Genomic DNA, 72,089 nt, shown 5'->3' on the forward strand with positions numbered 1-72,089 from the left:
AAAGATAAAAAATACCAATAGAATTTTAAATATATATATATATATATATATAATAATAATTGAAGTAATTGTTACACTTTATATATTATACTATATTACATAATATTTATATATTTCTACGCATCGCGTGGGTCTGCAACTAGTGATTATAATAGTTATTTACTTGATGAGAAAGCAATATCTAAGAGGCCTAGATGATTGAGCTATAGCCTCACCTTAACTACACATATAACCAAGCATAGGGTGTAAAGATTTCAAGCTCAATAGGCCAAACTAATGCTATGTTGTCACTCCCAAAAATTTAGGCTCAAAGACTTTTATTTTTTATTTTACAAACGATGGTAAACCTTTTCGAGTATTTGATATTCTCTTGGGTATATGCAGTTCTCCATTTCACACACACTAGGTTATCTAGGTTATTACAAGAAGAAATTCTTTAATGCATTGTTTGGGAGGAGAGAATGGAATGGAATGGAAAAGAATAAAAAGAATAATTTTAGAATATTCTTTCCTTCCCCTTGTTTGGGAGTTTTAATGGAGGGAATGGAAAACTGCATATTCTGGCAAGATACTGGCAAGAGATTTCGAATATAAAATGTCATGAATATCATGAGGCCTTAGAATCTCATGGACTCAAGACTTGCTCTATACCAAGACCCTAACAATCAATCACCACAACTTCACTATTTAGTTGTATAGTTTGAATGACCTCCCAATCAACAATTCATTTAATCCTCATGCATGAGACTTCTTGTGAGTGTTGTAATGTACTTTAACAAGTAAATTTTGTGCTCATTATATGACCCGATGGATTGCTTTCTGTAAAGTTGTTGGGCCTGCCTCTCTCTCAAGATCACCACAAGAAGATGGGTTGGCTCTAGTACCGTAGGAAATACGTTCTTCTGAATGTGTTTGTTAATTGTTTTGGGTAGTATTGCTATAAACTGACAAGCTTGAACTAATTAATTGAATTATTTGGCTTTAACGCATTATGTTGGTTTCCTTATGGTTGAACATTTTTTTGTAGAACTTGAACTGTAGTAAGTTTTAAATTAGCCAGTATTGATGGAAGTAGAATAAATTCAATCCCTAAGGCAAGGATTCTTAATGTCAAAGAGTGACAACTCTTGGTTTGCTGCTCACATTGGCAGCCACTGTCAAAAGTCAAAAAAGTATAGCATACATAAATTTTTTAAAAAAGCTTGTAATCACGACCTGAGCTAACGTAGTTACAAGATTGGCATTTCTTTTATACACCATGAATGAAAAAATGTGATGACACATAAAGCAAGACCTAATCGTGAACAATGTAAGCAACGATGACAGTTATATCATCAACTTTGCCACCGGATCTATGCCTTCTAGACTTGGAAGAAGCTAGCATAAATGGTGTAGTCGCATTCTTGTCCAAGGAAATTTGATAAGCACTCTCAGCTACTGCCCGAGCCACCTGCGCTGGATCAATACCTCCTTCTGTCGATTTTTCTGCAACATCTTTGATTTGATTCTCAAACATGTTATCAAACAGCCCGTCTGTGCCGACTATAAGAATGTCTCCTGCTTCTACATCAACCTTATATTGCTGTGTGTAAACAAACAATAAGTCATTAATGAACATCAAAGGGAAAATACAATTAAGCATGCTGATGCCACCATGAAAGGAAAAGTGCTAGCCACATCTGCATTATACGGACTAGTCACAAACAATCTCTCTCATTTAAATCTCTAATGTCTTGTTAGGGCCCATTTTGTGAGATAGTGTAAAGATTCAAAGAAAAGCGCTAGTCACGTTTACACTATACTTTAAAAGAAACAATCACAATTGAAGCTGTTTGTAATAGTTAATAAAGTTCAACTCAACATAGTATATGCCCGATGTAGGATTCATCATACACATTCACAGAACACACACAATCAATCAGATTAGGGTATCACAAGTTGATATCTAGGGTAAAGACTCTTGCAAAATCTTTTTGGTAATTGTTTATTGGGGGGGGGGGGGGGGTTCTAAGTTCGCTTTATTATGAGATATTGTATGTTACATTGATACTCATGAGAAATGGATGAGGTGGTACTTTACACTAAAAAAAATTAAAATAATTCAAAAAAATTAAAAATGTCATTCTGGCTTTCATTATATGCTAAACTGGGTCGCGACAGGAAAAAAAGGAGATTAAAAAAATTTCATTCTGGGTATCGTTTCTCCCGATCCAAGTCGGAGCATTCCCAAAAAAGTAGTAAAAAATTCAAAAAATTCACAAACGTCATTCTGACTTCATTTCTAGACAAATCGGGCTGGGATAGGCCCAAAAAGAGAGTTTGTGTGTGTGTGTTCCCAAAAAAGTAGTAAAAAATTCAAAAAATTCACAAACGTCATTCTGGCTTCATTTCTAGACAAATCGGGCTGGGATAGGCCCAAAAAGAGAGAGAGTGTGTGTGTGTGTGTGTGTTTTGGGAACTGTTTTTGTTTGACCTAGGCTAGAGCATTCCCAAAAAATTAGGAAAATTTTTAAAAACGTCATGCCTTTTATTGAATACAACAACTCGGCCGGCCTTGTCATTATCTTACAAGTATGAGAATACCCTAAAATAGTAATCTTCCTCATACCTAGATAACATAGTTACAGAAAAAGAATACTAAACATTTAGCAAAGATTGAGAGCGAAAAATAATAAAGAATAAGAGAGATTTAGACTAATCAATGTGTATTTCTATCTAATAAGTTGAGGAAGGTGACCTATTTATAGATTTGGTGAGTTACAACAGGAAGATTAAATAGGCCACTAAATACGAAATAACGCATATAAGTATTTCAAATTAATATAGATTAATGGGCATAAAAAAAGTGAGTTTGATATAATTATAAATCTCGAAATAAAATTCCATTAATAAGTAAAAATTTATGATCAAAATTTGATTTTTCAATTAATGAGAAAATAAATTGTACATATCATCTCTTATTAAAATATCTCAACAATCCCACACACACACACACACACACACACACACACACACATCTAGGTAAATATGGAATATTATGCATTAAGGGCGTCATTGGCTTCATATTGTGTGCACATATTGTTATTGAGGACTAGTGGCTGCTTTAGGAATATTTTTGAATATGGTCATTAAGAAAATTAAAATATACAAAATCTAATAAAAAGAGAACTTCATACATAGACAAAAACACACACACACACACACGCAAATACATAAAATCTTACAATTTCCTTTTACAAATTTTTTCATTTTGAAATCGTTACAGATAGTTTTATTATCAATGTTGCAAGCTACATCTCTTCAAAATTTTAGTTAAATAAAATTTTTGTTGGAATTTATTTATTTATTTGTAAGGACCTAATATATTGTTAAGGGGACCAAAATTTAAGAACAAAATTTGGCTACAAACTTAGTTATAGTTTCTCTCACTAAATGAATTAACATTGTTACATTTTTTTGAAAATCTAATCGATGAATTGCATATTCTTTATGTTCTTAAAAGACATCAAAATTTCATGCCAATTAGATGTTATTTATCATTTGATCCATAAAATTATTTTTTATGTATAATTTTAGACTACAAAAATTCGAAATTTAAATATTTGATTGACGACATAGCTATTGATCTTTTCTCTTCTTGAAAATTTGCAAATATGGAGGATTTAAGAAAAAAATGTAATTAAATGGTAGATTTGTTAAAATTCACATTCAATAAAAGCAAATTGAATAGAGTTGTAGTTTTAGTTTACAACCAAGTTTGTTGCCAAATTTTGTCCAAAATTTAATTATGTTGGCCCTAAAAAAAATTTAGGGTGGTCACAGAGTTTTTTTAAGGATAAAAAAATATTAAAATATTAAAATTTATACATAGTAATTGTTTTTTTTTCCAGGCCTGTGACCACCCTGAACTCTATGTAGAGACGCCCCTGTTGAGGACAACATTCATGCCTAGAGAAAGAAAATGAATAACAAATAATGTTTTTTTTTTTTCTTGAAGAATCTCTCTCTCTCTCTCTCTCTCTCTCTCTCTCTCTCTCTCTATATATATATATATATATATTAATAAGTAGAACTAAGAGAAGATCCAATTAGATTTCAAATTTGAGTTAAATTAAAGTCTAATTTTGCGTCACGTGTCCCATCTAATTTAAATTTTTAAATTTTTGTGCCAAATTAGTTAATTCAGTATAAAAATAGGAATTCAATTAAAGTTAATTTTGCGCCACGTGAATCATCTAATGGAAGTTTTTTAATTTTTGTACTAAGTGAGTTAATTCAATATAGAAAATGAGGAGTTCAATATAAATGAACCATAAAACATAATATATATATATATATATATATATATATATATTAGAGAAAATTTAATTAGATTCAAAATTGAATTTTTCTTTTGTTAGCTTTCCATACAAATTAAATTATTTAGATTTTTTCTTTGAACTAATGAACATGTTTTTTATACCGTTTCTATTCAGATATTTTGTATGTCAGGATCTTGAATGTAAAAATTGTAATCGAGCTGAATGACCTCATGCACCTAACCCTGTTCAATTTAGGAGATACTATTAGACTAATTTATTCTTTTATTTTTTGTTATATTTGGTAGAATTTCATGGATAGTGATTGTGAATTAATATTGTATATGTAGTATCCAATAATAATTTTTAAAATTATATATATAATAGCAGTGTAATGAGAAATTTGGCATAACCAATATCATGAAAATTGTAAGAAAAAACTATTTTAGTATTTCCAAATATATATCCTAATCGAACTAATATCCTATATGTTTTATAACCCAAGCTAAAATCAATAGTATCATTACAATTCATCATGCCGGTGCATAAGCATGAGTTCCATGCTAGTAACAAATAATTAAAGCTAAATAAGAGAAGAAATTAAAAATAATTTAAGCTAAATTGTCCGTTTAATTCCTAAACCATTCTAAAAAAAAACCAATGATAATATTTTTCAAACTGCAAGAATTAAAAATAAATTGACTAATACGAAATATTCATTTTTTAGAGGATGAGTAGTGCAAACTTAATAAACATTACACAACACATACAACTAAATTAAAACAAGAAAAACTGAAGGTATGTACCTGTACCGAATCGAGAACATCGGCATATAATTTACCCAACTGAAATGGATGATTAAAAGAACGTTGTTGAATCTCTGATTTGTATATACCTCCTCCTTTTCTAATCAACATAAAACCACTATCTCCCACATTTGCAACATGTAAGCACTGTTTACCAAAACAAAAGATAACAGTATGTTTGCAAATTTTATAAACAAACTATATAAGCTGAAATATATATATATATATATATATATATATATATATATATGAATGATTGAAATTGTACAAATTTTAGACGGAAAAATATTGTTACACATTTGTTATTAATTTCATATGCGTTATTCACACTTAAAACATGAAATACTTGATGAATATGGATAATATACAATATACACTAACGAGTGTGCAATAATCAGTACCCTTTTAAGAAGAATGTACATGGAGTTTGTATTTTGAGAAGAAAAGAAAAAGACATACATGGTCTTTCAGATTTATTATGCAAGCAGTTGATGATCCTTTAGCATTGGTGTCTAAGAAAGCTTGATTCAAAACTCTTTTTAAATTGATTTTTCCCTCTGGTTCCATTAGAATTGCTTTAAAAAATTTAATCATTAGTTGCCGAGCATATTCTCCAGGGTCAACATCTAACTTGGCCCAACCACCCACACCATCTGCCACGCCAATTGTTTGTTTTTCTCCACATATGAAGTAGGCATCATCACCTTGAGCTGTTGAATTTACTTTGGTCTTTGCTATGTAGAATGCTCCAGCAATCATTTTCAACCTTCTTTCCTTTGAATCATCTATAAAGCACAATGTGGTACTAAAATTAAGAGTCATTCACAAACTACAGCAGAATGTGGTACTAAAGAAAGAGTCATTCACAAACTTCAATGTCCACTCACAGTGTGCTTTTGAATGAGCTTATTTTCATTAATTTATTTTGTTACTGTACAGAATATCAGCATTACATTCTTTTCTGAGTGAAAATAAGCTCATCCAAATAAACTTGGGTAAACCTTAACATTCATCTATACTACAACAAAGACAAAGAAAAAAAAAAAAAAAAAAGGAAAAAGAAAAGAAAGGAAAAATATTTACACACCAATCTTGAATCGTTGCAATGTGCCAAATCCTATTCATCATCAGAATTTTTTATTTTTTATTTTTTTAAAAAAGGTGCCAAATTTTGATTCTAGTTGCAGAGAATCTTTTAATACAAATTGAGACTTGGACTGTAACTTGGGGAACGGGAAGGAGGGGCTGGCTTGGCTTTTGCCTTTGTACAGGTGCAAATAGCCTTAATACTTAGGATTAGGTGATATTTAGTGAACAAAATTCTCACTTTTACTAGATCTTAGAGAGATAATTAATAGGTAACTTTATCCCTAATTTTGAAGAGACTAATTCACGTACTAATACATACTGTGGAGCTAGAGAACTCGTGCCCCAGGCCCACTCTACATTAGGGCCCAGGGCCCAAGCCGAGGAGAGCCATTGCCGAGGACGACCTCTTACTCGGCACCTCACGAAATGCCTGAAGAAAGGGGCAAACTGAGTGTAGGGGCAGGGTAAGGGAAAAGGCTGCCAACGTCATAATACAAAACCCTATATCTGATAAGTCCATACTCTAAACCATACCCCTTAACTTTCCCAACGACCCCAAACCACTCTAGGCATGGGTTGACAGGACAGGTCTGCACCCTAGAAAAGTGAAACTTACACGTGGACTCTAAAGGGGGAAACCAACTACTTAGAAGACAACTATAAGTTTTGGACAGAACCAAGGCCTTGTATGGTCCTCGGACTCAAGCCTCTGGGGAAACCAACTACTTAGAAGACAACTACAAGTTTTGGACAGAACCAAGGCCTTGTATGGTCCTCGGACTCAAGCCTCTGGGGAAACCAACTACTTAGAAGAAAAACTACAAGTTTTGGACAGAACCAAGGCCTTGTATGGTCCTCAGACTCAAGCCTCTGGGGAAACCAACTACGTAGAAGAAAAACTACAAGTTTTGGACAGAACCAAGGCCTTGTATGGTCCTCGGACTCAAGCCTCTGGGGAAACCAACTACTTAGAAGAAAACTACAAGTTTTGGAAAGAACCAAGGCCTTGTATGGTCCTCGGACTCAAGCCTCTAGGGAAACCAACTACTTAGAAGAGAACTACAAGTTTTGGACAGAACCAAGGCCTTGTATAGTCATCGGACTCAAGTCTCTGGGGAAACCAACTACTTAGAAGACAACTACAAGTTTTGGACAGAACCAAGGCCTTGTATGGTCCTCGGACTCAAGCCTCTGGGGAAACCAACTACTTAGAAGAAAAACTACAAGTTTTGGACAGAACCAAGGCCTTGTTTGGTCCTCGGACTCAAGCCTCTGGGGAAACCAACTACTTAGAAGAAAACTACAAGTTTTGGACAGAACCAAGGCCTTGTATGGTCCTCGGACTCAAGTCCCTGGGGAAACCAACTACTTAGAAGAGAACTACAAGTTTTGGACAGAACCAAGACCTTGTATGGTCCTCGGACTCAAGCCTCTGGGGAAACCAACTACTTAGAAGAAAACTACAAGTTTTGGACAGAACCAAGACCTTGTATGATCCTCGGACTCAAGCCTCTGGGGAAACCAACTACTTAGAAGAAAAACTACAAGTTTTGGACAGAACCAAGGCCTTGTATAGTCCTCGGACTCAAGCCTCTGGGGAAACCAACTACTTAGAAGACAACTACAAAAAGTTTTGGACAGAACCAAGGCCTTGTATGGTCCTCAGACTCAAGCCTCTGGGGAAACCAACTACTTAGAAGAAAACTACAAGTTTTGGACAGAACCAAGGCCTTGTATGGTCCTCGGACTCAAGCCTCTGGGGAAACCAACTACTTAGAAGACAACTACAAGTTTTGGACATAACCAAGGCCTTGTATGATCCTTGGACTCAAGCCTCTGGGGAAACCAACTACTTAAAAGAAAACTACAAGTTTTGGACAGAACCAAGGCCTTGTATGGTCCTCGGACTCAAGCCTCTGGGGAAACCAACTACTTAGAAGACAACTACAAGTTTTGGACAGAACCAAGACCTTGTATGGTCCTCAGACTCAAGCCTCTGGGGAAACCAACTATTTAGAAGAAAAACTACAAGTTTTGGACAGAACCAAGGCCTTGTATAGTCCTCGGACTCAAGCCTCTGGGGAAACCAACTACTTAGAAGAAAACTACAAGTTTTGGACAGAACCAAGGCCTTGTATGGTCCTCGGACTCAAGCCTCTGGAGAAACCAACTACTTAGGAGACAACTACAAGTTTTGGACAGAACCAAGGCCTTGTATGGTCCTCGGACTCAAGCCTCTGGGGAAACCAACTACTTAGAAGAAAACTACAAGTTTTGGACAGAACCAAGGCCTTGTATGGTCCTCGGACTCAAGCCTCTGGGGAAACCAACTACTTAGAAGAGAACTACAAGTTTTGGACAGAACCAAGGCCTTGTATGGTCCTCGGACTCAAGCCTCTGGGGAAACCAAGTACTTAGAAGACAACTACAAGTTTTGGACAGAACCAAGGCCTTGTATGGTCCTCGGACTCAAGCCTCTGGGGAAACCAACTACTTAGAAGAAAAACTACAAGTTTTGGACAGAACCAAGGCCTTGTATGGTCCTCGGACTCAAGCCTCTGGGGAAACCAACTACTTAGAAGAAAACTACAAGTTTTGGACAGAACCAAGGCCTTGTATGGTCCTCGGACTCAAGCCTCTGGGGAAACCAACTACTTAGGAGACAACTACAAGTTTTGGACAGAACCAAGGCCTTGTATGGTCCTCGGACTCAAGCCTCTGGGGAAACCAACTACTTAGAAGAAAACTACAAGTTTTGGACAGAACCAAGGTCTTGTATGGTCCTCGAACTCAAGCCTCTGGGGAAACCAACTACTTAGAAGAGAACTACAAGTTTTGGACAGAACCAAGGCTTTGTATGGTCCTCGGACTCAAGCCTCTAGGGAAGCCAACTACTTAGAAGAGAACTACAAGTTTTGGACAGAACCAAGGCCTTGTATGGTCCTCGGACTCAAGCCTCTGGGGAAACCAACTACTTAGAAGAGAACTACAAGTTTTGGACAGAACCAACTTTGGGGAAACCAACTACTTAGAAGAGACAATACGGGGTTTGGACACAACCTGGACGTTAGATGGCCTTTAGAATCTACCCCGAGAAAGAATTCCCCATTTGATAGTTGGGCGAATCCCAGGAATGCATGGATTCCCCAGCCTACCCTCGGATTCTCCGTACCAAGGAAATTGGTGCAACTGCAATATAGGGCCATACGTTGTCAAAACACAGTTAAAGTCCCTCGCTGCTCGGCTACCCTCTCGGATGAAATATTTAGTATTTATCATTCTCGGACGGTCGCCGCGCATGCATTACGGGGCATTAAGCCGTTATCTCAATTGGTAAGGTTTTGTTTCAAAGTTTCCTGCTTTAAGCATCACTAAAGGAAGGTACATACATAGCGCACCCGTTTACAAAGTAGTTGCTGCCGAAAGGAAAAGTATTTACAAAGAAAGAAATTCATCTTTTATTAAGACAAAGAAATAGTACAGCGTACAATGAAAAGCTGGAATAAGCTTATACTAAAGCTAACTACATAAGCGAAAAGAAAGATACAAGAGAATAAAGAGAAAGCCGAGGAAGAAGTACAGAGGAGAGGTTGGCTGCTGTTCCAAAACGTTGTTCAAGGAAAACCATTCCTCAACACTTTTACATGCCTATAACTCAGGCAGCCAAAGAGCCTAACTCGGGGCTTGCACCGTTGAAGAAAAGGCGTAAAGAGCCCGACTTCGGGCTAGCGCAGCTGAAAAAAAGATGCAGGGAACCCAACTTGAGGCCAGCACCGTTGAAGAAAAGGTGCAGGCAGCCGGAAGTTGATAGGCCTCCACGTAACCACGCCTGCGATATAGCAGACGGCGCTGATGGCGGAAAACTTTACTTCTGATGCACCAAGAATCTGGTGTGACCAGTACCTGCTTCGGATTTTGACTAAAAGAAGGAGAAATACCATTTCCCCCTTTGTCAAGATGGAAGATTTTCTTGAATCTATGCCTCCCCTGCCCAGACCACGCTACCTTGAGTCTCGGAAGGACCCGGCGCCTCTGTGGCGGATGGAGTTCCTTTACCCCTGTCCGTGTCTCAAGCATATTGCACAAATGATGGATAGCACTGAATACGAAACTGTGATTATGGCTGAAGGATTGTGATTTAGAAGAGAATCGGAAGGTTTGTATGTAAGGAAAACAACCTACTATCCTACTTATATAAAAGATAAGGTGGTGGCATTCAATTCGTGTAACTTTCCAAGGAATGCTATGGACAAGGCAGAGTTGGCTCAATTTCCAACGCCATTCACGACCTTAGGATCTGAAGATCCTCGTGAAGACGCGCCTCGAGTATTGAAGCGTCAAAGGACTTCACGTGATTGGGTAAAGGAACGCCTCTCAATTTGGCACGTCCTCCATGTAAATGGAAAAACACAAATATTATTAGAGTACGGAATTTGAGCAAGCTATGATATAAGCCCAACATTACCAAAACCCTCCTCCCCAACTAAAAGTCGGGCAGCAGGATTTTGAGGGGCTATTGTGGGGCCAGAGAACTCGTGCCCCAGGCCCACTCTACATTAGGGCCTAGGGCCCAAGCCGAGGAGAGCCATTGCCGAGGACGACCTCTTGCTCGGCACCTCACGAAATGCCTGAAGAAAGGGGCAAACTGAGTGTAGGGGCAAGGTAAGGGAAAAGGCTGCCAACGTCATAATACAAAACCCTGTATCTGACAAGTCCATACTCTAAACCATACCCCTTAACTTTCCCAACAACCCCAAACCACTCTAGGCATGGGTTGACAGGACAGGTCTGCACCCCAGAAAAGTGAAACTTACACGTGGACTCTAAAGGGGGAAACCAACACTAGTATAAAAGGAAAAACCCCCCAGAAGAAAGGAGGACTCTCTCCCCCGGGAAAAGGGAGAACGGGAAGGATATAAGGCTCCTCGGATAGCGTCCAAGGACTTAAGTCATACAACCCGTACTAATGGAGGGCTTAGCTAGTCAAGCCAAGCCCGCCCATATAAGAACTTCCATAGACGCCACGATTAAACCGTCTACCTGTACCCAAGGTCATGCCTTTCAAGCCCACTCTCTACAAATCATATTGTTGGAACCCTATACATACGAGCCCAACGTCATTCTTGGGCCGTTAAATAAATCGTGTCCCTACACATACTATTACATAAAATTTTAAAAAATGAGTTTTATTATTCCCCACACCTTCCATTAGGGGATTCAACAAGATCCTGACCTCAAGTAAATAAACAAATAATAGAAAGATTCATAAATAACAAACAAATATTAGGTTCTATTTTACAGGACTGTTAAAACGTTCTATGTTCGAGTCTACATTAAAGTAGACATAGTTGCCATGTTATTTGTTTCAGAAAACAAATATGTTGATTAAGAATTTAAGATATTGATGAAGATGTGGTACATGAACACAGAAAAATTCTTTTAATCTTTCTCCCATGAACAAATAAGCACAAAACACTGGTTCCAATATAGGGCTTTTTTATTCATCACTAAATATGATTATTTTTCTAACAAAAATACAATTATCAATATATATAAGGTTGGGTTCAAGTTAAATTATGTGTAACTCTTTGTGATGTTACATTGCTTCACAATGAGGTATTTTGATAATTCAATTATTGAATTACATTGCAGAGAAGGGAAAAAAAAAAAAAAAAAAAACTGATCAAAGAGAAACCCAAAAAGATTGTCATTCCAATTAATTACCAAGGCACTCATCAATATTGAATAATAAAAAAAAAAAATTAACTCATTGGGAAATATACCTATCAGGGATAGCTCCTTTGGTTGCCTCTGTGGAATCAGCCATAGAGGAAATAGTTTGGTGCAACTGCAACAGTTCATCCCCCCTTAGGAAGAAGCTTGAAAAAAATTACACAAGAAATCAGTGACAGTCAATATGGAAGAGAGAAAGAGATACTGTAGGAAGTAGGAACTTGTGTGAATTTATGTAGTATTATTATTTATATCGAGTACATAGGAAGTAGCTGTGGTTTTATGAGTCCAATTTTATATTTTTTTTCACTGAATTATGAGTCCAAATTGAAGTAAGAAACCTAGTCCGAAGAAGATTCTCTAGGGTCCAGATTTATTTATTTTTTTAATAAAATTTTTTTTGGACAACTTTTATTTATTTATTTTGATAATCAAAATCCTCCAGAATGGTTTTGTCCAACTATAAAGGAGGACATAGTGTGTGCAACTCAATCTTATAAAAAATCTCATTAAAAAAAAAAAAAAAATTTCTGTTTCGTTGTAATTTTGAGAAGGATATAGATTAATATTCCTAAATGATTCCAAGAAAAAAAAAAAAAAAACCAGATTATCATTCCAAAAATTGTTAGTATATACATTGTACATACTACAAACAATATATAGCATAATCTCTAAAATCAAGGACTATCGTTGTGTACTTGATTTTTTTTTTTTTTTTGGATAGAAGTTGTGTACTTGATTTTAGTCTCAATCAATGATTTTTTTGTTTGCTTTTGTCAATTTTATGGATGTATTTTTAGGGAGTAATTATTAGATACTTTGGAGTATAACGACATTGTACTTTTTCCTTTCACATTTATATATAATAGGTTTCACTAATTAAATTCATTGTAAGATCCATACATGTGAGAGAAAGGAGCACTACGTCACCATACTCCTGAAGTAGCTAATAATTTTCCATCTTTCACTCTAAGTTTAGAGCATTCTAAGAGAAAAGGTAATAAGGTTGCTCATTGCATTGCGCGATATGCTTCAAAAATTTCTGACTTTGTTGTGTGGATGGAAGATGTTCCACCACTAGTTTTCGTTGTAGTTCAGTTTGATGCGGCCAATTTATTTTAATAAGCGGGTTTGTTTCTAAAAAAAAAAAAAAAAAAGTTAAGCATTCTTGAAAGAGATTAAATTTTGTAAGGATGTTGTGTAAAATCAATATTTTACCCCTTTAATTCCAACATGTCACATCATCTTATCATATATTTAAGAATAAGCACAATCACACTCAATCAATTCTAACATCCATATATAAATATAACCAAATTGGGAGTTTATTGAGATGTTATTAGGTATGGTAAGATGTATTGAATTTTAAGTAAAATGCTGATGTGACAATCACTTATTGGGTGGTGTAAAACATGGATTTTACACTCCATCCTTGTCAAATTCAGACTCAGAAAGAGATATAATAAATACATACTCTTTCTCCTCACATAGTCAAACACATTCTTCGTGTGAGATGGAGTACCGAATACATACTTATTGTACTACGAGAATATTCTATAATTTTTAGTATCTTTCTATAGAAAATACATTTTTTTTAGATTAGTAAACATAAATACATTGAATATATTCACGTTATACAAATACAAATCCTTTGTCCCATTTTTTTGTGTTTCACTTTATACTTTACCAATTACAACTTGACATATATTCTTTTTTACTTTCCTTATAAAATAACTAGAAAGAAAATCAAACACATGACATACCACAATTGGTAGAGCATAAATCTCTTTCTCTTTATCTCTATGTGTTTTTCTTCAACCAAATAATAATAATAATAATAATAATAGCACAAAAGCATCTATCTATAGTATTAATGGGAAGAGAAATTTTTTATATTCATTTATTTTACTCTTAAAAATAGCCTTCATTTGAAGTCTCCCAAAGTATTATATATCTCCCAACATAATTTAGATAAGATAAGAAATAAAAGTGATACATAAATTGATAAATCATGAATCTAAATGCTGAGGGGCTGTTTAGTATTAGTATTTAAATAACAGTTTTTAGTATTTAAATAACAATAACACTTTTAATACATATTTTTATAACCCTTAAATACATATTTTTTCAACACTGAAAACTGACCAACATTACTAAAAATCTCCAACCAAATGGCCTCAATGTCTAAAGTGGCTTGTTTGTAAACAGGTTGGTCCAACCCATACTAGATTTATTATCAGGCCCATAAGGTTTGGTTTCACAGCCCTTAAGATGATTTATTCGAGTACCATGTAATACTACAACGTCGTCGTATTTGTCATTCTCACTGTCTTTTATCACTCACAGTCTCTGGTGTCTCTCTTACGCTCTCTCAATCTCTATCTGTTCTTTTCCAGGTTCTGCAAAGCCTAAAACCAAAAGGAAAGAAAGAAGGAGAAGTTGCAGGAGGTTCAAGTTGAGCTCGAAAATGTTTTATTTTTCAACAACTTTTATGTTTATGATGACCGTATTGTTGATTTCCATGGTGTTATTGTAGCCATAGAGTTTTTTTTTTTTTTTTTTTTCATTGCAATGACTATTACCCTGTTGTATGTATGTGTGTTTTATTATTGTCGTGGTCATGGTGACCTTCATTGTTGATTCCCATGGTGTTAATGTTTGTTTGGTTGACTTTCAATTGGGATGTAGAAAATGAGTTATTTTATTTTATTTTGGGCTGATTGGGCAGTGGCTTTTATAATTGTTGTGGTCGTGGTGACCATCATTATTGATTTCAAAGGTGTAAATGTGGATTGGATTTGTTTATATAGATTTGTAGAGAGGATTTTTTGTTGCTGTTGTTGTTGATTGCAATGGCTACATATTTAGTGCTCTTTCTTCTGCTATATTATTAGTAAATTGTGAATCTTTAGCATTATTCTGTTGTATGTACATGAATCTTTAGCTTGTTTCATGTGATTTCAAACAATTTCCTTTCATGTTAGAAATACAATGGTGGATACCCTTTTCTGTGATTAACTAGAAAAATCGGATCAAGATACTTGTAAGTGGAGTCTTGACTGTTTGTTTGATCATATAGTACAGTTGGAAGGTAGTTAATGCCAAGGGTAAATTACATTTTCAATGTTCAGATATTATAAATCATTTCAAACGATTACATCTAAAATCAGCAATAATGCCTTCCTATGCTTTCAATCTATGAAATTGTTGCCTTTCATTCTAGCCTTTTGCATTGTATCAATAGCTTTGTATGAGGATGTTACTATTAGGAATTAAATATTACAATGGAAAGTTCAGATTCATCAGACTGTTCACTTTGAAGTACAATGAAGAGTTTTCCATTCTTATATACAGTTCTTAAAATGTTGCCATTTTGGTATTGCAATTTCAAAATATGATAAGGTGATGTTAGAGATCTTCTAACTCACTGGGTGGGTCAAACAGATTAAAATAGACAGCAGTTCTTAATCTTGGGTAGGGAAGACCAGATTGGAGTATAATATAGCCTGGCTAGAATGATGGAGACACATTGACCATTCAACAATTACAAATCAGGAAGGAGGGCAATGTGAGAAGAAGATATCAATGTTTTGTACTTATCAATAAAAGATATCAATGTTTTGTGAAATTTAGTAGTTTAAAGAGAGTCTGAATGATTAATTTGAGAACAGTTTTTTTTTACATGTATATTTTGCATAGATCATATGGCTTTTTCTGATGAATGGTCATTATCATTTAATGGAACCTTTATAAGTACTTATCAAAAGAAAAAATGGAACCTATTATAAGTACTGCAGCATTGGGATTTTAGCTATATTATAGTTAATAGTTGCAGGTCCTCTTTCTCAATATAGGGGAGGGGTGGGTTTGGAGAATTATAAAAAAATTCAATGGCATTATGCATTGATAAATTTACAAGTAAGGCTACATGGGCTTTTTGTCATTGAATATAATCTTTCACCCTATGGTTTTGTTGGTACAACAATTCAGTTTGAAAATTTCTGTTTGACTGTTTGTCTTATAGAATTTAATTGAGGATGATATGGAAAAGATTAAAGGATTTCCAAAAGATTGCACTGTTCCTTTTAGAGAAAAGTTAATCGTGGCTGCGGTATTTAACCCCGAGGATCTTCACTTGAGTTCTGCTGAAAGGAAGCTTGCTCAGGCTTAAAATGAAAAGCAAGTCCTTTCACTGCCTCAGCACAATTTTTATAGGGTAATGTATAAATACCTAACTATCTCCATTCTTTGTGCCAAATATGTTTTTCCCTTTCTTTGTGGCAAATAGCTCTTTATCATCAGTAGTAAAGTTATGGTCTCATGCTTTTTCGTTTGCTTTTGCTTCAATGTTCACTCATTTCATTGCTCATATGCATATGCACTCCCCCCACTCATGACCTCTGCCAAAGAGGGGCATACTTGTAGACACCGTATTTGGTTCCTTAAATGTGATATATGTTGATACATGATTTCAATAGATGCAATCTGTTATGAACAAGCTACATCTTAGGTTCAAGTTATATTTTATATTTAAAACTTTTAAATTATGATTTTACGCGAGAGCCTATGTGATTGAGCACAAATTTTGTTTTGATTTGAACCACATTTTCAATTGGGAAGGAATTTCTTGATCAAGAAAGAAAGCAACAATTTTGGACAAAACTCTCATATTGATCATTTTTAGGTATTTTGGTATGTGCTTTGCACTTATGAGACAAAGCAACAGAAATTATGCCAGGGTAAGCAAACTCACAGAATGCCTCGATACATACTGTGCTTGGTTATATCAATGTGTTAGTTTGGACAAGACTGGGATTTTTTGCTTCAAAAGGAGTTCACAACCAGTTTCTTAAGGAAATCTAGAATGTGTTTGGACTAGAGAAACTCTGTCAGACACAAATATGTGGGAGTCCTACTGTTCCTCTCTAACAACAAAAAGAAGGATTTTGCTTATTTTATAGTGGCTAGAAGGCAAAACAAGTGGTTGGAAAAACCAGAATCTATCCCTGCGCTGGACGGGTCTTCCTTAACAATGCTGTGGCATAGACCACTCCATCCTATACCATGACTGCATCAGCATTTATCCTTCCCAAGGGACTTTGAGCAGTTGGATGCAATTTTTAACTAAATTTTGGTGGAACCCGGAAAGATTCCAACAAGTTTCAAACACCTATGGCTGGGTCAAATTTATGTCAATCAGAAAATCAGGCGGCCGGGATTTAGAAGATTTGGAGATTTCAATGTAGTAAAAATGGCTTGGATGGTCTTAACCTCGAAGAACGGCCTATGCACCAAACTTCTGGTTTCAAAATATAAGGGAGAAGCAAACTAGCTAAATTGCAAGAACTCTCACAAAGCTTCATGGACATGGTGCAATATTGAAGAAGCCGAAAAGGTAATACCAAAGGAGCCTGCATTCAAATTGGCAATGGAAATAGCAATAGAATCTGGGAGAACCCTTGGTTCCCATACTTTCAGGATTCATTCCCAAACCCAGAAGTGATGAAGCTCAACCAACTTATCTGTTGGTATCTCAGTTAATGCAGCAAGACCAAATATGGCTTGGCATCCAAAAAATTCTGTCAACTTTTGATCCCCTAATCAGCCAATGCCATATTGAAAGCTCCAATGAGCTTGAGAGAGCTACAAGACAGATGTGTGTTTTGCATTGTCCCGCATCTTCAACGAAATCCCTAAAATATTGAGCCAATACCCTAAATTGTCTCACATAAAGAAAACTTGCTATGAGTTTGTTATGAAAGTGTCAAATAATAATCGAAGATCAATTTTTTTTAACAACTAGTAAAAAAGATATTAATAAAACCTAAGTTCAAAAACTATATTAGCAATTTTGAGCTGACCTTAAATTTTCTACATATCACTCACCCATACTAGTGTATAAGCCGATTTAAAAATAAATAAATAAAACTAGTGTACAAGCCCCAACAAAAATTTGAGGATGATGCATAAGCCCACGTTTTTGTCATTAACAAAATTCATTTACATTATAATTAGTGGCCAACCCCGAACAATTTCAAGTTTAATTATTAATAGTTTTAATAAATAAATAAAAAATTTAGAGAATTTGAAGAAAATAATTGATCTAATTTAATTAAAATTTGTTTAAAGAAGATCAAACTTAATTTAATTTAATTTGTTTTATGTTGGGTTGCTTTATTACGGTAAATTCTAAATAGTTTAAACTAACTTAATTTAACATTACTTGTAACCTTAAACCAAAATAAAAAATATATTAGAATATTAACTTGAAATTATAATCTTTCAAAAGTTTATATAACAACATTAGAAAAAATAAACAAAATCAAAGACTTTATATATAACATGTACAAGACAAGATTGGTTTGCTCTTGGGACAGTAGAACAAACTCATGAGATAATTAGAGGTACTCTTAAGAGCAAAGAAAATAGAGTTAAGCATAGGCAGGAAACTTGGCTTTTATTTGCCATTATCAAGTGGCAACTTGAAAAGGTTCAGGAGGGTTGGCTTCCAACTCATTCCCCAAGCGCTCTTTGTTCTCTTTGGTGTTAGGCTGGCAGAGCTTGCAACCATTCTCATTTTCTCAATCAATGCCTCAGTATTCACTTGTTCTGACAAGATTTCCTCCAATTGTTTTGTGTCAATCGCCAACTTCACTCTCCAAACTCCATCTCCAACCGTTGGCAGGACTTCAAGAGCTGAACCATTTGCTAAGTTATCAACAAAATCTGATGCAGCATATGATGACATCTTAGCTGGCTCAACCACACTCATCCACTCAGCCTCCAATTGCTCAATGATCCCAATGTTTTTCACTTGCTCAGTGACCCCATTTTTGCAAAGCTTATGCTCCTTGCTTAGTGGAAGTAGATAATACAATCTGCCACTAATTAAGCACTCAAGGTCTTGCAATGGTGATGAAGTTTGACCCTGCCGGAAAATGCCATATCCCGGGTGATCATCGAGGATGTCCCGAGCTTTAATCGGCCCTTTGAAATCTAATACAGCTCCGGAATCCGTCAAAACCCGGATGGAGTTATGACAAACTCCAGTGACCCCTTTGAGAGAACAGTTCCCCATTGCAAAATTTTCTACACCTTTCACAAACTCAAGCACATATTTAAGTTGTAGAACCTATAAGCAAACACTAGTGGAGAGACAATGACGGTGTGTGTCAGAAGAGACATTTTAAGGCCTGTGATTTTTTCAAAAACTTGAAACGGTGCCATGTGAATTGGACCGTTGGGACAATTATTTAAGCAAAAATTGAAATGATCCAAGGTAAAGGAATAGAATAAGAGTTAGATAGGTAAAGTAAAAACAGTAGGAAACGACAATTGAGAAGCAGACAAAGCTCAAATTTCTTTGCTAGGGGATGTGTAATTTTTTATGTTTGATTCCATTTTGATCCAATAGGTATCTAACAGATTTCAATTTTATTTGAAACCATAGGTTCAATGTATCAACATCAAGAAGAAAACTTGGCCAATCATTGACTTTACATCAGTTAATATAATGACAAAGATGTCATCATCAGGTAAAAAATTGAACGGAAATCATGGTGCACAGCTCCACAGTTAAAATAATTAAAAAGTTACTATCATTTGCACTCACAGTGATTTCTCTTCCGTGAATTGCCATTGCACTCACGGGGCTTGAAGCAATATTCTCAATGAATATAATATAGATATGACTGTGAACAAGTGGGAGTGAGCTGAACATGGGATGGTATCCTTTTCTGAATATTTATATATATATATATATATCAATTTAAATTTGTGTTTTATTTTATAATTTTTATACAATCTAAACTTTTTTTTGGGTATTAATTTCATTTTATGCACAATTTTTTATTCATTTTTGAATTTTGGTATTAGGTTGTTTTTTTTTTTAAATTTTTTTTACAATATAAAAATTCTACTCTAGTCTAATCAAATGAAAATATTCTTTCAAGAATTCTAGAAATTTACACCAATAGTCTTTCCCCACCCCCCCCAAAAAAAAAAAAAAAAAGTTTTCAAATGATGATTAGTCCATGGCTTAAATTACTTAAGCCCATGCCCACAAAAGCAAGCCAGCATACCCCTCTCCCCCAAAACTAGCCCTTTGTTTGATGTTCATTTTGCCGCCTTCAAAAATGCCAACTTGACATTATGCATGCACCATGTTGCTATACTTCTCAAATCAATAAGTTCTACGTGAATCCAAAGGAATATTACAACTCAGATGGAGTTCGTAAGATTAGTTTTGGTAAACTATTTTAATAAAGGAAGGATCATAATTTCGATCTATATGTGATTTATTTAGGATAAAATGTGGAATTAATTTTTTATTTTGTTAATTTCGGTGTCATAAATGGATTTTTTTTTTAGAATTTTTTTTTCTTATTTCTAGAGAGTAGGGAGTTTGTTTTTAATCAAAATAGAGTTATTGTATGTAGTGCGGGCTGAATGGTAGAAGTAATAGAAGTGGTCGCCTAAAGCCCTAAGTAAAAAAAAGGCCCATAATAATGACTAATAGGGTTATTTATAATCAATAAATAAAATAATTTTTTTTTTTACCAAATGAAAAACAAACAAAAAAAAGAGAAAAATGCTACGTTCATAATATTTTTCACCACATTTAAACAATAAATGCTAAGTAGCAGGTTGTTACAGCCAGTTATTGATGACAAAAAAAAAAAAAAAAAATTATAGTGGTGTTTTCAAATAAAAAACAAGAAGCAACTTAAAACCTAAGATTTGTTGTGAAAAATATTGTGAATTTTGCACTTCTAGGGAAAAAAAAGGATAATAATAAGAGTTGAGTTAACAAATTTTTACTAATTCTCATTTAGGTCTACCACTAACACTACCCTATTACTTACTACTATCAATTTGCTACATTAACAAGTGCCAAAAGTTTTGTCTAATTTTTTGTATCTATAAAATTTCTAAAAAAAAAAGAGAAAATTTTTTATGTAATTCATGTTAATTAGTAGTAATTTTGCATTTAAAACAAGATAATCAATTTTCGCCTTAAACCCCCAAATACATTCAGCTGCCCTTGATTGTATAATAGCAATATATACTAACCTTTCTAAGGACAGTTTTTGCTTGAAACCTTTATTAATTTTAGCAAAAATGTGCATCTAAATTAGAATGAGATGTAGCCATTTCACGCATATTGATCAATGCAACAACAATAATAACAAAACTTTAGTACCAAAATTTTGGGAGGTGCTATGAGTCCTTAAGATTAATTAGTTAGGGTTTGCTATATGTATTCTTTTCCTCCATTCTATTATATCTAAAGTCACATTATTTATTACTTCCTTAATTGACATATCTATTTTTTATTACTTCTACCAAAGTTATTTTTGGTTTCCTATACCTTTTTTGGTCCCTCGACTTTGATCATTTCACTCTTCTTCCATTGGATGCGCTTCTCCACTTCATCCACCTTGCTCATATCCTATAATTCATCTCTTGACCATTAAGTATTATTGCCCTTTCATTTTTGTTTCTACTTTTACTAAACTTACATTCTCTATATTCTATTTTAGTCATACTTAATTGAAAGTTTTTAGATTCTACAACATCTTGCCAAATTTCTAATTTGGCATTAATCCCACTTCTAATTCCATCCACCAAAACAATATCATCTATAAAAGACATACATTAAGGGACTTACTCTTAGATCAATGTAATGAGCTCATCCGTTATTAGTGCAAAGATATATAGACTTAATGTTGATCCTTGTTATGTATGCAATAAATTCACCCATAGAAGTTTTTTTTTTTACTTTTTATTTGTAAAGCAACCCGCGGAAACTTTCCTTTACATAAAGGTTAGGTGCGGGCCTTAGAATTCATTATGCAAAATTTAAGCGAAAAGGGAGGACTTCAGAAACTTCATAGAAGATTACAGAGAAAAGAAACTCAAATATAGAAAGATCTTTCAATTATATAAAAATAAATAAATAAGGAAAAGTTCCCCGATTACAATATTATATTCTGAACATTGACACTGTAAAATTTCACATAGCAAGAGTACTAGATAAAATCTACTTTGAAAAGAATATACCCCATCTAGAAGAGATTCATAAACTCATTATTTATTCCTAATAATATTATTTGGGGTAGTCGCTTATTGACGATTAACATGTCTCAAATATTCTGAATAATACAAAACATATATAAATATTTTATAGACTCTTAAAAGAGATGGTGGTTCTTCTTTCCATGAGCCTTCTTTTCTTTCTTTGCTTCTTTCTTCTTATGATGCTCATGGAACGCGTACCCACCGGCTCCTACTGCAACTGCTGCTGCAATCTCCTCCTTTATCTTGTGCTTGTGGGCATGCTCTGGATCTTTCTTTGCCTTCTGCTTTTCATGCTGAAACAATAATTGAAACAAATTAGAGTTATAGTGCGAATTTGAAAAGCGCTAAAACAAGTGTACACAAAGAAATTTTAAGGTCAACTGGATTAAACATAGATTTTATTTCCATCAAGAAATCCCGAATATGCATGCATGCACAACACATGACTAAATAACTAATGAAGTGCTATGTATATACTGGCTTTGCTGCTTTTAATTTGTAAAAGGTTTGTTTGTTTGTCTTCGCAGCGAGTTTTGTTTGTTTTCTCCAGTGTTTGTGTATGATGTGTAGGATCATATATGCTATTGTATAGTGCTTTGTTTTCAATGAAATCTCTCATTGATCCCCAAAAAAACGTTCTTTTCTATAGCGTTTTGGATTAATTAAAGATATTGGTTCATGCTACTCGAGATCAAAAACAGTATCTGTAACAATAATAGAAAAACTTCAATACAATGAAAATAGCAATTTTTAAAACGTAAACAGGCAGTTATATAAAAAAACTTATGGAATTAAAAGGAAAAATGGCTACTAGACGAGGAAGATTACCAAGGCATAAGCTCCAGCAGCAGTAGCACCAAGCTGACCTAGGTGCTCGCGATGCTTGTGGTGCTTCTCTTCCTTCTTATAATCAACAGGTTTTTCTTCATCTTTATTGAGGTGGTGATGGCGGTCATGGTGGTGGTGGTAAGCCATCGTGGTGGTAAAGTATTATATGTGACTTGAGAAAGCACAAGAACTACAATGCCAGAAATCAATGAGAAAGGTTATTAATTTCTCTGTGTGATGTGGATTAAGGGTTTGGGTTAGGGTGATTATATATAGTGGTGATCATGGTCAAATGACTAAGCCCTCCCCCAGGACATGAACGTGTAACGTGTAACGTGTGTATATATCTATAAGCGTGTAACGTGTGTGTATATATATAAAACTTAATCTCTAAGTCTTGACCTATGATGACAAAAATTCAGGCCAATATATTATAGATTATAAATATAACTTGCTCCTTAAGTCTTGACCTTTGATCACAAAATTCACGGCCTGGGGAGGGCATAGTCATTTGACCACTATATATAATCACCCTAACCCAAACCCTTAATCCACATCACAGAGCAATTGATAACCTTTCTCATTGATTTCTGGCATTGTAGTTCTTGTTTACATTTTTTGTCCCGACAACTTTAAAGATCTTACAAGCAAATCATACGTTTGAGATACTTAAAAAAAAAAAATTTCATTTTTATTTATATAAAAAATTCAATTTGGCTAAGACTATTTATTTTTCTAATGATGATTAGTCCATGGCTTAAATTAATTAAGCCCATGGCCCACAAAAGCAAGCCAGCATACCCCTCCCCCCCCAAAACTAACACTTTGTTTGATGTTCATTTTGCCGCCTTCAAAAATGCCAACTTGACATTATGCATGCACAATGTTGCTATACTTCTCAAATCAATAAGTTCTACGTGAATCCAAAAGAATATTACAACTCAGATGGAGTTCGTAAGATTAGTTTTGGTAAAGTATTTTAATAAAGGAAGGATCATAATTTCGATCTATATGTGATTTATTTAGGAAAAAATGTGGAATAAATTTTTTATATTGTTAATTTCGGTGTCATAAATGGATTTTTTTTTAGAATTTTTTTTCTTCTTGTTTCTAGAGAGTAGGGAGTTCACTTTTAATCAAAATAGAGTTATTGTACGTAGTGCGGGCTGAATGGTAGAAGTAATAGAAGTTGTTGCCTAAGGCCCTAAGTAAAAAAAGCCTCAAATTTTGACCAATAGGCTTATTTATAATTAATAAATAAAATAATATTTTTTTTACCAAATGAAAAACAAACAAAAAAGAGAGAAAAATACCACATCCACAATACTTTTCACCACATTTAAACAATAAATGCTAAGTTAACAAGTTGTTACAGCCTGTTATTGATGATAAAAAAAATAATTATAGTGGTGTTTTCAAATTGAAAATAAGAAGCAACTTAAAACCTAAAATTTGTTGTAAAAAATATTGTGAATTTTGCACTTCTAAGAGAAAAAAAGAATAATAATAAGAGTTGAGTTAGCAAACTTTTACTAGTTCCCATCTAGGTTTACCACTAACACCACTCTTTTACTTACTACCATTAATCTACCACATTAACAAGTGCCAAAAGTTTTGTCTAATTTTTCATGTCTATAAAATTTCTTAAAAAAAAAAAAGAAAAAAAATTCTATGTAGTTCATGTTAATTAGTAGTAATTTTGCATCTAAAATAAGATAATCAATTTTTGTCTTAGGCCCAGTGGCGGCTCCAAGATTGTTTTTTAGGGAGGCCAATAGTGGTAGAGCTAGGAATTGATCATGGAGGCGATTAAAAAATAAAATGATTATTATTTATTTATTTATTTATTTTATTGTATATACAATTTAGTATACAATACAACTATATCGTGTAATAGTCTAAAAAATTTATTAATAATTTGAAGATCAGTAAGATAACAACGATTGACTGCATAATAACTTATTATATTTATAAGTAATTTTAATTAAATAAAATATATGATAGAGAAGAATAATAACAAACCTAGGAGTGGGACAAGGAGTAAATGTGAACTAAGAAAAAAAATAAACTGATATAAATTTTTGCTTTTGAAGTGTACGCTTTTTTAACCATACACATGATCACTCTCTTAGAATTGGAGCAAATAGAGATAAAAGCTAGGAAAACTACTTGATCAAACAAAGATAAAAGTTAAGAAAACATAGATTGGAGAAAGCGAGATAGAGAGAATGAAGAAAGAAATCACAGATATAAATATAAATCAGTTGGTTGGAACGGTAGTGTAATTTTTTCCTATTGAAGAAGAAAAGTGCAGGGAAAAATAACTTCATTTTGTTGTCAACAAAAAAGTAAGTTAGAGTCCCAGATAGAAGGTTTATTTATTTTTAACGAATGAGCAAAAATTTGAAATCTTTTTCCTTTATTATAAAATTAAATATTTTTAGAGTAGTGCTATTGACACAATACTTAGACAAAAATTTCATCACTAAATATAGGTGGCAAGTTGTTAAAGGTAGGTAAAAAAAAAAGGTGATATATTAGTAAAAAAAAAAGGTAAAAAAGTGATGTCAGTTGTGAGTCAAAATAAAAACTAGTTACAATTGTCACTTACTCTCTATTGTGAAATTATAGTGAAAATAGTATTAAAATGATCATATTCAAGTTTATTTTAGCTACATTTAAACAAAATTTATAATCAGAGTGTCTAGAAATTTATTTTATCGGAGTAAAAAAAAATTTTGTAAAAAGATTTATATATGAAAAAAAAAATTACAGGTCAAGGGGTTCATTTGAACCCCCTGGCCAGTACATAACGCCGCCTTTGCTTAGGCCCCCAAATGCATTCAGTTGCTCCTGATTGTATGATAGCAGTATATACTAACCTTTCTAAGGTCAGCTTTTGCTTGAAACCTGTATTAATTTTAGCAAAAATGTGCATCTAAATTAGAATGAGATGTTGCCATTTCACGCATATTGATCAATGCAACAAAAATAATAACAAAACTTTAGTCCCAAAATTTTGAGATGTGCTATGAGTCCTTAAGATTAATTAGTTAGGGTTTGCCATATGTATTCTTTTCCTCCATTCTATTATATTTAAAGTCATATTATTTATTACTTCCTTAATTGACATGTTTTTTTTTTATTACTTCTACCAAAGTGATTTTTGGTTTCCTATACCTTTTTTGTTCCCTCGACTTTGATCATTTCACTCTTTTTCCACTGAATGCGCTTTTCCACTTCATTCACCTTACTCATATCCTATAATTCATCTCTTGATCATTAAGTATTATTGCCCTTTCATTTTTGTTTCAACTTTTACTAAACTTACATTCTCTGTATTCTATTTTAGTCATACTTAATTGAAAGTTTTTAGATTCTACAACATCTTGCCAAATTTCTAATTTGGCATTAATCCCACTTCTAATTTCGTCCATGAAAACTATATCATCTATAAAAGGAATATATTAAGGGACTTAATATTAGATCAATGTAATGAGCTCATCCGTTAATAGTGCAAAGATATATAGACTTAATGTTGATACTTGTTATGTATGCAATAAATTCACCCACAGAAGATTTTTATTTTTATTTTTATTTTTATTTTTTTTTATTTTTGGTGTGAAAGCAACCCGCAGGAACTTTCCTTTACTTAAAGGTTAGGTGCGGGCCTTAGAATTCATTATGCAAAATTTAAGCGAAAAGGGAGGACTTCAGAAACTTCATAGAAGATTACAGAGAAAAGAAACTCAAATATAGAAAGATCTTTCAATTATATAAAAATAAATAAATAAGAAAAAGTTCTCAGATTACAATATTATATTCTGAACATTGACACTGTAAAATTTCACATAGCAAGAGTACTAGATAAAATCTACTTTGAAAAGAATATACCCCATCTAGAAGAGATTCATAAACTCATTATTCATTCCTAATAATATTATTTGGGGTGGTCGCTTATTGACGATTAACATGTACGTCTCAAATATTCTGAATAAAACAAAACATATATAAATATTTTATAGACTCTTAAAAGAGATGGTGGTGCTTCTTTCCATGAGCCTTCTTTTCTTTCTTTGCTTCTTTCTTCTTATGATGCTCATGGAACGCGTACCCACCGGCTCCTACTGCAACTGCTGCTGCAATCTCCTCCTTTATCTTGTGCTTGTGGGCATGTTCTGGATCTTTCTTTGCCTTCTGCTTTTCATGCTGAAACAATAATTGAAACAAATTAGAGTTATAGTACGAATTTGAAAAGGGCTAAAACAACTATACACAAATAAATTTTAAGGTCAATTGGATTCAACATAGATTTTATTTCCATCAAGAAATCCCGGATATGCATGCATGCGCACAGAAACTCCTGATAGAGCCAACACAACACATGACTAAATAACTAATGAAGTGCTATGTATATACTAGCTTTGCTCCTTCTAATTTGTAAAAGGTTTGTTTGTTTGTCTTCGCAGCAAGTTTTGTTTGTTTTCTCCAGTGTATATGTATTATGTGTAGGATCATATATGCTATTGTATAGTGCTTTGTTTTCAATGAAATCTCTCATTGATCCCCCAAAAAACATTCTTTTCTATAGCGTTTTCGATTAATTAAAGATATTGGTTCACGCTATTCGAGATAAAAAATAGTATCTGTAACAATAATAGAAAAACTTCAATACAATGAAAATAGCAAATTTTTAAACGTAAACAGGCAATTATATAAAAAATCTGAAGGAATTAAAAGGAAAAATGGCTACTAGACGAGGAAGATTACCAAGGCATAAGCTCCAGCAGCAACAGCACCAAGCTGACCTAGGTGCTCGCGATGCTTGTGGTGCTTCTCTTCCTTCTTATAATCAACAGGTTTTTCCTCATCTTTATTGTGGTGGTGATGGCGGTCATGGTGGTGGTGGTAAGCCATCGTGGTGGTAAAGCATTATATGTGACTTGAGAAAGCACAAGAACTACAATGCCAGAAATCAATGAGAAAGGTTATTAATTGCTCTGTGATGTGGATTAAGGGTTTGGGTTAGGGTGATTATATATAGTGGTGATCATGGTCAAATGACTAAGCCCTCCCCCAGGCCATGAATTTTGTCATCAAAGGTCAAGACTTATTAAGGAGTAAGTTATATCTATAATCTATAAGCGTGTGTAATGTGTGTGTATATATATAAAATTTAATCTCTAAGTCATGACCTATGATGACAAAAATACTGGCCAATATATTATAGATTATAGATATAACTTACTCCTTAAGTCTTGACCTTTGATGACAAAATTCATGGCCTGGGGAGAAACCCTTAATCCACATCACAGAGCAATTAATGACCTTTCTCATTGATTTCTGGCATTGTAGTTCTTGTTTACATTTTTTGTCCCGACAACTTTAAAGATCTTACAAGCAAATCATACGTTTGAGTTAGTTAAAAAAAAAAAACCATTATTTATTTATTTATTTATATAAAAATTTCAATTTGGCTAAGAATATTTAGTTAAAGAATTACCAAAGTTATAGTTGTAAGGTAGTTTAGCAAGACACATGACTTTGCACTTAGAATAAAATAGCATAATCTAGGCTTTTGTAAAAGGTATTCAATTGAAATTCAATTTGTATATTTACCTTCTATTTGTTTTGAAATAAAATATTTTTAAATGTAAACTATTTTATATGTAAAAATTTTTATGTATAAAAATTGTTAGTAAAATATTTTCTGGTGTTAAGTATGACAAATAAAAATTTTCAAGTAAATCATCAAAGTGATGGCTCAACACCAAAGCCATTGGTACCAAAGGTTCAGTGACTAGAACACCAGAACTGGCAATCAAAGCAATAGCTTCAACGACTAGAAAACTGACAATCACTGTCGGAGCAGTATCTCAGGTGACTAGACTGTTAACATCGATTGACAAAATGAAATCTTCAATTATCGGACCTCCAACACTAGTTGCGGGGTTGTGTTTTTGGTCACTGGTCGTTGGTGAGGTGTCTCCGACCATCGAACTGCCAGCATCGATCGTTAGTAAGGCGTCTCCTGCCACTAGATTGCTGACACCAATCACCGGAGATGAGTCATTAGCCACTACACTGCCATCATTGGTGAGCTTGAGTTTGTCTCTTAGTTTCCTAACCAAGCAACTTAACATCTTTCCCATTTCCCTCATTAATTGTACAAGACAAGATTGGTTTGCTCTTGGGACAGTAGAACAAACTCATGAGATAATTAGAGGTACTCTAAGACCAAGGAAAATAAAGTTAAGCATAGGCATGAAACTTGGCTTTTGTTTGCCATTATCAAGTGGCAACTTGAAAAGGTTCAGGAGGGTTGGCTTCCAACTCATTCCCCAAGCACTCTCTGTTCTCTTTGGTGTTATGCTAGCAGAGCTTGCAACCATTCTCATTTTCTCAATCAATGCCTCAGTATTCACTTGTTTTGACAAGATTTCCTCCAATTGTTTTGTGTCAATCACCAACTTCACTCTCCAAACTCCATCTCCAACAGTTTGCAGGACTTCAAGAGCTGAACCATTTGCTAAGTTATCAACAGAATCTAATGCAGCATATGATGACATCTTAGTTGGCTCAACCACACTCATCCACTCAGCCTCCAAATTCCAATTGCTCAATCCCTATGTTTTTCACTTGCTTAGTGTCATTTTTGCAAAGCTTATGCTCGTTGCTTAGTGGAAGTAGATAATACAATCTGCCACTAATTAAGCACTCAAGGTCTTGCAATGGTGATGAAGCTTGACCCTACCGAAAAATGCCATACCTTGGATGATCATCGAGGATGTCCCGAGCTTTAATCAGGCCTTTGAAATCTAGTACAGCCTCGGAATCCGTTAGAACCCGAATAGAGTTGTGACAAACCCTAGTGACCCCTTTGAGAGAACAATTCCCCATTGCAAAATTTTCTACACCTTTCACAAAATCAAGCACATATTTAAGTTGCAAAATTATATTTATGTTTTTTCACATACTAAAACATGTTATTTGAAAAATTGAACCAAACACATTTTTTACTTTATGAATATTGTAAACACGTTGTACGGGAATTAGGCCCCCAAAATAGGGATTGGGCCCTTGAACCCGTCCTCCCCAAGCCCAAGGCCTACAGCACGTCATACACCCATCCTCACACTTGGACCTTAAACCTCGGCCCAGATGCCTTTGAGCCCAATTTGGATTCGGGAACCTGAAATGAGACCATATCGAACACCCCAAGCAAGCCCCCCCCCCCCCCCCCCCTTCATTCGTGACCTAGACGGGAGAGTTATTGCCTGAAGGCGCCTTATGCCCAGCTACCCGACCGTGCATTTGACAACGTCACTACCGAACAAACGGCGGAAGTGGGAATCAGTTCCAATGCCACTCCCACATTCCTAACGAAACGTCCACCTTGAGACGATGGAATTGGACCACCATTCGCGTTAAGAAGGAGAAGTAATCATAACTCCTCCACTCATCCTTGCCTATAAATAGGAAGAGAGAATGAGGAAAGGGGGTTGGCAATTCAGGGAAGAGCACTAGGAAAAGAGAGTAAACACTCAGAGAAAGCAAAAGAGTGATTCTATGAGGAAGAGTGAAAGGTGTGAGGAAATAGAAGTATATTTGGGTCTGCCGAGCATTGGACTACCCACAGTAGGAAACCCAAAAGCCCACAAAACAAATAGATTGTGAGCCCAAATAGAAGTCTAGCCCAATAGTCTTATATTTTGGGTACACACACGTGTTTTCACAACAGTTTTTAAATCACAGTTTTTAGTCCCAAAATTTTGGAATGTGCTATGAATCCTTAAGATTAATTAGTTAGGGTTTATCACATGTATTTTTTTTTCCTCCATTCTATTATATCTAAAGTTATACTTATTTATTACTTTTCTCAATTAATGTGTCTTTTCTTATTACTTCTACCAAAGTGATTTTTTGGTTTACTCTACCTTTTTTGTTCCCTTAACTTTGATCATTTCACTCTTCCTCTAGTGGATGCACTTCTCCACTTCATCCACCTTGCTCATATCCTATAATTCACACACTTTTCAATTTCTTCACCTTTATGAAATATTAATCTAAGAAATAGAAAACTATCATTCTTTAGTATCTCTTGACCATTAAGTATTACTGCCCTTTCATTTTTGTTTTTAATTTTACTAAACCTACATTCTATGTATTCTATTTTAGTCATACTTAATCGAAAGTTTTTTAGATTCTATAGCATCTTGCCAAATTTCTAATTTGGCATTAATTTCATCCACCAAAACTATATCATCTTCAAAAGGCATACATTAAAGGACTTACTCTTAGATTGATGTAATGAGCTCATCTGTTATCAGTGCAAAAAGATATGGACTTAGTGTTGATCCTTGTTATGTATGTAATAGATTCACCCATAGGAGTTTTTTTTTTTTTTTTGAAAGCAACCCACGTGAACCTTGTTATGTCCTTTACTTAATGGTTAGGTGCTGGTGTTAGAATTCATCATGCAAAATTTATGCGAAAAGGGAGGACTACAAAAACTTCATAGAAGATTATAGAGAAAAGAAACTCAAATATAGAAAGATCTTTCATTTATAAAATAAATAAATAAATAAATAAATAAATAAATAAATAAATAAATAAATAAGGAAAAGTTCTCAGATTACGATATTATCTTATGAACATTGACACTGTAATATTTCACATAGCAAGAGTACTAGATAAAACCTACTTTGAAGAGAATATACCCCATCTATATTATATTCTGTTTCTCTATTTGTTTGTTGGTTTGTTCTTCACATGTTGGATTAGGGTTCCTTTATTGTTTTTATTTGTTTTGTCATGAATACACATTCATATGACCATGCATTGATGCATAGGTACTGTGGTGGAGTGAGGTAAGTTATGCATTCACATGTACTTGCATCTAGTTGTGGATATGATGGATATGACGTTAGATATGCAATCTAGGTTTGCTATGAATATGTGAACATGTTGTTTTGATCTTGCCATGCCTATTTTTCTACCTTGATTTGATATTTACATGTTTCTGCCTTGGATGTAATATAATGCTATGTGTGATAGATGTATGCTAAGATATAATATGAGATGCGTGATAGATGTATGTTAGGGTTTGGGATAAAATGCCATGTTTGTTTGCTAGATGTATGTTAGTGTGTGTGTGAGTCTAGAATGGCAGTATTGAATATGCCTTAAACAAGATTAAGATGTAAGACACAATAAGTGGAAGTTGACTGGGTCAGGAGGTCTTGGGTGCCTAATATCTTCCCAAATTGTACCTAAACTTCGAACCCATACTCTGGTAGTAAGATCAGTCATTCCATGAAGGACGCTATTTATATGGTTTCTAGACTTAATCTAGGTCCACTTGGCCGAGGCATACTCCTCTCCCGTTGAGCCCACACTGCCCATTAGGCCTGAGGATATGGAAGCAAGGAATCTAGATGAGCCATAATTGTGTGCCCAACCCTATTGAGGACGTTGGTGAGTATGAGTCGAGCGCATGAATTTATTTTCCAATCACTCCCCATTGCGGGATTCAACTTGAGACATCTACCTCTCAAACCCTTAGGAGAGAGCGTAATTACATATCCATATGTCAACTTCCTATATAATATTTTAATAAATATTCTTGTTTAGCAGTTTTCTCGTATACACACATCCATACCAACTTTCTATACATCTATATGTCAACTTCCTAAATAATATTCAACTATCCAAGTAATTTATAATTATTTTGTTTTCGACTTTTCTCATATTCTTAGTCTTTCTGGTAATTTGGCTTTTGTGAGAAAAACATATTCCTAGTCTTGTTGGTAATTTAGCTTTTACAGCTTTAAAATTCGAGAAGAATGAAAGGAAGAGAAAGTATTATATTTTAAAAAATATAATAAAAAAAGAAACAAGGAAGTTTGAAATTTTTTATTAATCTTTTATCATATATTAGTGGCGGAGGTAGGAGGCCCGGGCCGCCCTTGGATTTTTCTAAAATGCCCCTCACCCTCTATTTTAATGTTAAAAATTTAAAATTTTGAATAAATTTTAAGTAATGGTCCCCTTTTATTTTTATTTTTTAAAAAGTGTAAATGTTCTTTAATTTATTGTTGTCTCATTTATTATCTTTTTAATATTCACTTTTTTGTCATAGATAAGTTGTTAATTTTAGGAGCATTTAAAGCATAATTTTATAAAAATATATAAGTAAATCTCTTTAGCAAAAAATTTTTATTTTTATTTTTATTTTTTCAAAAATAAAGTCATTCACATTTATATTGAAAGAGTTAAAGCTAGCGAATACAATCATATATTTGGCTTGAGCCCCCCTTGAGAAAATTTTATGGCTTTGCCATTGCATATATCGTTAATACTTCTATGTTCACTTTTCTTAATTTACTAATAATTAGCAAGAACGTTTCTATGAAATAATTAGCAAGAACTTTTCTTTTATTCTTCTCTTATATATAGTCAAATAATTTGTTTGAAATATTTTTAGTTGGATTGAATATATAAAATTTTATGGAAGAAACAACATAGGATAGGACAGCACCCTACCAAAGCTGATTGGATCACACAATATTTATTTATTTAAAATAGTCATATTATTTATAGATCTAAAACTTTTAAATTAAACTAATCTATAAAGAATGAGGGTAAATAATTAAACAAATATATATCTTTACTTATATATGTTTCGTTAATATATTGTATATATGAACAAAATAAAACCTTTATTTTCTCGTTAAAATATAGATTTATAACCTACTAAATCCTTTATTTTACAACAGAACTTTAGTATTATGCACAAAAAATGGTAATGGCTATCAATCTTTACGAGACACTATCCTGGGCCAAAATGGACATTTGTCCTTTTCGCCCAAAAGATGTAACAAAATACCCCCTATTCTGAAACTATATAGTAAAATGCCTCTGTTTTGAAACTCAAATTTTAGAAAATCGAGTTTTAATGAAAAACTTGATTTGATGAAAATCGAATAATGTGAGAAAAACTAGAGTTTCCATGTATTTTTATTTTTATTTTTATTTTTTTTTTTAAGTTTGATTTCACATAACTCGATTTTCTAAAAATCGAGTTTTTCATTGAAACTCGATTTTTAGAAAATCGAGTTTAAAACATAAGCATTTAACTGGAAAGTTTTGGCAAAAGGGACAAATGTCCATTTTGGCTCACTATCCTGTATTAGTTTCTCCTAGCTTTTATTGTGCTCAAGATTAGAAAGGAATTATTACAAATTTATTGTCATTTTTTTCCGGCAGGAAGTGTATTGTCATTTTTATTATTATTTAATATTACCTTACAATTTTCTTTTTGTAAAAATTATTCGTGTTCTATAGTTGTTTTCTTTCAGTATTGCCCTTCCTCAACTAAATTTCTAGCTCTATCCTTGCTCATGATTTCTTCATATAGATATAAAAAATGCCAAATTGACATTATGCATGCATCATGTTGCCATACTTTTCAAATCAAATAAGTTCTACATAAATCCAAAAGAATGTTACAACTCAGAGATGGAGTTCGTAAGATTAGTTTTAGTAAACTATTTTAAGAAATGAAAGATCATAATTTCGATCTATATGTGATTTATTTAGGATAAAATGTGGAATAAATTTTTGATATCGTTAATTTCGGTGTCATAATTGGATTTTTTAATATTTTAGAATTTTATTTTCTTATTTCTAGTGATCAGTAGGGAGTTCGTTTTTAATCAAAAGAGTCATTGTATGTCAGAAATATTTACTAACCTTTCTAAGGACAGTTTTTGCTTGAAACCTTTATTAATTTTAGCCAAAATGAACATCTAAATTAGAATGAGATGTTGTCGTTTCAAGCATTTTGATCAATGCAGCAACAATAATAACAAAACTTGAGTCCCAAAATTTTGGAATGTGCTATGAATCCTTAAGATTAATTAGTTAGGGTTTATCACATGTATTTTTTTTTCCTCCATTCTATTATATCTAAAGTTATACTTATTTATTACTTTTCTCAATTAATGTGTCTTTTCTTATTACTTCTACCAAAGTGATTTTTTGGTTTACTCTACCTTTTTTGTTCCCTTAACTTTGATCATTTCACTCTTCCTCTAGTGGATGCACTTCTCCACTTCATCCACCTTGCTCATATCTTATGATTCACACACTTTTCAATTTCTTCACCTTTATGAAATATTGATCTAAGAAATAAAAAACTATCATTCTTTAGTATCACTTGACCGTTAAGTATTACTGTCTTTCATTTTTGTTTCTACTTTTACTAAACTTACGTTCTATATATTCTATTTTAGTCATATTGAATCGAAAGTTTTTAGATTCTACATTCTCTTGCCAAATTTCTAATAAATTTGGCATTAATTCCACTTCTAATTCCATTCACCACAACTATATCATCTACAAAAGGCATATATTAAGGGACTTACTCTTAGATTAATGTATTGAGCTCATCCGTTATTAGTGCAAAGATATATAGACTTAATGTTGATCCTTGTTATGTATGCAATAAATTCACCCATAAAAGTTTTTTTTTTTGAAAGCAACCCGCAGGAACTTTCCTTTACTTAAAGGTTAGGTGCGGGCCTTAGAATTCATTATGCAAAATTTAAGCGAAAAGGTAGGGCTTCAGAAACTTCATAGAAGATCATAGAGAAAAGAAACTCAAATATAGAAAGATCTTTCAATTATAAAAAAATAAATAAGGAAAAGTTCTCAGATTACAATATTATATTCTGAACATTGACACTGTAAAATTTCACATAGCAAGAGTACTAGATAAAATCTACTTTGAAAAGAATATACCCCATCTAGAAGAGATTCATAAACTCATTATTCATTCCTAACAATATTATTTGGGGTAGTCGCTTATTAACATGTCTCAAATATTCTGAACAAAACAAAACGTATATAAATATTTTATAGACTCTTAAAAGAGATGGTGGTGCTTCTTTCCATGAGCCTTCTTTTCTTTCTTTGCTTCTTTCTTCTTATGATGCTCATGGAACGCATACCCACCGGCTCCTACTGCAACTGCAGCTGCAATCTCCTCCTTTATCTTGTGCTTGTGGGCATGCTCTGGATCTTTCTTTGCCTTATGCTTTTCATGCTGAAACAATAATTGAAACAAATTAGAGTTCTAGTATGAATTTGAAAAGGGCTAAAACAACTATACACAAATAAATTTTAAGGTCAATTGGATTCAACATAGATAGATTTTATTTCCATCAAGAACTCCCGAATATGCATGCATGCGCACAGAAACTCCTGATAGAGCTAACACAACACATGACTAAATAACTAATGAAGTGCTAAGTATATACTAGCTTTGCTGCTTTTAATTTGTAAAAGGTTTGTTTGTTTGTCTTCGCAGCAAGTTTTGTTTGTTTTCTCCAGTGTATATGTATTATGTGTAGGATCATATATGCTATTGTATAGTGCTTTGTTTTCAATGAAATCTCTCATTGATCCCCAAAAAAACATTATTTTCTATAGCGTTTTCGATTAATTAAAGATATTGGTTCATGCTACTCGAGATCAAAAACATTATCTGTAACAATAATAGAAAAACTTCAATACAATGAAAATAGCAATTTTTAAAACGTAAACAGGCAATTATATAAAAAAACTGAAGGAATTAAAAAGAAAAATGGCTACTAGAGTCTAGACAAGGAAGATTACCAAGGCATAAGCTCCAGCAGTAACAGCACCAAGCTGACCTAGGTGCTCGCGATGCTTGTGGTGCTTCTCTTCCTTCTTATGATCAACAGGTTTTTCTTCATCTTTATTGAGGTGGTGATGGCGGTCATGGTGGTGGTGGTAAGCCATTGTGGTGGTAAAGTATTATATGTGACTTGAGAAAGCACAAGAACTACAATGCCAGAAATCAATGAGAAAGGTTATTAATTGCTCTGTGTGATGTGGATTAAGGGTTTGGGTTAGGGTGATTATATATAGTGGTGATCATGGTCAAATGACTAAGCCCTCCCCCAGGACATGAACGTGTAACGTGTAACGTGTAACGTGTGTGTATGTATCTATAAGCGTGTAACGTGTGTGTATATATATAAAACTTAATCTCTAAGTCTTGACCTATGATGACAAAAATTCAGGCCAATATATTATAGATTATAAATATAACTTACTCCTTAAGTCTTGACCTTTGATCACAAAATTCACGGCCTGGGGAGGGCTTAGTCATTTGACCACTATATATAATCACCCTAACCCAAACCCTTAATCCACATCACAGAGCAATTGATAACCTTTCTCATTGATTTCTGGCATTGTAGTTCTTGTTTACATTTTTTTGTCCCGACAACTTTAAAGATCTTACAAGCAAATCATACGTTTGAGATACTTAAAAAAAAAATTTCATTTTTATTTATATAAAAATTTCAATTTGGCTAAGACTATTTAATTAAAGAATTACCAAACTTATAGTTGTAAGGTAGTTTAGCTTAAGCCACATGACTTTGCACTTAGAATTAAATAGCATAATCTAGGCTTTTGTAACAGGTATTCAATTGAAATTCAATTTGTATATTTACCTTATGTTTGTTTTGAAGTAAAATATGTTTATATGTAAAATTTTTTTATGTATAAAACATTGTTAGTAAAATATTTTCAGGTGTTAAGTATGACAAGTAAAAATTTTCAAGTAAATCATCAAAGCGATGGCTCAACACCAAAGTCGTTGGTACCAAAGGTTCGGTGACTAGACCACTAGAACTGGCAGTCAGAGTAATAGCTTTGATGATCGGACTACTAACAATCACTGTTGGAGCAGTATCTTAGGTGACTGGACTGCCAACATCGATTGACAAAATGACATCTTCAATTATTGGACCTTCGACACTAGTTGCGGGGTCGCGATTTTGGTCACTGGTCGCCGATGAGGTGTCTCCTGCCACCAGATTGTTGACACCGATCGCTGGAGTTGAGTCATTAGCCACTGCACTACCATCACCGTTGAACTTGAGTATGTTTCTTAGTTTCCTAACCAAGCAACTTAACATCTTTCCCACTTCCCTCATTAATTGTACAAGACAAGATTGGTTTGCTCTTGGGATAGTAGAACAAACTCATGAGAGAATTAGAGGTACTCTAAGAGAAAAGAAAATAAAGTTAAGCATAGGCATGAAACTTGGCTTTTATTTGCCATTATCAAGTGGAAATTAAACTTGAAAACGTTCAGGAGGGTTGGCTTCCAACTCATTCCCAAGCACTCTCTGTTCTCTTTGGTGTTAGGCTAGCAGAGCTTGCAACCATTCTCATTTTCTCAATCAATGCCTCAGTATTCACTTGTTCTGACAAGATTTCCTCCAATTGTTTTGTGTCAATCACCAACTTCACTCTCCAAACTCCATCTCCAACCGCTGGCAGGACTTCAGGAGCTGGCTCAACCACACTCAGCCTATGATGACATCTTAGCTGGCTCAACCACACTCATCCACTCAGCCTCCAATTGCTCAATATTAAGAATGCAAAGAAGTGTTGCATATCTCAAGCCACACAGCTAGCTAGTGGTGCAGCTGGGACTGATGAAGGAAGCACTAGCTCAGCCACAAGAGCAGCAGTCAATGCAGCATTTGCTGATAAGGTGTGCACTGATCAGACTACCAAGCTAGCATCAAAGGACAAGATCAACTCAGCAATCTTGGAAATGGTTGAGTCCATGCCACATCATGAGTTCTTCATCCAGGATCATTGAAGAAGTTAGTTCCACAAATCTAGGAGTTAGTTACTTAGGCTTGCCACGTGTACAGCCACCAGAAAGTTCAAATAACTGATTTTGGCACCAATAGTTGAGTTAGTTATTTTTCTGTGTATATAAACAGAGTAATGTGTAGATGTTTATTCATTCAATTCATTTCATTGTAATTCATTTTCAATCAATGAAATTCTCCCAATTCTATTTAGTTTCTCTGTTTCTTTACATGGTATCAGAGCTCTAGCATGTGCTAGCTTCGCTTCTTGTTACAAACTTTTCTTGCTTGCCAAACAGAGATTACTTCAAGAGTTTCCTTGAATTCTGATTTGCAAGATCTTAATTCATCTCTGTTGATATTGAATCTTGTCTCTCGCTTCCATTTCCAATTTCATTAGAAGTTTCATTCAAGCTTCGTGAAAATCATCAATGGCTTCTGCTGAAGGAAGTGATTCTGATCCTACGCACAATCAATCCACACACCAAGCTCCTCAGTCTAACACAGAAATCAATTCTCCCAATCGTTTCTTTCTTAGTGCAAGTGAGAATCCTGGAAATATCTTAGTCACTCAACCACTCTTGGGGATGAGGAACTATCAATCTTGGTCTAGGGCTATGGTTCTAGCATTGACTGCCAAGAAAAAGATAGGATTCGTGAATGGCAAGATTGTAAAGCCTGAAGATGATTCTCCTCTGTATGAAGATTGGGAAAGTTGTAACACAATGGTGCTTTCTTGGTTGATCAACTCTATGCATGATGATGTTTCAAGTGGCATCATGTACTGTGAGACTGCAAGGGAGATGTGGCTGGAGTTACAGCGTGTGTTTTCACAAGGAAATGGACCAAAGGTTTATAATCTTCAGCAAGAGATTTCACAGATAACTCAGGGGCAATTATCAGTGACTGAGTACTATTCTAAATTCAAGAAGCTTTGGGATCAATTGATTCATTATGAACCTTTACCAGCCTGTTCTTGTGGAGCAATGAAAACTCTGAGCATTGCACATGAGAAATCCTATGTGATGAGGTTCTTGATGGGACTCAGTGAGAGTTTCGAGACAGTAAGGAGTCACATTCTCATGCTTGAACCATTTCCTTCAATGAGCAAGGTATATGCTCTGGTTCTCCAAGAAGAATCTCACAAAGGCATTGGCCATGGCTCTACCTTCACACCTAAGCCTGATTCAGTGGCAATGTATGCCAATACCAGGGGATATTCAGGAAATAAAGGTGGCTTCAAGAAGGAAAGACCTTTGTGTACCCATTGTAACATGCTTGGACATACTATGGACAAGTGTTACAAGCTCCACGGGTATCCACCAGGTTACAAGCACAAAGGGAAGCCTAATTCCAATGCTAACCAAGTTTCATATCCTCAAGGTCAAGCTGTTGAGGTTTCTTCTAATGCATCTGTTTAGTGTCCTATTTCTAAGGCACAGTGTGAACAATTACTTGCTCTATTCAATTCTGGGACTGATCAAGGTGCTAATCACCATGTTGCAAGTGTTAGTACAAGTGCTGCTGTCTCTAGCATGCTTTCTGGAGCTACTGGTTCACCTGCTGCAACTGGTATGCCTTCCACATCTATGACATCTTCAGACTATGCTCAATCTACCTTTGTTGACACCATGTCAGGTATCAATCCTTTGCTTCATTTTTCTCCTTCCTTGAAGCATTCAATTTTTTCTGCTAAAGTAGTTGATAGGGAAGTCTTTTGTGCCACTGATTGGGTCATAGACACAGGGGCTATAGATCATATGGTCCATTCTATTGCATATTTCACCACTATCACTGCTACCCTAAACACCTTTGTCAATTTACCTAATGGTGAAGTTGCTTCTGTTACTCATGTTGGCATTGTGAAGATATCAGAACACCTTATACTTCACAATGTTCTTTGTGTCCCATCTTTTAGTTTCAATCTCATCTCTGTCAGTCAATTAGTTAAGTCCACTGCTTGTTGCCTTATTTTCCTTGGACATTCTTGCTTTATCCAGGACCTTGCTCATTGGAGCACACTTGGTCTGGGTAGAGAAAGCAATGGACTTTACTTGCTGGACAAGAGCTACACTTCTTCACCATCTGTTGCTGCTTCTGTCCATAGTCCTCAGGTTCACATCTGGCACTCCAGATTGGGCCACCTGTCAAATGCCAAATTGGCTTCAATAAAATCAAGTGATGTACCTAGTTTCATTTCTGCTGAGACCCTTGATTGTAACATTTGCCCCCTTGCAAAACAAAAACGTTTACCTTTTAATAAAAGCTCTCATTTGTCTAAATCTTGTTTTGAGTTGATTCATTGTGATTTGTGGGGACCCTTCTCGGTTTCTACCATTGATCATTGCAAGTACTTTTTAACCATTGTTGATGACTATTCTAGAACCACTTGGGTTTATCTGTTAAAACATAAGTCTCAAACACAATCTGTTTTAGAACAATTTTGCACTATGGTGGAGACCCAATTTTGTAAGAAAATTAAAACTTTAAGGTCTGACAATGGGACTGAATTCATCATGAAAGATTTTTTTGCAAAAAAGGGCATCTTGCATCATTTGAGTTGTGTTGAAACCCCTCAACAAAATGCTATTGTTGAGAGGAAGCACCAACACATCTTAAATGTGGCAAGAGCTCTCATGTTTCAATCCCATTTACCTTTGCATTTGTGGGGTCATGCTATACTAGCTGCTGTATACTTAATCAACAGAATCCCTTCATCTGTTTTGTCAAATCAGATTCCTTATGAAGTTTTATTTGGTCATCCACCTAGCTATGCACATCTTAAAGTGTTTGGTTGCTTATGTTTTGCTTCCACTCTTTCAACTCATAGGTCTAAATTTGCCCCTAGAGCTGTTAGGTGTGTCTTCTTGGGATATCCTTTTGGGGTTAAAGGGTATAAGGTTCTTGATTTGTCTACTAACAAGGTGTTTCTTTCTAGAGATGTGGTTTTCCATGAAAATTCTTTCCCTTTTGCTTCTATTTCATCTCATCATGCAGATCCTTTCCTATCATCTGCTGTGGAAGCTTCTTGTTCAGCTGGTGTTGCTGATTTTGTTACTCCTGTCAGCATTTCTGAACCATCTTCCATGGATTTTACTGATCCACCTTCTTCTTCTCATCAGCATATTCCAATTGTCTTGTCTTCTAATCCTATCTCTTCTTCTAGTCCTATACAGATGTGTCATTCTGATGCAGTCCTTTCTTCATCACCACCAGTTGCTTCAGTGCCTCCAGTGCCTCTAAGGAAGTCTACTAGGGATATCAGACCTCCTGCTTATTTGCAGGACTATGCTTGTACTGCCATTGCACCTGGTGCTCCTTATGCTCTTGATCAATGTCTTACATATTCTCATTTGGAGCCATGCTACCATTCTTATCTGCTGGCAGTTACTTCTAGTCCTAAAGAGCCTACAAACTTTTCCCAAGCTGTTCAAGATCCACTTTGGAGGGCTGCCATGGACAAAGAAATCCAGGCCCTTGAACAGAATCATACTTGGAATGTGACTACATTGCCTCCTGGGAAGCTCCCCATTGGCTGCAAATGGGTTTATAAAGTCAAGCTTAACCCGGATGGTAGTGTTGAAAGGTTTAAAGCTAGGCTGGTTGCAAAGGGGTATACTCAAAGGGAAGGTCTTGATTTTCTTGAAACCTTCTCTCCTGTTGCTAAAACAGTTTCAATAAGGGTCTTGATTGCTCTTGCTGCTGCCAAGCAATGGCCTTTGCACCAATTGGACATCAACAATGCTTTTTTGCATGGAGATTTGGATGAAGAGGTTTATATGACATTGCCACCTGGTTTTCACAGTAAGGGGGAGTGTGTTTCAGATTCTTCCACTGCTCCTAGGGTGTGCAAATTAGTTAAATCTCTTTATGGGTTGAGACAAGCTTCAAGGCAATGGTACACTAAGCTATCAACAACAATAAAGGAGCTTGGTTTTGTTCAATCTCAGGCTGATCATTCCCTATTTGTGCACATCAAAGGGTCCTTGTTCACTGCTCTATTGGTCTATGTTGATGATATGGTGATCACTGGCAATGATCATGCCTGTGTTGTCTCTCTCAAGTCCATTCTTGATCAAAAGTTTGGTATTAAGGACTTGGGATCACTCAAGTATTTCTTGGGTTTAGAGATTGCAAGGAACAAGAGTGGGATCAGCTTAACACAGAGGAAGTATGCCTTGGAAGTGCTTGAAGAAACTGGTATGACAGGGTGTAAACCAGTCCAAACCCCAATGGAACAGCAACTGAAGTTGTCTAAAGGCAGTGGAGACTTACTTACTAATCCAGGACAGTATAGAAGGCTTATTGGGAAGCTTATGTACTTGACCTTGAGCAGACCAGATATCACATATGCAGTTCATAGACTTAGCCAGTTCTTAGCACAGCCTAGAGCACCACACATGAAAGCAGCTTCTAGAATACTTCAATACATAAAAGGAACACCTGGTCAAGGTGTTTTCTTTCCCACTAAATCTGATCTACACCTAAAAGCATACTGTGATGCTGATTGGGCAGGGTGTCCTGACACAAGAAAGTCTCTAACAGGCTATTGTGTGTTCCTTGGTGATGCCTTAGTGTCTTGGAGATCTAAGAAGCAAAGCATAGTGTCTAGGTCTAGTGCAGAAGCTGAATATAGAGCTATGGCTAACACCACCTGTGAATTGACTTGGATTTTGCATCTGCTACAAGATTTACATGTCAAGCATGATCAACCTGTGCTGATGTACTGTGACAACCAGGCAGCAATCCATATAGCAGCTAATCCAGTGTTCCATGAGAGGTCAAAACACATAGAAGCTGACTGCCATATTGTAAGGAATAAGATCCTTGAGGGTGCACTCAAAACCTTTCATGTTTCGACTAAGAATCAGTTCGCAGATGTGTTTACCAAGGCCTTGGGAGTGGAGAGTTTTTTAAGGCTAATTAGAAGACTAAGTGTCATAAATATTTTTGCTTCTCATGTGGAATATCCTCATACTGGTATGGAAGATCAAAAGGCAAGAGCTGTACTCTTGAGGGGGAGTATTAAGAATGTAAAGAAGTGTTGCATATCTCAAGCCACACAGCTAGCTAGTGGTGCAGCTGGGACTGATGAAGGAAGCACTAGCTCAGCCACAAGAGCAGCAGTCAATGCAGCATTTGCTGATGAGGTGTGCACTGATCAGACTACCAAGCTAGCATCAAAGGACAAGATCAACTCAGCAATCTTGGAAATGGTTGAGTCCATGCCACATCATGAGTTCTTCATCCAGGATCATTGAAGAAGTTAGTTCCACAAATCTAGGAGTTAGTTACTTAGGCTTGCCACGTGTACAGCCACCAGAAAGTTCAAATAACTGATTTTGGCGCCAATAGTTGAGTTAGTTATTTTTCTGTGTATATAAACAGAGTAATGTGTAGATGTTTATTCATTCAATTCATTTCATTGTAATTCATTTTCAATCAATGAAATACTCCCAATTCTATTTAGTTTCTCTGTTTCTTTACACTCAATGATCCCAATGTTTTGCACTTGTTCAGTGACCCCATTTTTGCAAAGCTTATGCTCCTTGCTTAGTGGAAGTAGCTAATACAATCTGCCACTAATTAAGCACTCAAGGTCTTGCAATGGTGATTGAGCTTGACCCTGCTGGAAAATGCCATACCCCGGGTGATCATTGAGGATATCCCAAGCTTTAATCCGGCCTTTGAAATCTAATACAGCTCCGGAAGCCGTCAAAACCCGGATAGAGTTGTGACAGACCCCAGTGACTCCTTTGAGAGAACAGTTCCCCATTGCAAAATTTTCTACACCTTTCACAAACTCAAGCACATATTTAAGTTGTAGAACCTATAAGCAAACACTAGTGGAGAGACAATGACGGTGTGTCAGAAGAGACATTTTAAGGCCTGTGATTTTTTCAGAAACTTGAAACGGTGCCATGTAAATTGGACCGTTGGGACAATTATTTAAGAAAAAATTGAAATGATCCAAGGTAAAGGAATAGAATAAGAGTTAGGTAAAGTAAAAACAGTAGGAAACGACAATTGAGAAGCAGACCAAGCTCAAATTTCTTTGCTAGGGGATGTGTAATTTTTTATGTTTGATTCCATTTTGATCCAATAGGTATCTAACAGATTTCAATTTTATTTGAAACCATAGGTTCAATGTATCAACATCAAGAAGAAAACTTGGCTAATCATTAAATTTACATCAGTTAATATAATGACAAAGATGTCATCATCAGGTAAAAAATTGAACGGAAATCATGGTGCACAGCTCCACAGTTGAAATAGTTAAAAAGTTACCATCATTTGCACTCACAGTGATTTCTCTTCCGTGAATTGCCTTGCACACACGGGGCTTGAAGAAATATTCTCAATGAATATAATATAGATATGACTGTGAGCAAGTGGAAGTGAGCTGAACATGGGATGGGATCCTTTTCTGAATATGTTTATATATATATATATATATATATATATAAATTTTGGTATTATTTTTTTTTTTTTTTTTTTTTTTTTTTTACAATATAAAAATTATACTCTAGTCTAATCAAATGAAAATATTCTTTCAAGAATTCTAGAAATTTACACCAATAGTCTTTTTCCCCCAAAAAAATAAAAAAAAGTTTTCAAATGATGATTAGTCCATGGCTTAAATTACTTAAGCCCATGCCCACAAAAGCAAGCCAGCATACCCCTCTCCCCCAAAACTAACCCTTTGTTTGATGTTCATTTTGCCGCCTTCAAAAATGCCAACTTGACATTATGCATGCACCATGTTGCTATACTTCTCAAATCAATAAGTTCTACGTGAATCCAAAAGAATATTACAACTCAGATGGAGTTCGTAAGATTAGTTTTGGTAAACTATTTTAATAAAGGAAGGATCATAATTTCGATATATATGTGATTTATTTAGGATAAAATGTGGAATTAATTTTTTATATTGTTAATTTCGGTGTCATAAATGGATTTTTTTTTTTTTTTTTTTTAGAATTTTTTGTTTTCTTATTTCTAGAGAGTAGGGAGTTCGTTTTTAATCAAAATAGAGTTATTGTATGTAGTGCGGGCTGAATGGTAGAAGTAATAGAAGTGGTCGCCTAAGGCCCTAAGTAAAAAAATGCCCCAAATTTTGACCAATAGGGTTATTCATAATTAATAAATAAAATAATATTTTTTTTACCAAATGAAAAACAAATAAAAAGGAGAGAAAAATACTACATTCACAATATTTTTCACCACATTTAAACAATAAATGCTAAGTAGTAGGTTGTTATAGCCTGTTATTGATGACAAAAAAAAAATAATTATAGTGGTGTTTTCAAATTGAAAACAAGAAGCAACTTAAAACCTAAGATTTGTTATGAAAAATATTGTGAATTTTGCATTTCTAAGAAGAAAAAAAGAATAATAACAAAAGTTGAGTTAGCAAACTTTTACTTGTTCTCATCTAGGTCTACCACTAACACCACTCTTTTACTTACTACTATCAATCTGCCATGTTAACAAGTGCCAAAAGTTTTGTCTAATTTTTTGTGTCTATAAAATTTCTAAAAACAAGATAATCGATTTTTGTAGTTGTAGTTGCACGATTTTTCTGGCCCAAACCCTTTTGATCAGGCCCTGGCCCAAAGCGCAACACACAATAAATGTTTGTAGAGGATGGGTGAAAGAACTTAGCTTCAGTGAACCTAGTCGGCCTTGGGTATGGAGAAGGTTGGAGCAGTGATAAAAACACCAGAATGAATATTCCCCAGAAGCTTTTATTTCATAAGTGATGAATACAGTTTTTTCCGTCCCTTTCTTTGAGGGATTCTATTACATTATATAGCTCTATTATTCTTATCTGAACCTTACACTTGTTGATCATCTAAGCCCCCACTTGAACACCTGTCCTATCAGACACCTTTATCATCCCCTTGTGAGTTGCAGTGGCCAAGGCAGTACTGTTCAGGGGTCTTTTCCTCATTAATGCGGCCAAGAGGGTGGTTGTGACACATTTAATGTGGCGGTAGCTGCTTTCCATGAGATATTTTGGGTTTTATTCTTTTTATATGCTTGGAGGATGGGCTGCAGTGGTAGGGGCGAGCTCTTGGCCTGGACTTCGTAGCGTCCGAGGAGATGTTACTCCTCGGACAGGTTTCTTTTACCATAGTTGGGCTTGAATAATGTTTTGGCTATGACTTCTCCTCGGACATGATGCTTTTCGGACGGGCCTGTGTTTAGGTAGCCCATTGTTTTGGACCGGGCCCCACAGTAGTAATTTTGCATCTAAAACAAGATAATCGATTTTCGTCTTAGGCCCAGTGGTGGCTCCAAGATTGTTTTTTAGGGGGCTCAATAGTGGTAGAGCTAGGAATTGATCATGGAGGTGAATAAAAAATAAAATAAAATGATTATTATTATTATTATTATTTTTGTATATACAACTTCTATATTATATACAATTTAGAATACAATACAACTGTATCGTGTAATAGTCTAAGAAATTTATTAATAATTTGAAGATTAGTAAGACAACAACCATTGAATGCATAGTAACTTATTATATTTATAAGTAATATTAATTAAATAAAATATATGATAGAGAAGAATAATAACAAATCTAGGAGTGGGACTAGGAGTAAATGTGAACTAAGAAAAAAAATAAACTCATATAAATTTTTTCTTTTGAAGCGTACGCTTTTTTAACCATACACATGGTCACTCTCTTAGAATTGGAGAAAATAGAGATAAAAGCTAAGAAAACTACTTGATCAAACAAAGATTAAAGCTAAGAAAACATAGATTGGAGAAAGAGAGATGGAGAGAATGAAGAAAGAAATCACAGATATAAATATAAATCAGTTGGTTGGAACGATAGTGTAATTTTTTGCTACTGAAGAAGAAAAGTGCAGGAAAAACAACTTCATTTTGTTGTCAACAAAAAGTAAGTTAGAGTCCCAGATAGAAGGTTTATTTATTTATTTTTAATGAATGAGCAAAAATTTGAAACATTTTTTCTTTATTATAAAATTAAATATTTTAAGAGTAGTGCTGTTGACACAACACTTGCACAAAAATTTCACCACAAAATATAAGTGGCAAGTTGTTAAAGGTAGGTAAAAAAAAAAAAAAAGTGACATATTAGCAAAAAAGAAAGGTAAAAAAGTGATGTTAGTTGTGAGTCAAAATAAAAACTAGTTACAATTGTCACTTACTCTCTATTATGAAAATAGCATTAAAATGATTATATTCAAGTTTATTTTAGCCAGATTTAAACAAAATTTATAATCAGAGTGTTTAGAAATTTATTTGATCAAAGTCAAAAAAATTTTGTAAAATAATTTATATATGAAAAAAAAAATTGCAAGTCAGAGGGTTCATTTGAACCCCCTGGCTAGTACATAATGCCGCCTCTGCTTAGGCCCCCAAATGCATTTAGTTGCCCCTGATTGTATGATAGCAATATATACTAATCTTTCTAAGGACAATTTTTGCTTGAAACCTTTATTAATTTTAGCAAAAATGTGCATCTAAATTAGAATGAGATGTAGCCATTTCACGCATATTGATCAATGCAACAACAATAATAACAAAACTTTAGTCCCAAAATTTTGGGATGTGCTATGAGTCCTTAAGATTCATTAGTTAGGATTTATCATATGTATTCTTTTCCTCCATTCTATTATATCTAAAGTCATATTATTTATTACTTCCTTAATTGACGTGTCTTTTTTTTATTACTTCTACCAAAGTGATTTTTGGTTTCCTATACCTTTTTTGTTCCCTCGACTTTGATCATTTCACTCTTTTTCCATTGGATGCGCTTCTTCACTTCATCCATCTTACTCATATCCTATAATTCATCTCTTGACCATTAAGTATTATTGCCCTTTCATTTTTGTTTCTACTTTTACTAAACTTACATTCTCTGTATTCTATTTTAGTCATACTTAATTGACAGTTTTTAGATTCTACAACATCTTGCCAAATTTCTAATTTGGCATTAATCCCACTTCTAATTCCATCCACCAAAACTATATCATCTATAAAAGGCATACATTAAGGGACTTACTCTTAGATCAATGTAATGAGCTCATCCGTTATTAGTGCAAAGATATACAGACTTAATGTTGATCCTTGTTATGTATGCAATAAATTCACCCACAGAAGTTTTTTTTTTTTTTTGAAAGCAACCCGCAGGAACTTTCCTTTACTTAAAGGTTAGGTGCGGGCCTTAGAATTCATTATGCAAAATTTAAGCTAAAAGGGAGGACTTCAGAAACTTCATAGAAGCTTACAGAGAAAAGAAATTCAAATATAGAAAGATCTTTCAATTATATAAAAATAAATAAATAAGGAAAAGTTCTCAGATTACAAGAGTACTAGATAAAATCTACTTTGAAAAGAATATACCCCATCTAGAAGAGTTTCATAAACTCATTATTCATTCCTAATAATATTATTTGGGGTAGTCGCTTATTGACGATTAACATGTACGTCTCAAATATTCTGAATAAAACAAAACATATATAAATATTTTATAGACTCTTAAAAGAGATGGTGGTGCTTCTTTCCCTGAGCCTTCTTTTCTTTCTTTGCTTCTTTCTTCTTATGATGCTCATGGAACGCGTACCCACCGGCTCCTACTGCAACTGCTGCTGCAATCTCCTCCTTTATCTTGTGCTTGTGGGCATGCTCTGGATCTTTCTTTGCCTTATGCTTTTCATGCTGAAACAATAATTGAAACAAATTAGAGTTCTAGTACGAATTTGAAAATGGCTAAAACAACTATACACAGATAAATTTTAAGGTCAATTGGATTCAACATAGATTTTATTTCCATCAAGAAATCCCGAATATGCATGCATGCTCACAGAAACTCCTGATAGAGCCAACACAACACATGACTAAATAACTAATGAAGTGCTATGTATATACTAGCTTTGCTGCTTTTAATTTGTAAAAGGTTTGTTTGTTTGTCTTCGCAGCAAGTTTTGTTTGATTTCTCTAGTGTATATGTATTATGTGTAGGATCATTTATGCTATTGTATAGTGCTTTGTTTTCAATGAAATCTCTCATTGATCCCCAAAAAAACATTCTTTTCTATAGCGTTTTCGATTAATTAAAGATATTGGTTCATGGTACTCGAGATCAAAAACAGTATCTGTAACAATAATAGAAAAACTTCAATACAGTGAAAATAGCAATTTTTAAAACGTAAACAGGCAATTATATAAAAAAACTGATGGAATTAAAAGGAAAAATGGCTACTAGACGAGGAAGATTACCAAGGCATAAGCTCCAGCAGCAACAGCACCAAGCCGACCTAGGTGCTCGCGATGCTTGTGGTGCTTCTCTTCCTTCTTATGATCAACAGGTTTTTCTTCATCTTTATTGAGGTGGTGATGGCGGTCATGGTGGTGGTGGTAAGCCATCGTGGTGGGAAAGTAATATGTGACTTGAGAAAGCAGAAGAACTACAATGCCAGAAATCAATGAGAAAGGTTATTAATTGCTCTGTGTGATGTGGATTAAGGGTTTGGGTTAGGGTGATTATATATAGTGGTGATCATGGTCAAATGACTAAGCCCTCCCCCAGGACATGAACGTGTAACGTGTGTGTATGTATCTATAAGCGTGTAACGTGTGTGTATATATATCAAACTTAATCTCTAAGTCTTGACCTATGATGACAAAAATTCAGGCCAATATATTATAGATTATAGATATAACTTATTCCTTAAGTCTTGACCTTTAATGACAAAATTCATGGCCTGGGGAGGGCTTAGTCATTTGACCACTTAGAATTAAATCTAGGCTTTTATAAAAGGTATTCAATTGAAATTCAATTTGTATATTTACTTTCTGTTTGTTTTGAAGTAAAATATTTTTAAATGTAAAATATTTTATATGTAAAATTTTTTTATGTATAAAACATTGTTAGTAAAATATTTTCAGGTATTAAGTATGTCGGGTAAAAATTTTGAAGTAAATCATCAAAGCGATGGCTCAACACCAAAGTCGTTGGTACCAAAGGTTCGGTGAGTAGACCACTAGAACTGGCAGTCAAAGCAATAGCTTTGACAACCGGACTACTGACAATCAATGTCGGAGCAGTATCTCAAGTGACTGGACCGCCAACATTGATTGATAAAATGACATCTTCAATTATCGGACCTCTGACACTAGTTGCGGGGTCACGTTTTTGGTCACTGGTCGCCAGTGAGGTGTCTCTTACCATCGAATTGCCAGCATCGATTATCAGTAAGGTGTCTCTTGCCACAAGATTGTTGACACCGATCGCCGGAGTTGTGTCATTAGCCACTGTGTTGCCATCACCGTTGAACTTGGAGTTGTGTCATTAGCCACTGTGTTGCCATCACCGTTGAACTTGAGTATGTTTCTTAGTTTCCTAACCAAGCAACTTAACATCTTTCCCATTTCCCTCATTAATTGTACAAGACAAGATTGGTTTGCTCTTGGGACAGTAGAACAAACTCATGAGAGAATTAGAGGTACTCTAAGAGCAAGGAAAATAAAGTTGAGCATAGGCATGAAACTTGGCTTTTATTTGCCATTATCAAGTGGCAACTTGAAAAGGTTCAGGAGGGTTGGCTTCCAACTCATTCCCCAAGCACTCTCTGTTCTCTTTGGTGTTAAGCTACTAGAGCTTGCAACCATTCTCATTTTCTCAATCAATGCCTCAGTATTCACTTGTTCTGACAAGATTTCCTCCAATTGTTTTGTGTCAATAACCAACTTCACTCTCCAAACTCTATCTCCAACCATTGGTAGGACTTCAAGAGTTGAACCATTTGCTAAGTTATTAACAAAATCTGATGCAACGTATGATGACATCTTAGCTGGCTCAACCACACTCATCCACTCAGCCTCCAATTGCTTAATGATCCCTATATTTTTCACTTGCTCAGTGACCCCATTTTTGCAAAGCTTGTGCTCCTTGCTTAGTGGAAGTAGATAATACAATCTGCCACTAATTAAGCACTCAAGGTCTTGCAATGGTGATGAAGCTTGACCCTGCTGGAAAATGCCATACCCTGGGTGATCATCGAGGATTTCCCGAGCTTTAATCGGGCCATTAAAATCTAGTACAGCCCCGGAATCCATCAGAATTCGGAAAGAGTTTTGACAAACCAAAGTGACCCCTTTGGGAGAACAATTCCCCATTGCAAAATTTTCTACACCTTTCCCAAACTTGAGAACATATTTAAGTTGCAAAATTATATTTATATTTTTTTGCATACTGAAACATGTTATTTGAAACATTGAACCAAAAATTTTTTTTGCTTTATAAATATTATAAACACGTGTTTTCAAAACTTTTTTTAAATCACAGTTTTTAGTCCCAAAATTTTGGGATGTGCTATGAATCCTTAAGATTAATTAGTTAGAGTTTGCCACATGTATTTTTTTTTTTCCATTCGATTATATCTAAAGTCATATTATTTATTACTTCCTTAACCGACGTGGCTTTTTTTTTACTTCTACCAAAGTGAATTTTGGTTTTCTCTACCTTTGTTGTTCCCTCGACTTTGATCATTTCACTCTTCCTCTACTAGATGTGCTTCTCCACTTCATCCACCTTGCTCATATCTTTTAATTCACACACTTTTCAATTTCTTCACCTTTAAGAAATATTGATCTAAGAAATAGAAAACTATCATTCTTTAGTATCTCTTGACCATTAAGTATTACTGCCCTTTCATTTTTGTTTTTACTTTTACTAAACCTACATTCTATGTATTCCATTTTAGTCATACTTAATCGAAAGTTTTTTTAGATTCTATAGTATCTTGCCAAATTTCTAATTTGGCATTAATTCCATCCACCAAAACTATATCATCTACAAAAGGCATACATTAAGGGACTTTTAGATTGATGTAATGAGCTCATCCGTTATCAGTGCAAAGAGATATGGACTTAATGTTGATCCTTGTTATGTATGTAAAAGATTCACCCATAGGAGGTTTTTTTTTTTTTTTTTTTTTGAAAGCAACCCGCAGGAACCTTGTTATGTCCTTTACTCAAAGGTTAGGTACTGGCATTAGACTTCATCATGCAAAATTTATGCGAAAAGGGAGGACTACAAAAACTTCATAGAAGATTATAGAGAAAAGAAACTCAAATATAGAAAGATCTTTCATTTATAAAAAAAAATAAATAATAAGGAAAAGTTCTCAGATTACGATATTATATTCTGAACATTGACACTATAATATTTCACATAGCAAGAGTACTAGATAAAACCTACTTTGAAGAGAATATACCCCATCTATTTTATATTCTGTTTCTTTGTTTGTTTGTTGGTTTGTTCTTCACATGTTAGATTAGGGTTCCTTTATTGTTTTTCTTTGTTTTGCCATGAACACGCATCCATATGACCATACATTGATGCATAGGTACTGTGATGGAGTGAGGTAAGTTATGCATTCACATGTACATGCATCTAGTTGTGGATGTGATGGATATGACGTTAGATATGCAATCTAGGTTTGCTATGAATATGTGAACATGTTGTTTTGATCTTGCCATGCCTATTTTTCTACCTTGATTTGATATTTACAAGTTTTTGCCTGGAATGTAATATAATGCTATGTGTGATAGATGTATGCTAAGATATAATATGAGATGCATGATAGATGTATGTTAGGGTGTGGGATAAAATGCCATGTTTGTTTGCTAGATGTATGTTAGTGTGTGTGAGTCTAGAATGGCAGTATTGAATATGCCTTTAACAAGATTAAGACGTAAGACACAATGAGTGGAAGCCGATCCACGAGTCAGGCGGTCTGGAGTGCCTAACACCTTTCCAAATTATACTTAAACTCCGAATCCATACTTTGGTAGTAAGATCAGTCTTTCCATGAAGGATGTTATTTATATGATTTCTAGACCTAATCTAGGTCCACTCGACCGAGGCATACTCCCCTCCCGTTGCGCCCACACTACCCATTAGGCCTGAGGATACAGAGCAAGGAATCTGGATGAACCATAATTGTGTGCCCATCCCTATTGAGGACGTTAGTGAGAATGAGTTGAGAGCATGAATTTATTTCTCAATTGCTCCCCATTGCAGGATTCAACTTGAGACATCTACCTCTCAAACCCTTAGGAGTGAGCGTACTTACATATCCATATGTCAACTTCCTATATAATATTTTAATAAATATTCTTGTTTAGCAGTTTTCTCATATACACACACATCCATACTAACTTTCTATACATCTATATGTCAACTTCCTAAATAATATTCAACCATCCAAGTAATTTATAATTATTTTGTTTTCTACTTTTCTCATATTCCTAGTCTTGCTGGTAATTTGGCTTTTGTGAGAAAAACATATTCCTAGTCTTGTTGGTAATTTGGCTTTTACTGCTTTAGAATTCGAGAAGAATGAAAGGAAGAGAAAGTATTATATTTTAAAAAATATAATAAAAAAGATACAAGGAATTTTGAAAATTTTTATTAATCTTTTATCATATATAAGGGGCGGAGGTAGGAGGGCCTGGGCCGCCCTTGGATATTTCTAAAATGCCCCTCACCTTCTTTTTTAATGTTAAAAATTTAAAATATTGAATAAAGTTTAATTAACGGTCCCCTTTTATTTATTTTTTTTAAAGTGTAAATGTTCTTTAATTTATTGTTGTCTCATTTATTATCTTTTTTATATTCACTTTTTTGTCATATATAAGTTATTAATTTTAGGAGCATTTAAAGCATAATTTTATAAAAATATATAAGTAAATCTCTTTAGCAAAAAATTTTTATTTTTATTTTTTCAAAAATAAAGTCATTCACATTTATATTGAAAGAGTTAAAGCTACAGAATACAATCATATATTTGGCTTGAGCCCCCCTTGAGGAAATTTTATGACTTTGCCATTGCATATATCGTTAGTACTTCTATGTTCACTTTTCTTAATTTACTAATAATTAGCAAGAACTTTTCTATGAAATAATTAGCAAGAACTTTTCTTTTATTCTTCTCTTATATATAGTCAAATAATTTGTTTGAAATATTTTTAGTTGGATTGAATATATAAAATTTTATGGAAGAAACTACATATGATAGGATAGCACCCTCCAAAGCACATTGGATCACACAATATTTATTTATTTAAAATAGTCATATTATTTATAGATCTAAAACTTTTAAATTAAACTAATCTATAAAGAATGAGGATAAATAATTTTCAAACTTCGATTGAATTTGTAAACAAATATATATCTCTACTTATATATGTATCATTAATATATTGTATATATGAACAAAATAAAAACCTTTAATTTCTAGTTAAAATATAGATTTATAACCTACTAAATCCTTTATTTTACAACAGAACTTTAGTATTATGCACAAAAAATGGTAATGGCTATCAATCTTTATGAGACACTATCTTGGGCCAAAATGGGTGTTGAGGAAAAATTTTTCACACCACATGCCTTTATTTCATTGGCAACCCACACCACATCAATATTATCATGGATTTTAGGAAAATCTCTTTTAAAGCCCAAAAGAACCCATATTTACACAAAAAGACGTCAAAGCCCATGGTCCAAAACCCATAGCGATATTATCTCATCAAAGCCCGTGGTTCAATCTCGTGGCACAACATCTCATTTTTGGCTTATGATCCAAGCTCATGAGTCTCATCGGGAGAATTTTGGGAGTCGTGATTTGGAGGACTAGGAAGTATGTTTAGTGAAGCTCTAGTGGTTCAAAGTTGATAAGGGACAACATGTTGCTTGGCATGTCTTCTCCAATTCCCTGAACTTTGACTGGTGAGTGTGCAATAGGTAACATTTGGTAAGCCTCTCATATCACATAATACTTAAAATGATAAAACTCTCCATGCTCTTTACATAAAAATTAATGTCCATCATATATTATAAGTTTAAAAATGTAATTATATCATTTCATATTAATTATATTATTATTTTCATTTGAATCAATCTCAAGCACATGGCTAAATCCATATTAATATCTAGCATTAAATGCTCTCCTTGCTTTGGTCAAAACACAGAGAACTATAATTACATTTCTAAAACTTTATTAAATATCAACCAACTAGTTTATTACTTACGAAAATTATATTGTAATAAAACCGTAGACTAAACATATAACTTTCCAAAAGAGGAAACCTAGCCAAAAAATACTAGCAACAACTCCAACGGAAGCTGCAACAGCTCCAATAGAAGTTGAACACCTCTAGTGGAAGCTGCAACAGCTCTAGCAGAAGCTGCAACAGCTCCAGCAGAAGTTGCAACAACTCTAGCAGAAGTTGCAACAACTCCAGTGGAAGCAGCAGTAGCTCTAGCAGGAACTGCAATAGCTCCAGCAGCAACTTAGGTAGTTGACACATGTCCTAAAATGACATCACTTGCCCATTAATGGTCAATCCCAGCAACTGCCAGCTATACCAAAAGAAGTAAGGATGCCATAAAAGAAATCCTACCATTTTAAGCTAAGATCATTAGCTTCCAACTGCAATATCAGAAATAGAAAGGTCTCATAAAGGTTATCTTACCATTTTCAGCCAAACCATGAATTTAATGCCAAATATTTTCCTCCAGTAGAAGATGTCATTCAGATGACATCATACAACAGCTACTGCTGTAGAGCTGACAGTTATGACTGACAGCTGTAACAGCAGCTCCAATAGCATTAAAGTCTCAAACTTTCTTCTTTTTGGCTAAAAACAAAAACCCACTAATAAAACCACTTACTTTGTCAAAGACTTTTCCTTATTTGCTAAATTTCCCTTCAACTAATTCTAATCTAGTTACATACTTGGCTCTATATAAAGAGGACCAAGCTACACACTAACAAGGGGTACCACCATCCATTCCTCTCTCACCCCCTTATTCTGAAACTTCATTCACTTTGTTGCCCATATCTCTAAGCATTTCTATACTTCTCCATCTCTCTTACAAAAATATCTCTTCTTAGATAACACCATTACAACACATCTATTACATCACACCATTATCCATTACCCATCTTTCCCACACTCTATTATTTTGAAATATCATCATTTTGTTGCCCATAAACACATCTCCATCTCTTTTTCTATTTCTCTTACAATACCTCTTTCGTAGAAAGCTACATAACCAATGTCATAACACAAAAAACAACTCCAGCAGCAACTATAAGCTCATGTATTTACTATAATTAACCTTCATATTATCTATCTTTTACTCCCATATATTTTACAAACACATTCCTCACAAACTATCCATAAATACTTTTTACATATATTTCTAATCTACCTTACAAACAACATATCTCACAAAACATATATATTTCTTACCATCTCCATACATCTTAAAAGATACCAAACACTCTTCCAAGAACACATTACAAAAGCCCTTTCTCATGGAAGGCATATGAACATTAAAGACTAAAAGTCCTTCTCTTAGAAGGCACAATGATTTCATATTAAAGTCATTCTCATGAAATACATAAATTTATAATACTAAAAGTTCTTCTTAAGGAAGGCAATATCATTTATATTTGACTAAAAACTAAAAGACTATTATATGGGGAAAATCATTTAAGTTCATGATAAAGATAAGAAACTTAACCAACCTATGCACACGGCTGGACATATTCTCTCTCCCTCCAGTAGCACCCATTTTCCTCCTTCAATCATGAAGTCACCATGAAAGGACTCATAATATCATATTGCTGCTGAAATGTTAAGTCCACTGATGTTATACGGCTGGAGCTTCAAACTATGAAGATAAGTCATTATATTTTTATTTTCAACTTTATATTATTAAGTATATTTTATTCATTATCATTATATCACTCAACTAATGTTATTATTCTACTGGAATGTTATCAGCTCATTAACTTTATACGGCTGGAGCCACGAATCATATAAAGAAAAAAGTGATGCTATACTGCTGGAGCCACAAACTATGAAGATAAGTCATTATATTTTTATCCCTGAAATTATACAATTGAGTATATTTTATTTTATTATTATTGTACCGCTGTACTCATATTATTATACTGTTGGAATGTTATCAACTCACTAACGCTATACAGTTGGAGCCACAAATCATATAAAGAATGAAGTGCTGCTATACAACTAGAGTCAGAAACATAAAAGCTCATTAACGCTATACGGCTGGAGCCATGAATCATATAAAGAACAAAGTGATGCTATATGGTTGGAGCCACAAACTATGAAGCTCACTAACACTATACGGCTGGAACCACAAATCATATAAAGAATGAAGTGCTGCTATACAGCTGGAGTAAAAAACATAAAAGATAAGTCAACGTTTTCTCCATCTTTGAAATTACATTATTAAGTATATGTTAACTCATTATCATTTTACCGCTGGATGCAAATTACTTTAATATTATCTCACCATTTAATAAACATGGATTTACTAATGCTTCATTAATAAACATATATATTAATAAATTGAATTCATATCACTACCAGACATGTATTATTTGGACATAGACCATTGATGGACATACATTACTTGGGCATAGACCATTGCTGGACATACCTTATTATATTGAACATGAACTATAGTGCAGCTAGATATGGACTATTGGACTCATCCCATTACTTGACATATGATACTTAATTAATTACATTCTAATGGACATCACTTAACACACATAATAGTAACGTTCAACTCACCGTTTAATCAAAGCTATTATGCTAAATATATTATATTTCAACCATTATCATGATTCTAAGACTTTGGGCTTTATCTATTTTGTAGGGTTAAAATGCACTGGAAGCCATTGGACTCCCCAAAACAAATTCGGGCTTAGCAAAGTCACACCTCCTGCGGAAGACACATGGCCATGCGCAAAAAACCGCCCCCGACATTCTGGTGACTCCACTAGGGAGTCATAAAGAATAGCCTTATCATGCCTCTAAAAGTCTAGAATCACATATCATGAAGGAGATCTCAACTCCAATATATCACACGCTCAGTATCTCTTGATCCAGCAGCTCACGGAGCTGAGTCATGACATTATTATGTTCAAGATGTTTGGTGAAATGCCAATCCACCTATCTTTCAACTATTTGAGCTACCCAAGGCTTGCAACATGCTTATTCTAAGCTTATAGCCCCTATGAGGTGAAGAAAAAAAAAGGTTCTCATCCCTAAAAAAAGAATAGTCTATCCAGTGGTAGAAGTTAAAAAAAAAAAAAAAAAAAAGGTTCAAAGTTCCACAATAAAGGGTCTCATCAATAGAAACCTCTCTTTTTGCTGGAATAAATTATTATTATCCATCTTCCCAAGAACGGGGGGCTCCAGCGGTAGAAACCCCTTTCACCGCTGGACATATTCATTTCTCTAGCCACAGAGGGCATCAATAGCAGAAAGCCAGAAACCCCTATTTTTGGTTGGAATAATTTATTATTACCCATTATCCCAGACACAGGGGGCTCTAGTGGTAAAAAGCACTCTTACAGTTGGACATATTAATTTCTCCAGCCACAGAGGGCATCAATAGTAGAAAGCCAGAAACCCCTATTTTTGGTTGGAATAATTTATTATTACCCATTATCCTAGACATAGGGGGCTCCAGCAGTAGAAACCTCTCTTACTGCTGGACATATTTATCTCTTCGGCAATAGATGGCCTCATCAGCAGTAAGCCCTTATGTTGCTAGACAAACACATTGTTATCCATCACTTCAGTATAAAAAAGGGGACCTCATCAACAGAAACCATTCCTATCACTGAAAAATCAATTTTCTTCTCTAGCAGTTCAATAAGATAAATTTCCAACAAAAAACACTTAATCCCCTTCCAAATTATTCCTATCCAATAGCATAAAGATATACACATGCCTATTTGATCCTATTTATCCACTCACCAAAATACTCAAATAGCCCCCATAAATATTTCTCATTCCATCACCAAATTAGCCCACGAATATTTACTATCTCATTACCAAATTGGGTCACGATATGAACCATTACCATAAAGGCCAAAAACCACATATCTTGCCCTATTTTTTCTTCTACGCTTGGCAAAGCCCAAAATTGGCCCTATGAGCCCAATGCACATATCTCATTCCTTCAAATCCCAAGACAACATATAATTGCCAATATTCAAAAAAGCCCACAAATCAAGTCCATCGTAAAACTATTTTATCAATGGGATTCAACCCCATAATTAAAGCCTATGATTTAAACCCATGGCAAATTTATTTTATCAATGGAATTCAAATCCATAATCAAAGCCCATGGTTTAAACCCATGGCAATTTATTTATCCAAAACCCAATTCATATTGGCAATATCAAACCCCAATTCTCATTGGCAACATTAAAGCCCAATTTTCATTGGCAACATCAAAGTCCAATTCTCATTGGCAATATCAAAGCCCAATTCTCGCTGGCAATATATAAAGCCCAATTTTCATTGGCTCCATCAAAGCTCAATTCTCATTGGCAACATCAAAAGCCCAGTTCTCGCTGGCAATATCCAAAGCCCAATTCTCATTGGCAACATCAAAAGCCTAGTTTTCGCTGGCAACATGAAAAAGCCCAATTCTTATTGGCAACATCAAAAGCCCAAGCTAATTACTTGGCATTATTTTATCAAAAACCCAAGCTAACTACTTAGCACTATTTTATCAAAGGCCCAAGATTATTGATACTTGGCAAATATTATATTATAAATATTTTACTAAAAGCTCAAGAATTGTTTTCAGCAAACCATCATTTCAAAAAATCCAAAATCACTTTACAAAAATATTATACCTTACTCAAAGCCAAAAGTTAATAACCTTTGGCAAAATGGATTTTTTTATTTTTTATTTTTTTTTAACAAACACATTATACTTAAAGCCCAAAGTTAATAACCTTTGGCAAATTAAGTTCATAGTAAGCATAAGCTAATGAATCATGGCAAATATTTATACCATATTATCTATCTTATGTAATAACACCATTCATTTTTCCAAAACCCATGGCAAACATATATCAAGCCCATGGAGAAATGTGAGTGTGTGTCACTAATAATTAAGCTCATAGAAATTACATGGAAATTTTATTTTACAAACCCATGGTAAATATTTATAAAAATCCATGGAAAATTATTACTTATTCTGAAAGTTCAAATATGTGTATAAACACCCTTGAACGTTTAGACCCCCAATATACAAATTACCAATACAAGCTTTAAATCAAACAATTAATGTACGGAACATGAACAAAAGCTTAATACAGAATTGGTAAACAATCTAAGCCAATTAAAAACACATCCACAGCAGAAAATAAAAGGCAAAGATAGAGAAGAAGAGAGATGCAAACACAAGGACAACACACGATGTGTTATCGAAGAGGAAACCGAAGCCTTCGACGTAAAACCTCTCCGCCGCCCTCCAAGCGGTCAATAATCCACTAGAAAATATAGTTGGGATACATGAACAGCAATAGACCCTCCAAGTCTAATCTACCCGATGTACCTAAGCCCTCCAAGCTTCTTGCTCCAACGAGGTTGCGCCGAACCTTTTTCTTTTCTAGCTTACCGGATTCCGCTACTAGACCGTAGCATCCGCCATCCTTGGCATCTTCCAATGCTTCCCAAAGCTCCAAAGACACTCAACACTTTGAATGGGTGTGGGTAGTGTTTGGATAGAAATCTCCTCTCAATAGGTATGACAATGAGAGAGGGAATGAGAAGAGACTACAAAGATTTCTCTCTAAGAATGAGTAGCTCTCTCTAATTGGGTGGGTGTTTTGAAGAAACCTCTCTTAGGGTTTTTCTTTCTGAATAGCCACACATATCTTGTGGGAATGAGGGGTATTTATACTGGTGTGAGAATGGAATACGAAGAGTCAGTTTTTCCAAAAACAGGGCTGGCTGGCGACTTGACCTCGCGACTTGACTGAGTCGCGAGTTCAAGTCGCGAGCTAACTTAATGGCCAGTCTGGATTTTTGTCGTGTAGTGCTCCAAGTGGTGTGACTGTTCAGCTCCCCTGCATGCTCTGCACGTGAGCAACTTTTGGCGGCTTGCAAGCCGCGAGCCACCCTCGAGTCCTAGCCGCGAGTCTCTGCTTCACTGCACTGTCTTGAGTATTTCTTCACACTCTCTCACACACTACCCTTACATGATTCCCACCTAAATACAAGGTTTCTAAGTGCTATATTACAAGCAAATTTGTCATGGAATAAAGCCAACACATGGTTGATTAAATTCAACCTTACAATCTCCCCCTTTGGCTATTCCATGACAAAACACCCCTAAAACAGACTCTAGACTTAAACGTGAGTTTGGGAACAATGGCAAAACTCACTCACACCTAAATCTAGAAACTGTGTAGCTCTTGAATCATATGAACATGAATCTCCTGAAACACAACAATACACCATGATCATTGTATGCAGAAAAGCATTGAATGCATATGAAGCAAGCAATATGTGATCAAGCAAAGATGGAGTTAAGAAACAAACCATGGCTTGATCAAACAAGCAATGACTACAAGGTAGTGATCACAATGCTCATTCACACTTGGAATGAACACTTGAACATACAAGCTAACAAGAACAATGCAAGTTACTTGTATGCTCAACACTCAACCAATGCATAATACACTAAGTATATGCATCTAGGAAAAATCCTACAAGGGCACAAGAGTGACAGTACATAAATCAAAATGCAAGACATTTAGATTAAAGTACTGATTTCAACATAGCATAAAGGCTGCATTAAGCAAGGTACATACCATAAACCCTACAAACTATGCATAAAACATTAACCCTAAAAGCTTACAAAAGCACATGGGTACAAACACATTATATTGAATAAAACTTAAACAATATAAACTAAAAGTGCATAAAGTTTCTCCCCTTCAAAGTGATGAGAAGCTGTGATGCACTTGGAACATATATACTTGTAACCTGAAACACTTGCACAAAACACATTAGACCCTCAAGGTAAAACAAGTAATAAAAGAACAAGTATAATGTAACAAGTAAATTGTGATCAAGTAAACATGATGTGAAACATGTGAGCAACTTGATCATACACCAAAACAGTCATATAGAAATGACTACAATGATCACATAGCAAAGCAAATGATCATACGAACATGCATTCAAAGAAGCACAATAGCATAGGGATATATGCATGTCCAAAGCACAAACATGATGCAATGAGAACAACAAAGCATAACTCAAAGCACTATAAAGCCAACAAGAAAACAAACAGAACAAAGTTTTCTAGATAACATAATGTCTTCTCCCCCTTGATATATGCATCTCCACTATGGAAAATCTCTCCCCCTACAAATGTGCACGAGAAATAGAATTTCTCCCCCTAAGGATGTGCACAAGAGTCATAACAAGAGTCATATAGAAATGACAAAACACTCCGGTATACTCTCTAGAGTATACTCTCCCCCTTTTTGTCAGGAATAGACAAAGGGTCAAGGAGAAAAAAAAGGCAAGAGATGAATGAACAAACAATGATAATGATGCATGAGGGGTGCAAGATGAATGAGAAAATGAAGCTCAAACCTAAGACAAAGTAGCATGCTACAAAGCATAAGGTAAACATGACATGTTAGGATGAAGAAATAAGGTAAAGTCTAATGCATGACAAGGGTAGCAAAGGTGTGTGCAAGAGGTGGCTAAGTGCATGCATGACCAATGCATGAAAAATGCACATGTGGGGCAAAGTGTGTTAAAATACACAACCAATGAACCAAACATGTTCCTAATGAGGAAACATGAGAAACCCCAAAGTTTGGTACTCATCGGAGTCCAAACAAGCAAGAAAATGTCTAAGAGGCATTTTATCAAACACCTAGCATACACACTATAAACAAAAATGTGAAATAATGCATGAACATCATGAAATTCACCCTTAATACATGTTCTTTCTGCCACAAGGGGCCAACATCCAATGCATATCAACAAAAGAAACCAATCCCATGAAGAAAATTGACAAAAAAATAAGTTTTCCCAACCCCTATGATGAAAATCCCAACCAATAGCACAAAACTCTCTAAAACATAATTTAAGGATCAAAATCAATGAAAAGAGTTTATAATTACCTTAGAGATGTTAATGGATTGAAAAACCATTCAAATTGGTTGGGTTTTGATGTAAAAATATTGAAAGAGGGGTTTTAGAGAGGATGGGAGAGGTTTAAAACAAGTTTCCCACGAAAAAGCTCTTTAAAAAGCTGATTCTGGGCGAGTCGCGACTGGCGAGTCGCGAGCCAAGTCGCAAGTGAGCCGCGAAACCTCTCTGTATGAACTCGCGGCTTAAACTCGCGGCTTGCAAGCCGCCAAACCGAGTAGCCAAAACTGGCAGCTTGCTGGCAGCTCACGCAAGTAGCCAAAATGAGTGGCCAAAAAATCTGACACTTGTTTTTCAAACCAGAACATGTTTAAACATTGAAAAACAAAGTAAGCACTAAACATAAACACAAAAAGTGATAAAAATCACTTCCAAAAACATATAACATGATCAAAAATATTTTTGGATTAATCCATATAAGATTGAGCACACATACATCACATTTAGACAAGTACAATCTAACAAATGAATAAGACATTCATTGAACATAAGACAAGTGTGTTATGTGTGTGTATCAAATGTGGAATAGTCCTTAGTCTAGAGTGAAGTTTCAATGATCAATTCAATCAAGTCATACACAACTAGTACTAAATCAAGTGGTCTATCTTAATTATAGAAGTGAACATATATGACCTCCCACAAGAAAATGATTACAAAAGATTGAAACTTTTCATTTGGCTTCTTACAATTCATATCATTTGATCATTTTGAATCAATACAACTCATTTTGAGCAATACATCTCATTTTTGAGATTGATGCCTGAAATTTTTGATATTTCAATTTGATGAACAAGCCTTTGGCTTTTTGGGCATCATACATTTTCATATAAGTCGCTTTCCCTTTTTCCTAGTTGAATACTAGTATGTGCGACGGCTTTTGCAGCTCATTATCTCTTTTCATTTTGAGATTTACATTTATTGAGCTCTTTAAGCAATAAAAATAAAAGAGCGGGAAGAGATATAAGCACAAGTCTACGCATGTATCAAAACCAACATGACTATTGACAAATCATTCATGACAAGTTTGAAAATCGATTTACAACAATCACACAAAGATGTCAAGATTTTTCCCACAAAGATATAAGTGCAAAAATAACAAGCTAAGCTCGTAAATGCACAAAGCCATTTGTACAAAGGTACAAGGCCAAACTCACATGTGATATGTGCTCAAACAAATATGATCAAACTTTTTGAATTTTTCACTTTTTATGTGGTTTTGGATTTTTACTCACACAAAACAGAAACATAAAAGTAAGATAAAAAATGAAACAATGCATACAAATAAATGCAAGATGCACAAAATGCATGAAGATATGACATTTAATGCATGAAGGGTCCTACAAAGATCGAAAGAATTAGATCAAGGACCAAAAGAGCAAAAGCTCAACCATAGGAACCCTTCCTCATCTAAACAGAACAATTGTTTGGAATGAGTGTCTCATGAGAAGTGAGACGAGGGTTGGAAGAATGAGAACCGAAGATGCACATAGACAAGGAGTTAAGAGCATTAAACACTTTCTTTAACAACATGCTATTATCACTCAAATCCGGTTTATCCTTTTTAGCACAACTTCCAAGAAGCTCAAGTTTTTCTTTTCTTTTGATTCTTTTAAAAGTATGAAACTTAGAGCATTGAGGTCTTAGATGACCAAAGACACCACAATGGTGACACACAATGTGTTTAGGTCCACTAGGCCTTTTGGGAAGGGATCTAGCAATATGGTTTTGTTCCCTCTTCAACTTATGACATTGAGGTCTTATATGACCAATCACACCACAATGGTGGCAAGTTGGAACAAACTTAGATCCATCCAAAGCCTTAGGTTGAGACCTAAACAGAGGCTTTGACTTAACAGCCTTTCTCTCCACATTTTGATTTCTTTTATGTGGAGGAACGTACACCGATTTGTCCTTAGAGGTAGAATACACATTAGGCACAAGATCGGGTACCACAACATGATTGTAACACATATTATCATCCATTTTATCAATGGGTTTAGCAATCAAACACTTGGCATGCATCTTAAGAGATTCATTTTCACATTTTAACTCATCAACAAGTTTGTTAGATAAAACAAGTTTAGCATCCAAGTCCATATTCAAACATTCAAACTCTTTTAGCTTTTCAAGAGAATCTTCAGCAAGTTTTTTATATTTTACAACCAATTTTTTGGATTCATTGAGCTTAGCAATCAAATCATCATTTTCACAAAATAACTTGCTTAAATTCTTTTGAAACTTCTTAGCATTTTTCTTCAAGAGTTTGTCAACAACACCCATAGATTCAAATAACATGTCATCACACTTATGAGGATTAACACTCATAGAGGCATTTTCACAAACACGTGGCATGTTACATTCATTACCAACCAAATCATGCAAAGAGGCATACAAAGCACAATCCATGGCAAATAAACACAAGGGGTCAAGGATCACACTTTGGTATTTAAACCACAACAAGTGTACCTGCTCTGATACCAAATGAAAGTTCAAATATGTGTATAAACACCCTTGAACGTTTAGACCCCCAATATACAAATTACCAATACAAGCTTTAAATCAAACAATTAATGTGCGGAACATGAACAAAAGCTTAATACAGAATTGGTAAATAATCTAAGCCAATTAAAAACACATCCACAACAGAAAATAAATGACAAAGATAGAGAAGAAGAGAGATGCAAACACAAGGACAACACACGATGTGTTATCGAAGAGGAAACCGAAGCCCTCGGCGTAAAACCTCTCTGCCGCCCTCCAAGCGGTCAATAATCCACTAGAAAATGTAGTTGGGATACATGAACAGCAATAGACCCTCCAAGCCTAATCTACCCAATGTACCTAAGCCCTCCAAACTTCTTGCTCCAACGAGGTTGCGCCGAACCTTTTTCTTTTCTAGCTTACCGGATTCCGCTACTAGACCGTAGCATCCGCCATCCTTGGCATCTTCCAATGCTTCCCAAAGCTCCAAAGACACTCAACACTCTGAATGGGTGTGGGTAGTGTTTGGATAGAAATCTCCTCTCAATAGGTATGACAATGAGAGAGGGAATGAGAAGAGACTACAAAGATTTCTCTCTAAGAATGAGTAGCTCTCTCTAATTGGGTGGGTGTTTTGAAGAAACCTCTCTTAGGGTTTTTCTTTCTGAATAGCCACACATATCTTGTGGGAATGAGGGGTATTTATATTGGTGTGAGAATGGAATACGAAGAGTCAGTTTTTCCAAAAACAGGGCTGGCTGGCGACTTGACCTCGCGACTTGACTGAGTCGCGAGTTCAAGTCGCGAGCTAACTTAATGGCCAGTCTGGATTTTTGTCGTGTAGTGCTCCAAGTGGTGTGACTGTTCAGCTCCCCTGCATGCTCTGCACGTGAGCAACTTTTGGCGGCTTGCAAGCCGCGAGCCACCCGCGAGTCCTAGCCGCGAGTCTCTGCTTCACTGCACTGTCTTGAGCATTTCTTCACACTCTCTAACACACTACCCTTACATGATTCCCACCTAAATACAAGGTTTCTAAGTGCTATATTACAAGCACATTTGTCATGGAATAAAGCCAACACATGGTTGATTAAATTCAACCTTACATATTCAATGATTATAATAATCAAAAGCCCATGGTAATTATCTTAAACCCCATGGCAATTATTATTTACCTTGCTATTTCACAAAAACACATAAAAGACTCAAATAAAATTATATTATTTCATTATGATAATTATTTATCTTATATTACTAACATTTAAAGCCCAAGAATAATAATACTTGGCAATATCTTATCAAAAGCCCAAGGTTAATAATACGTGGCAAATACTATATTATAAATATTTGAAACCCAATAATGAACGATTTTTTACTAAGCTCTTAAATTCATAGCTATAATTCATACCATCGAATCTATTTTATAAAACCCATGGTAACTATTTATGTTACGTAACACTATTCATTTTTCCAAAACCCATGGCAAACATACATCAAGCCCATGGAAAATTATGAATTTGTGTTACTAATATTTAAGCCCATGTAAATTATATTTTAAAACTATGAGAATAATATTTAATTATTTATTTTATGTAACACTATTCATCTTTCCAAAACCCATGGCAAACATATATCAAGCCCATGGAGAATTATGAATATGTGTTACTAATATCTAAGACCATAATTTAAAAAAAAAAAAAAAGCATATAGCAATTATATTCAAAACTTATGGCACTTACTTACTTCATATTTTATTATAAATCCATGGAACTTACTTCAACAAAACCCATGGTAATCACTTATCTTATGTTACATTATTTATCTCACTAACATTTAAAGCCCAAATACTACTTGGCATCATCTTATCATAAGCCCAATGCTACTTGGCAATATTTTAAAAGCCCAATCTCATTTGGCAAATATTATTGTAAAATCTTAAAAAACCCAAGACTAATAATACTTGGCAAATAAATTATTTCAAATATCTTGCTAAAAGCCCATAGCTAATAATATTTGGCAACATAAATTTTCTGACAAATATATTTACTTATCTATACTACAAGATTTATATATATATATATATATATATATATATATATATAAATAAAAGTAACTATTTATCTTACGTAACACTATTCATTTTTCCAAAACCCATGGCAAACATACATCAAGCCCATGGAAAATTATGAATTTGTGTTACTAATATTTAAGCCCATGTAAATTATATTTTAAACCTATGAGAATAATATTTAATTATTTATTTTATGTAACACTATTCATCTTTCCAAAACCCATGGCAAACATATATCAAGCCCATGGAGAATTATGAATATGTGTTACTAATATCTAAGACCATAATTTAAAAAAAAAAAAAAATATATAGCAATTATATTCAAAACTTATGACACTTACTTACTTCATATTTTATTATAAATCCATGGAACTTACTTCAACAAAACCCATGGTAATCACTTATCTTATGTTACATTATTTATCTCACTAACATTTAAAGCCCAAATACTACTTGGCATCATCTTATCATAAGCCCAATGCTACTTGGCAATATTTTAAAAGCCCAGTATCATTTGGCAAATATTATTGTAAAATCTTAAAAAACCCAAGACTAATAATACTTGGCAAATAAATTATTTCAAATATCTTGCTAAAAGCCCATAGCTAATAATATTTGGCAACATAAATTTTCTGACAAATATATTTACTTATCTATACTACAAGATTTATATATATATATATATATATATATATATATATATATATATATAAATAAAAGTAACTATTTATCTTACGTAACACTATTCATTTTTCCAAAACCCATGGCAAACATACATCAAGCCCATGGAAAATTATGAATTTGTGTTACTAATATTTAAGCCCATGTAAATTATATTTTAAACCTATGAGAATAATATTTAATTATTTATTTTATGTAACACTATTCATCTTTCCAAAACCCATGGCAAACATATATCAAGCCCATGGAGAATTATGAATATGTGTTACTAATATCTAAGACCATAATTTAAAAAAAAAAAAATATATATAGCAATTATATTCAAAACTTATGACACTTACTTACTTCATATTTTATTATAAATCCATGGAACTTACTTCAACAAAACCCATGGTAATCACTTATCTTATGTTACATTATTTATCTCACTAACATTTAAAGCCCAAATACTACTTGGCATCATCTTATCATAAGCCCAATGCTACTTGGCAATATTTTAAAAGCCCAGTATCATTTGGCAAATATTATTGTAAAATCTTAAAAAACCCAAGACTAATAATACTTGGCAAATAAATTATTTCAAATATCTTGCTAAAAGCCCATAGCTAATAATATTTGGCAACATAAATTTTCTGACAAATATATTTACTTATCTATACTACAAGATTTATATATATATATATATATATATATATAAATAAAAGTAACTATTTATCTTACGTAACACTATTCATTTTTCCAAAACCCATGGCAAACATACATCAAGCCCATGGAAAATTATGAATTTGTGTTACTAATATTTAAGCCCATGTAAATTATATTTTAAACCTATGAGAATAATATTTAATTATTTATTTTATGTAACACTATTCATCTTTCCAAAACCCATGGCAAACATATATCAAGCCCATGGAGAATTATGAATATGTGTTACTAATATCTAAGACCATAATTAAAAAAAAAAAAACATATAGCAATTATATTCAAAACTTATGACACTTACTTACTTCATATTTTATTATAAATCCATGGAACTTACTTCAACAAAACCCATGGTAATCACTTATCTTATGTTACATTATTTATCTCACTAACATTTAAAGCCCAAATACTACTTGGCATCATCTTATCATAAGCCCAATGCTACTTGGCAATATTTTAAAAGCCCAATATCATTTGGCAAATATTATTGTAAAATCTTAAAAAACCCAAGACTAATAATACTTGGCAAATAAATTATTTCAAATATCTTGCTAAAAGCCCATAGATAATAATATTTGGCAACATAAATTTTCTGACAAATATATTTACTTATCTATACTACAAGATTTATATATATATATATATATATATATATATATATATATATAAATAAAAGTAACTATTTATCTTACGTAGCACTATTCATTTTTCCAAAACCCATGGCTAAAATACATCAAGCTCATGGAGAAATATGAACTTGTGTTACTAATATTTAAAATTCATAAAAGTCATATTTGAAACCTACAACAATTACATTTATTTTACAAATCCATGGCACACATTTGTCAAAAGCCCATGGAAAACTATATTACTAGAGTAATTATTTATTCTATAATTACACTAAATAATAAAAGTCCATGATTCAAGTCCATAGCAAAACTATTTTATCAATGGAATTCAATCCCATAATCAAAACTCATGTTTCAAGCCCATGAAAATTTATTTATCAAAGCCCAAGGCCAATAATGCTTGGCAATATCTTATCAAAAGCCTAATACTACTTGGCAATATTTTAAAAGCCCATGATTCAAGTCCATGGAAAAGTTATTATACCAATGGAATTCAATCCCATAATCAAAGCCCATGGTTCAAGCCCATGGCAAATTATTTAACCAAGCTCATGCAGTTAAGAAGAAATAGCCAGCGGTTTAGCAGTGATACCTGCAACAAATCTAGCTCATACTATTTTACTGTTGGAACTCATACCAACCATACCTTCCTAAGAGCTTCCAACGAAGAGATGGAGATCCAATGCTCTCAATTATCATCATCTACACAACAACCATTAATACATTCAGCAAGTCACAAAGCCGCCAAGGAATGAGGAACCATTTATTCAAATCAAGAAAAGATTACTCCAATGGTAATTGAACACATATCCAACAGCCTACCTGGACAAACAAAACAAGCTCCTTATGACTGGAAGATCTCAACTATCTCTTTGCTACAAAAAATTGATCATCTCAATTGTTGAATATGCCATGTTCTATTTCATAAAGGAATCTAGTGGTTACATCCAAATCAGAACTTTAGCTGCTCATGTTTAGAATACCAGCGGTATTGCAGTCTATATAGACACCTCCATCAGTTAGACTCCTACTAGTTAAGCACATTCAAGCAAAAAAAAAAAAAAAAAAAAAAACCATTATACAAGATCATTACCGTAAGTGCCTGCTCTATTTCAAACATCAATGTGCCAAGATTCCACTGTTGAACTTGTCAAGGTGCTTCCCACCTTCCAAATCTATGCTCATCCTAACGCCTCACTACACTCAGGGGCTTGATTCACTAATCCAAATGTTTCCATTTCTAGGGGCTACAATTGGGTATTGATCAACAAAGCTACTGCTCCATCTATGGAAGTTTCAGCTATGTTAGTCTGCTACTGTTGTACCCTATAAAACAACCAATGCAGCCCACATGTCCAGCAGCACCTATTTTATTACTCCAGCAGTACTATCAGCATGTTCCTATCAAATCTAGCACATCATCTCCAGTTGCCAACAACCTTGGATTCGCTCATTTACAAAGTCTTTAAGAAACGTCTTCACTCATGCATGTCCTTGCAAAACAATCCCTTACAAGACAAGCCTTGGCAAAGCAAGCCCATGCACTCGGGGGGCTGAATGTTAAGGACAAATTTTTTACACCACATGCCTTTATTTCGTTGGCAACCAGCACCACATCAACATTATCATAGATTTTAGGAAAGTCTCTTTTAAAGCCCAAAAGAACCCATATTTACACAAAAAGACGTAAAAACCCATGGTCCAAAACCCATCGCGATATTATATCATCAAAGCCCATGGTTCAATCTCGTGGCACAACATCTCATTTTTGGCTCATGATCCAAGCTCATGAGTCTCATCGGGGGAATTTCGGGGATCGTGGTTTGGAGGGCCAAGAAGTATGTTTAGTTAAGCTCTAGTGGTTCAAAGTTGATAAGGGACAACATGTTGCTTGGTATGTCTTCCCCAATTCCCTG

The 72,089-nt window shown here is 34.3% G+C and overlaps 5 protein-coding genes and 1 long non-coding RNA gene across 17 annotated transcripts; 1 reads left to right on the forward strand and 5 right to left on the reverse strand.

The window, feature by feature from the left end:
• Positions 1-1,294: 1,294 nt before the first annotated feature.
• On the reverse strand, positions 1,295-5,863 carry LOC126697370 (probable protein phosphatase 2C 55). The gene is made up of 3 exons (XM_050394353.1): positions 5,564-5,863; positions 5,105-5,251; positions 1,295-1,582 (listed from the first exon to the last, which is right to left on the reverse strand). Exons 1-3 carry the CDS (start codon positions 5,861-5,863, stop codon positions 1,295-1,297), a joined length of 735 nt encoding a protein of 244 aa, XP_050250310.1.
• Positions 5,864-14,254: 8,391 nt separating this feature from the next.
• On the forward strand, positions 14,255-17,527 carry LOC126713282 (uncharacterized). 2 transcript variants are annotated; one of them, XR_007651317.1, is made up of 3 exons: positions 14,255-15,518; positions 15,951-16,142; positions 16,611-17,527. It is a non-coding gene; the product is annotated as an uncharacterized LOC126713282 (long non-coding RNA). The 2 variants fall into 2 exon arrangements; XR_007651316.1 differs by lacking the exon at positions 14,255-15,518 and having other exon boundaries at positions 15,812-16,142.
• An 856-nt stretch (positions 17,528-18,383) lies between these two features.
• LOC126697379 (uncharacterized) lies at positions 18,384-19,004 on the reverse strand. Its single transcript, XM_050394365.1, has one exon. It carries the CDS (start codon positions 19,002-19,004, stop codon positions 18,384-18,386), a length of 621 nt encoding a protein of 206 aa, XP_050250322.1.
• A 2,844-nt stretch (positions 19,005-21,848) lies between these two features.
• LOC126713284 (abscisic stress-ripening protein 3-like) lies at positions 21,849-50,034 on the reverse strand. Of its 11 annotated transcripts, XM_050412994.1 has the most exons (4): positions 36,553-36,829; positions 27,605-27,642; positions 26,915-27,043; positions 21,849-22,284 (listed from the first exon to the last, which is right to left on the reverse strand). In XM_050412994.1, exons 1-4 carry the CDS (start codon positions 36,659-36,661, stop codon positions 22,120-22,122), a joined length of 441 nt encoding a protein of 146 aa, XP_050268951.1. In that variant the 5' UTR covers positions 36,662-36,829; the 3' UTR covers positions 21,849-22,119. The 11 variants fall into 11 exon arrangements, with proteins under 11 accessions (XP_050268951.1, XP_050268958.1, XP_050268961.1 ...); XM_050413001.1 differs by lacking the exons at positions 26,915-27,043; positions 27,605-27,642; positions 36,553-36,829 and adding exons at positions 22,835-23,051; positions 50,016-50,034 and having other exon boundaries at positions 21,849-22,299; XM_050413004.1 differs by lacking the exons at positions 26,915-27,043; positions 27,605-27,642 and adding an exon at positions 22,835-22,872 and having other exon boundaries at positions 21,849-22,299; positions 36,553-36,820.
• On the reverse strand, positions 48,822-50,017 carry LOC126713287 (abscisic stress-ripening protein 3-like). Its single transcript, XM_050413006.1, has 2 exons — positions 49,801-50,017; positions 48,822-49,239 (listed from the first exon to the last, which is right to left on the reverse strand). Exons 1-2 carry the CDS (start codon positions 49,945-49,947, stop codon positions 49,060-49,062), a joined length of 327 nt encoding a protein of 108 aa, XP_050268963.1. The 5' UTR covers positions 49,948-50,017; the 3' UTR covers positions 48,822-49,059.
• A 1,044-nt stretch (positions 50,035-51,078) lies between the features above and the next one.
• On the reverse strand, positions 51,079-51,699 carry LOC126697390 (uncharacterized). The gene has a single exon (XM_050394375.1). It carries the CDS (start codon positions 51,697-51,699, stop codon positions 51,079-51,081), a length of 621 nt encoding a protein of 206 aa, XP_050250332.1.
• Positions 51,700-72,089: the final 20,390 nt, after the last annotated feature.

The sequence above is a fragment of the Quercus robur genome, chromosome 2, assembly GCF_932294415.1.
Source record: "Quercus robur chromosome 2, dhQueRobu3.1, whole genome shotgun sequence".
In the NCBI taxonomy this organism is placed as follows: domain Eukaryota; kingdom Viridiplantae; phylum Streptophyta; class Magnoliopsida; order Fagales; family Fagaceae; genus Quercus; species Quercus robur.

Bases quoted from the DNA above. Each gene is read 5' to 3' on its own strand.
- LOC126697370 (XM_050394353.1), bottom strand. From the start codon at position 5,863: ATGATTGCTGGAGCATTCTACATAGCAAAGACCAAAGTAAATTCAACA. The intron at 5,252-5,563 runs GTATGTCTTTTT...TTTGGTAAACAG, and splicing joins TAATAAATCTGAAAGACCAT to TGCTTACATGTTGCAAATGT. The intron at 1,583-5,104 runs GTACATACCTTC...GTTTACACACAG, and splicing joins ATGTTCTCGATTCGGTACAG to CAATATAAGGTTGATGTAGA.
- LOC126697379 (XM_050394365.1), bottom strand. From the start codon at position 19,004: ATGGGGAACTGTTCTCTCAAAGGGGTCACTGGAGTTTGTCATAACTCC.
- LOC126713284 (XM_050412994.1), bottom strand. From the start codon at position 36,661: ATGGCTTACCACCACCACCATGACCGCCATCACCACCTCAATAAAGAT. The intron at 27,643-36,552 runs GTCAGCTTGGTG...GCGAGCACCTAG, and splicing joins CAAGCATCGCGAGCACCTAG to GTCAGCTTGGTGCTGTTGCT. The intron at 22,285-26,914 runs GCAAAGAAAGAA...GAAAAGCAGAAG, and splicing joins AGCATCATAAGAAGAAAGAA to GCAAAGAAAGATCCAGAGCA.
- LOC126713287 (XM_050413006.1), bottom strand. From the start codon at position 49,947: ATGGCTTACCACCACCACCATGACCGCCATCACCACCTCAATAAAGAT. The intron at 49,240-49,800 runs GTAATCTTCCTC...TTATTGTTTCAG, and splicing joins CTGCTGGAGCTTATGCCTTG to CATGAAAAGCATAAGGCAAA.
- LOC126697390 (XM_050394375.1), bottom strand. From the start codon at position 51,699: ATGGGGAATTGTTCTCCCAAAGGGGTCACTTTGGTTTGTCAAAACTCT.